Source organism: Mustela putorius, unplaced genomic scaffold (genome assembly GCF_011764305.1).
Source record: "Mustela putorius furo isolate JIRA1106 unplaced genomic scaffold, ASM1176430v1.1 tig00003987_pilon_pilon_pilon, whole genome shotgun sequence".
NCBI classification, from domain to species: domain Eukaryota; kingdom Metazoa; phylum Chordata; class Mammalia; order Carnivora; family Mustelidae; genus Mustela; species Mustela putorius.
The window spans coordinates 7,086,179-7,157,041 of NW_025422126.1; the positions used below are offsets into that span (position 1 = coordinate 7,086,179).

Consider the following 70,863-nt stretch of genomic DNA (forward strand, 5'->3'; position numbering starts at 1 on the left):
GCGTGTTTGACTCTTGGTTTTGGCTCAGGTTGTGGTCTCAGGGTTCTGATCTGGAGTGCTGAGTGGGGTTCTGAGCTCAGCCTAAAGGGTCTGCTTGTCTCCCTCCCTCCCCTTCTGCCCCTCCCCCCACACTCGCTCACTCACTCAGCATTATATGTGCATGTACTCGCTCAGATACACAGATGAATAAAATCTTTTTTAAAGAAAGAAAGAAGGGCACCTGGGTGGCTCAGTCTGTTAAGCGTTTGCCTTTGGCTCTGGTCATGATCCCAGGTTCCTCGAATTGAGCCGCACATTGGGCTTTCTGCTCAGCAGGGAGCCTGCTTCTTCCTCTCCCTCTGTCCCTCCTCTCCATGCCCCCCTCTCTCACATAAATAAATAAAATCTTTTAGAAAAGAAAGGAAGGAAGGAAGGAGTAAATTAAGGAAAGAGTAAAATAAATTTGGCAAAAAAAAGTATGACCGGGTTTGAGTGGATTACAATTTCAAATTTTACGTATATTGTAGATAATCCTCATAATAACCTTGTGAGACATTCATAAGTATATTGATTTCTCACAATGTCCAAAAAAGGGATTTAAAGTGGCTTATAAAAAAATCTTACAAAGATTTTGTAACAATACAGGATAGGTATATATAGGATTCTGTATCAATCAGTGGCGTGTTAAAGGTGGTTATGAAAATGATGATACAGAAGAATATTTAATGACATGGAAAGTTCTTTTAACATTTTGTTAAGTTAAGAAAAATAAGTCTACAGGAGAACAGAGGACCCCTGCCTGGGGGAGTATATACATGGGTGTATGGAATGGGTTCCAAATGCAGACCATTCAGATATACACAAAAAAGTGATAACTGCATTTTTTAATCTAAACTTGATTTGTATTACAAACCCCCACTCTGTGAGATGGAAACTTGACTTCAGTCATTTCTGGGTCCCCATGCACACAATCAACTCCACCTCCTTTTCCCTGTCCTCAAGTGCCATCTGCCCACAATGGTGGAATGTCCCCTCAGACAACATCCCATGAGCCTGGCCCAGCCCGGCTGTCTATTCTCACAGGCGGCGTTGTGGGGTCAGGCCTGTTCCTGTCCACCTGACCCTTCAGTCCAGGCAGCTTTCTTGGCCCCTGTGTTGGCAGAAAATGCACCCTCCCACCCACAAATTCACTTCCTAATCCCCAGAGCCTGTGGATATTACCTTATATGGCAAAAGAGGAATATTGCCATAAATGGAAAAATATGTGATTAAGATAAAGATCTTTTTTAAAAAAAATCCCATCCCATAATTTCAAGAAGGAAACTGAGGTCCAAAGAAATGTGTTCCCCTAAGGGCAGATCACCCCTAGAGGCTCCCAATTTTTCCCCTTCTTTTTTTCACATCAGAATAAAGCGTAATGTGGCATGCTCATGTAGACAAGTGCCATCAGTGGGCAAACTGAATTCACTGATGATTTCTGCATTGACTAAGAAACTATATACCACAAGTTCTGAAGCTGGGGTTCATGGAGGCCAGCCCTTACTGAGCTTAGGTCCTATGCAGAAAAGGAATCTTCCTCACCTTTGTCCGTTGGTCTCTTATCCAAAAACCCTACAGGTGCCCGTCTTACCCATCAGAGGCCAATAAAACGTTCTCTGTCTTTTATTCTGTGTGTATTTCAAGCATTCATTTGGGTGCCTTCACTGACGCAAAGACAAACCAAAAGAATAGCAACGGCTGGAGCCCCACCTCACTCACCTCTTCTTTGGTTCCTGTGCGAGAGACCCAAAAGGATGATGCACACGCATGCGCACGTGGATAGAGATGGAGAAGCGCGCGAGACCGATTTTTTTGTTTCATTCTCAACTAGGAAAGAAACTTAGTGGTGTATTTAAATTTTTACTTAGTCCCGACTTTTAATGATTTGCCTATTTTAAATTTATTATTACGTATTTGTTTACAATTCTGATTTTACTTATTTTGAAAATTGTGTTTAGTTATTTTTTTAGATTTTACTTACTAATTTGGGAAAGAGAGACCGAGAGAGGGTGGAGAGCAAGGAGGGAGGAGAGGCAAAAGGAGAGAGGGAGAGATAGGATCCCCAATGGGCAGAGCTCCCCCCCCAACCCCACCCCAACAAGGGGCTCAATCCCAAGACCCTGAGCAGAAGGCAGATGCTTAAGAGACTGAGCCATCCAGGCACCCCTTAAGGATTTTTATTTTATTATTTATAAGGTGAGTTTTTTTCTTGGGACATAGTTGACATATAACATTGTATTAGTTTTGGGTGTATATCATAAATGGTTTGGTATTTATATATACTGTGCAATGATCACCACAATAGGTCATTAGCATCCTTGTCTTATACGTGTTACAAAAATTCTTTCTTGTGATGAGAACTTCTAAGATCTATTCTCTTAGCAACTTTCAAATATACAATACAGTATTACTACCTGTAGTCACCATGCTGTACATTATTATCTCCAGGACTTTGTAAACGGAGTTTTGTATCTTTTGAGGACCTCCACCTATTCCACCCACCTTCTACCCCCACTGCTCGCAACCATGGATCTGTTCCCCAAATCTGTGAGTTCAGTTTAGGGGAAAGGGTTTTGATTTCACATATAAAAGAGATCATGCAGTATTTGTCTTTCTACGTCTGACTTACTTAGCATAATGCCCTCAAAGTCCCTCCATGTTGTCACAGATGGCAAGATTTCCTTCTTTTTTATGGCCAAAAAATATGCTAGTTTTTCTAGGTCCACCACATCTTTATCCATCCATCCATCCATCAGGGTGCTCATGTTGCTTCCATATTTTTGCTATTGTAAAATAAAGCTGCAATGAGCATGGGGATGTATATATCTTTCAAAGTTAGTGGTTTCCTTTTCATCTGTTAAATCTCCAGAAGTAGAATTGTTGGGTCATAGGATAGCTCTATTTTTAATTTTTTGAGGAGCCTCCATGCTATTTTCCAGAGTGGCTGTCCCAGTTTGCATTCCCACCACCAGGGCACAAGGAAACTCCTTTCTCCACATCCTTACAACACTTGTTATTTCTTGTCTTTTTGATGATAGTCAGTCTGACGGGTCTGAGGTGATATTTCATTAATCCTAGGCTTGGATTTTCATGTCCTTGATGGTGAGTGATATAGAACATCATCTCATGTGTCTGTTGGCCATCTGCAGGTCTTCTCTGGAAACTTTCTGTCCAGATCCTCCGCTCATTATTTAATCAGATTGTTTTTTGTTTTCTCTAGTTTTGCCACTGAGTTGTGGGAGTTACATATTTCGTTGTTGTAGGTGTAATGTATTTTGGATATTACCCCCTTCTCCTATATATGACTTTCAAATGTTTTCTCCCATTCAGTAGGTGTCCTCTTCACATTGTTGGTGGTTTCCGTCGCTGTGCAGAAGGCTTTTACTTTGATGTAGTCGCACTTGCTTATTTTTCCTTCTGTTTAGGATGAGACTCTTGAGGGAAGGAGCTTATCCTGGATTATCCAGATGGATTTTAACTACAGTCACAAGTAGCCTTGTAAGCGAGAGGCAGAGGGAGATTAGACAGTCATGAAAACAGGACAGAGGGGTAGCCACAAGCCAACGAATGCCAACAGCCACCAGGGGCTGGAGGGGGCAAGAAGATTCTCCCCTCAGAACCTCTAGAGGGAGTGTGGCCCTGCCAGCACTTTGGTTTCAGTCCAGTAAAATGACTTTGGGCCTCTGACTTCCAGAACTGTGACAGAATAAATGTCTGTTTTTCTAAGCCAGCAAGTGTGTGGTAATGTATGAGCCAAAGGGAACCCTGGGAGAGCTCCATCATGCCCCACAACATCCCAAGGCCCTGAGACTTCCCTCTCCCTCTCCTAGCCTCTCCTAGGCTGGGGAACATTCTGCAGAATTCTCGTGGCCCACCTGCTTGGACTTGCCAGTCACCTCTGTTCTGCTCTGCTGTCCAGCACCTCAGCAGGATGCAGGAACTCAGGGCAAGTGCCCTGGCCTCCTCAGGGTGTGCTGACGGGGAGAGCACAGGTCCTACCTGCTCATGGGGCCCTACAGCACCTTTCTGCCACGCTGGGGCAGGTCCCCACACCCCCACTTCCAGGGACAAAGCAGAGGTGGGAGACAGATGGGACAGACCAGGTCGGAAACAGACAGAGGCCCTTTCCAGCACCCATACTCCCTCACCTTCCCTCCAACGCTGTCCCCCAACTCTGCTAGAGTATTCCTGTCTGGTCTGGACTCTTCCTCAATTCTTCCAAATGTTTTGCTTATCCTCAAACCTCAAAAGCCAAATATTTCCTTCCTTTATTATTTGTTTTCCACTGTGGCATGAAGGTTCAGTCCCATGAGAGCCTGGGTGAGGGAAAGGGCAAGGGATTAAAGGAACTATGGGCGAAGGAAAATAAACGTTTAGTAGCTCAATGTTACACATATATTACATATATGCCACATATATGTAACATACATGGGTCTATATATACTTCGTCTATATATGTACATACATATCATCAAATGGAAATTCTACCAGAAACAAGACTAATAGTAGTTACCCTTGAGTCACATATGTTTTCCTTACCTGTCCATCTACGTGTCCATTTCTCCCAATCCATAGCATGAATATGTATTATTTTTGTAATCAAGGAAAAATTGTTACTGTAAAGAAATTATTGAAGTGGACTGACACTCGAAAACAGTTCTCAAGCAAGTAGGAAAGGAGGAAGCACAGAAACAAGGCTGCGATGATCTAAAAGTCCATGCGTTTGCTCTGGCTGGACACGTGCTTTGTGACCAGCTTCCCAGCAGGCATAGTTCATGGGAGTAAAACAGACCAACTGCTCAGAAGGGCTGCTATTCTTAGGCCAGAAAGCAGACAGGAATTTCTGCCAAGGCTGTTAGATGCGTATTCTTAATCTGTTTTTTTACAGAGAGCAGAAAAATGAAACTGGGTGGTAAAATGTCTTGCCCAGTGACAGAGCTAAGAGACAGAGCTGGGCCTTGAACCCACAGAACGGCCATGTGGAATGGGTCATGAGCAAAGGGGGTCAAAAGTCATGAACTTATTATAAGATAAACGAGTCCTGGGGATGTAGTGTACAGCATGGTGACTACAGCTGGTAATACTGTGTTGTATATTTGAAAGTCACTAAGGGGGTAGATCTCAAAAGTTCTTATCACAGAGTGAGTGCCTGGGTGGCTCAGGTGGTTAAGCATCTGCCTTTGGCTTAGGGTCCTGGGATCAAGTCTGGCATTGAACTCCCTACTCAGCAGGGAGCCTGCTCCTCCCTCTTTTCCCCACTCTGGCTCTCTCTCACTATCTCTCTCAAATAAATAAATATTTTTTTTTTAAAGCAGTTCTCATCATAAAAAAAACATTTTTGTAACTATGTGTGTAAATGGATGTTAATTAAATTTGTGATAATCATCTGGCATAATGTATCAAATGTATCAAATTATGAGATTATACACCTAAAACTACAATATCATATGCCAAGTATATCTCTACAAAAATAAGTATTAGAAAAATCAGATCAGATCAAACCATGTCATTTCTATATTCAAAACCTCCCATGACTCCGTAACTCATTCAAGGCAAAAATCAAAATCCTTCTGAGAGCCTGTAAGGACGGGCAAACCAGCCCAGTGACCACCCTGGCCTCTTGCTCTAATGTTCTCCCGTTCCTCTCTCCGCCCCAACAAACCAGGTCAGCTCCACCTTAAGGCCTTTGCCCTGGCTGTTCCTTTGGTCAAGCACCCCCCCCCCCACTGCCCCCACAGGTATGACTCTCCAAGTCCCTCACCTCCTTCAAGCTTTGGCTCCAAGTTCCTCTTCAAAGGAGTCATACACCAACCACCCTATTTAAGATTGTAACCCACTCCCTTCCCCCCACACTCCCCGGGCACTGCTCTATTTTTATTCACAGCATTTATCACCTTCTAACACTTATGTTTGCTCTTCGTTGTCTGCTCCCCTGCTAGAAGGCAAGTTCTCCCAGGATAGGATTTGTGCCCTTAGTTCACCAATATTACGTATGTGCTGCCAACAGACCTGACACAGAGTAGAAGCTCACCAGGTGTTTGTTAGGTGGTTGAATGATGCTCACAGAAGGCTCCCACCTAGCCTGGAGCATAGTAAGTGCTCGGAGAACATGGCTGTCGGGGGCCAGGGGCCTCTTCCCCTTCGCAAGCATTGTATTGGGTCGGGTCCTGTGTTAGGCACTGGGGATGGGAAAATCCTGTCCTCGAGGATTTCCCACTTTCTCGTGAGTTTTCTCACTAAGTGCTCATGATACCCACAGGTAGGTACGAACAGTCCCATCTTACAAGTGAGTAAACTAAACTGAGTCAGGTAAACTGCCCAAGGTCAAGTTAAAGAGTGACCCCTTCTGACTCGAGGAGATCTTGGGATGGTTGCAGTAGAGCTGGCTGCTGAAGGGTTAGTGGGAGAGTCACAAAAAGAGAAGGCTGGCTGGCACATCCCAGGTGTCAAGGACAGCAGGCCCCAAGGCACAGATACGATTGCATGTGGGATGTGTTCAAGGGCAGCCAGAATCAGGTAAGGGCAGGTCTATCTGGCTTGCCATGGTGGCCCCCACTCAGTGGGCAGGGGTCGGGGCCTAGCCTGGAGACAGGGTGTGCCCACCAGGCTCACTACCAAGACCAGATGAAGCTTGCAGTCACAGAAATAGCCTCACCCTGGCCTCTACCTTCACTGGCAGGAATGGTCCCTTGACCTTGGCCTACTTGGGTCTGCTCCAGCCTGTAGCTTCCTTGGGTTTAGAGCTCTGGGTCCTCACCAGCTGCCCCAGTCAACAGCCTACAGGAACAACTCCCAGGCCCCTTCACTCAGTCTGCCGTGAGCCAGAAGGACACTAAAAAGCAAACAGACCCCTCCCCGTACTCCTTAGCAGTGTGTTTCCAATGGGGGCAACTGGGCCCATGCATGAGGCTAAGGACTGACCCTTACATACGAGATCCTTTCTTGTAATCTTTGTGCCATGATTGTCATAATTTATAAGAATTGAGAGTTATTGAACACTGACTGTACTTTTGCATTCCCTACTTAATTGCATTCTCTTTTTTAAAGATTTTTATTTATTAGTTAGAGAGAGAGTGAGAGAGAATGCACAGGTTGGTTGAGGGGGGCAGGGAGAGGGAGAAGCAGACTCCCCACTGAACAGAACCAGCAAGACTCTGGGATCCTGACCTGAGCTGAAGGCAGACACTTAACCGACTAAGCCACCTAGGCGCCCCTAATTTCATCCTTATAACAACCTTGCAAAGTAAAGATGACCTCTCCATTTTACCGAGGACCTGCGGTTTACGGAAGGCCACCACGGGTCGGTGACTGAGATTCAGGCATTCATCCCCTCCCTCTCCCTTCTTTTACTTACACATGGAGGCTTTCTGAGCATACTCCCTTGCTCAACCCCGTGCGGGCCTGAGAGGGCACAGGCGAGATTGAACGCACATTCCGTCTCACATAACATTCACTGGGAGCCTGCAGGGTCGGGTGTTTGATCCATATCTTAACACTTAATTCTTGCAGCAGTGCACCAGGAGGGGATCTGCTCTCCCATTTTACAGGCAGGAAAACTGAGGCTCAGAAAGAAGTGGCTGACCTAAGACTACCCCATGTGTAGGGGGCAGAGCCCGGGACCCAACAGACCCCACGTGCTCAATGCCCACCTCAGGTTTCACATTCCAGTCTCACACTTGCTCTTGTGTTCCCTCGTGCCACTCCGGCTGGGTCAACACAAGCAGGCCTGATATCTAATGGCTCTGTGGGAGGAAGGCAGCAGAGGGAAGCAGCCTTCTTGGGGGGCCCATGAGTGCAGCCCTTATTTGGGGGACCTCTCTGTGTCCAGGGCACTGGAACAGTCAGGGACAGGGAGGGGGCCAGGCCTCTTCGCTCTGCGCAGGACAGGGGTGGGGTATCTGCAGGCCTGAAAAGGCCCAGTCAATCCAGACCAGAGGTCACAGCCACTCCCTCCTTCCCCCAGGATGTCATGGATCCAGCAGGCTCCCCCTGGCTGTGCTGGTACCCTTCATCATCCCGGAGCACCTGCCTGGCAGAGGGGTGGGGTGGGAATTCAAGCTTGGCAGGCCCAGGCTGGGTTGAGTCAGGAGCCAGGAAACGTTTTAGGGAGAAACTAAAACCACTCCTCCACTGGGCTGGGAAGATCAAGGGCGCCACTACGGTGGGAAGGAGGTCTGGAGAGGGGAACTCAGAAAAACCAAGACAAGGAGAGAGGGGCAGAGAAGGAAACCCAGATGCAGAGAATAAGTAGAGAGAAAAAAAGAGTACAGAGTCCAAAAGATAGACACACAGAGAGGAGAGGCAGAGTCTGAGAGAAGGGAAGAGGGACTTTCCCCACCTCCAGGACAGGGAGAGGCCTCGGGCAGCTCCTCAGCTGGGGTTCGGCCACAGCCTACTGGACTCCAGGAAAGAGGCAGGGACCACACCCATCTGGAAGCAGTCAGGGTCCCTCAAGGAGGAGGGCGTGGGGAGGATGCCAGACATGAGCCACGTCTGAAAACGGCAGGATTTTGCAAAGGCCTGAACTGGCTCTGGGCAGGGAGGTTAGGCAGACGACCTGGGTCCTCTGGTCTGATATTTTGCAGTGGGCAGAAGGGGCAGAGCCCCCGGGCAGTCCCAGACTTCACTGGAGAAGGACTCGTGGCGGGGGGGTGGGGGCAAAAGTTGTCTGAGAAGGAAGCCCGGCTCCCTCAACACCACTCCTTTGCAGATGGAAAACAGAGACCCAAGGAAGGAAATAGCCCAAGCTCACCCAGTTTCCAGGTTTTCTAGAACCGCGGCCCCTCTCAATCACTCATTCACTGATTAACTCAGTTATGCCACAAGCACTGGCTGAGCCACTGCCATGGGCTAAGTACTCTGCTAGGGACTAGGGGGACACTGATGAGTAGTAAACGGCTTCCCCTCCCCGGAGGGAGACAAGCATGACAACGCAGTGCGCTAAATGCTGTGAAGGGGAGCTCTGCGGTGGGGAACCAGTCTGGGGGTTCAAGGAGGGCTGCCCAAGGAGTAATAACAGGGGTAGATTGAGAGGTTGAGTGGGAGCCACATAGGAAGGTGGGGGGAGGTGGGGGGGCGTGCCCAGCAGAGGCAACAGAACGAACGACGTGCCTTGCATCGGGGTCACAAATTTGCCTCACTGTGTCTCCCCATGCACGGGGAAGCTCAGTTATTTTGTTTGTTACTAATCTGACTTTCCTCCCAAACCACACCCGCCTTGGTTAGCCGGAAAATATGACATAATGTCATCTAATGTGCTTTAAAGCTGGGTCTGATCAGCTGAAAATGATCTCTTTAGGTAATGTTCAGTCAGTCTTATAAGAAAATATTCCATCCTTCAGGTCGCTTCCATCTCCACCTGCCTCCCCACGGGTGTGTGTGTGTGTGGAGTGTGTGGAGGGGGCCCTAATGTGAGCAACTAGGCAGATGCCAGGTTGCCCTGAGAGCGGATGGGATCCCTACCGTCTCCCTCTCCAGGGTGATGAGGGGGTCCTCACAGCAGGTCTCCCTCCCAGGCCCACGGTGGCTCTATCTGGTCTAGCTGTACCTTGGCTGCCCGTGCTTACAAATCCAGAGTCTCTTGCTTGTTCTCCATCTGACCCCCTGCCCAGTGGTCTCCCCTCAGCCTCTGCTGCCCAGATCCTTTACCTTCACGGGCCTATTTGCTTACTTGTTCTCAATTCAGCCTCCAGGTTGCTTGGAATGCAGGACAGCCCAGGAAACCAAGCGCTCCGGGTTCCCTCCCTCCGACCACAGTTTCAGGCTGCATGCCCCCATTGCTGCATAATATGGCAGAGAATGAATGCAACATCCCCTATCAGGAATAATCCCGTTATACACGTCTTTGAATCTTTCTCTTTGTGCGCATATGCAAATGTTTCTTTGAGGTAAATACCAAGGGGAATCACTGGGTCAAATACACCAAGGTGTGAGTATTCTAAATTCTGAACTGAGTCTATGGATTGGCCTCCAAAAAGTCTACACCAACTTACATTGCCGCTCATCAACATTATCATCAATACTTAGCAAAATTTGTCAAATTTTTTAAACTTTTCAAAATTTCTTACTTGGCAAATGAATTTCCTAAGCTATATTCCCCTTTACCTTCCATTTCCATGAGGAGGAGCAAGGCAGGCATCTTTGCAGGCATAAATCCATTTTATTTCTCTTATGACTTTTCTGTTCCAGCACTTTGCCTATCTTTTCTTATCAGGTTGCCTATCTTTTCTTGCTGATTTTTAGAAGTTCTGTTTTCCAGACATTGATCTCTTTCTCTGTATGTGGCAAATATTTATTGATTTGGCATTCGAGTTCGACATCATGCTGTTTCCTTTTATAAAGAAATTCCTATCTGATAAGCGGTCAAATGTAGCAAACTTATCCTTCAGAGCTATTGTCTTTTATTTTATATTTTATGTTTTCTAAGTTAAAGTTAAAAGTTGCTCAGGTCTCCTGAATGGTCTCCCACACAGGGACTTTGTGACTGACCCACAAAAGATTTAGTCCAACTTTCTCCACCAGCGAGAGAACTCCCTGTGCCCAAGCAGCCAGTGCCACCATCCCTCCTGCCTGCCACCCGGCACTACCCGACCCCCCGCTGATCCAACAGCCAAAGCAGGGCCCTCTGCCAGGCCCCATGTTCCCCGGAGGGGCCATCCCACCGTCTCCACTCCAAGCTCAGATAAGGGTGCACAGCGCCCAGGTTCTTTGCCTGGCAGGTCTACCTGCTTGGCCCAAGGCCATGAGCAGTCCTTGTGGGGCAGGGTTTAACCTCCATCTTCTTGTGGCTAAGACTTTGGTCTCTTTTTCTCCTCTGGGATCTGGCAGCTTTTCCTTTTCAGCTCTCAAAACACTCTAATTACACTCTAGTTACACTCCCTGTCCCTTACCACACTGTCAGCCCCACCCAGGGGTTGCTGCGTTCCCCAGAGCCAGGCAGAAGATACATGATCTGGCAACTGCCTCCCTCTTCCCTCGTAGCCGCACACATCCTGACAGGCTGAGCCCATGCTGGACAGCTTTTCAGGGTCCCCTTTCCCCTTTTCAAAGTCCACTGCCCCCACCCCCCGAGGACTCCTCATTCTTATAGGACATCTGGGGGCCTCCCCTGCAGCAACATTCTAAAAAAGGCCACACTCGGGAATTCTAAGGTCATTTTCTGCCTAGAGCTTCTCTCATTAAAAGTAATATAACTTTGTTTCTTACAGGACAGTTCTCCTGAGCCCCCTGCCCATCTGAATTCTTGGGTGACCACTAAGGTACCTATAGACATTCAGAGTAGCTGTGTCTGAAATGTCACCATGTGTATGTCACAATGTCATTCCTTTGTGTAAAATGTCTTTTCGGGGAGCTTTCTTTAAATGCAAACATATTCCCCTCCTTATGCTTTAGGATGAATTAGATTACTATTGGGTCCCCATGTGACAAGAAAGACTATGACAACCAGACAGCCAGATTTTCCAGGGACATCCTAATCTAAATATTAAAATACCATATTAATTGATATTTGCATAACCAAAGTTTGTACTCCCTTTATGTCAGTCTATTTTTTTCAGTGAAATTATTAAGTGTGTGACTACCTACAGCTTGATTTTTGTCGGTTATTCACACTTAACCCTGTCCCAGGCCCCGAGCTACAGCTAGGGATACAAACACAGAGACAGTGTATTGATTCACGGAGATGAAGCTTATGGCCACAAGGGAGGGAGGTGGGCAACAGCTGTATCCTACAGAAAATAAATGCTGGAACAGAGGTTTGACCCAAGCCCTTGAGAGCCTGCAATGCAGGTAACTAACGGCCTAAGGCAGAGAGAAATGTCTCGAAGGACCTCCAGCTGTAGCCATATGGAATAGGTGGTCAAGGGCATTCACACAGACCAACAGCTGTGCAAAAGCCCTGAGGCCAGAGACAGCATCGTGCTTCTGGGGAACAGGAGCAAGACAGGAGCCAGGTCAGGAAGGGCCTGGCATTTACCAGGCGATAAAGGAGCTTGTGGGTTTTATCCTGATGGCAATCAAGAGCCCGCAGAGGATTTTCTTTCTTTCTTTAGAATTTTTATTGACACACAGAGAAATTCACATATCGTAAGTATACATGTCAATGAATTTTTACAGGAAGTACCCCCAGGTAACCGGCATCCCAAGCCAAATATAGAACATTTTTCACTACCCAGAGGTACTCCCCAAGCCCCTTCCAGTCACTATGTACAGCACCCCCTCCGCTCGTCTTGTCTTCCAGCACCGGTTTTGAACTTGAGGAAAGCAGAATTGCACAATATGAACTCTGTGGTGTCTGTGACAGTCGTTGAAACGCGCTGAGCAGTAGCATGAGCGAACGCTACCCTCTCTGCGCGCTCACCGCCCTGCCGATGGGCGCATGCGCAGTCTCGGGTCTGGGCGCTTCCGCGCAGTCTTGTGCTTATCTTTTAGAGCTTATATGTACACATCTGGGAGAATATTTCAAAGAGTGGAATTGCCGGCTCAGCTTTAATATGGGGTGCCAAATAGTTTTCTAAAGTATTTTTAGGTGAAAAGTTTTAAGCAAAGAGAAGACAGTGTGAGGCAGCAGGCCTCTGAAAAGGCAGAGTGTTTGGGGTGCAGGGACACGGCATGGGAGCTGCGTTGAGGCTGACGGATGGTGGGTGTGAAGCTGGGGGAGGTTGCCACCTTGGCCGGAGGCGGGGGTCAGGGAGTGGTCAGAGCAGGGAGGACAGAGAATGTGTGATGTCGAGAAGGACTGTGACATGAGGGAGCCATGGAGACAGAGTAGTCTACAGGCTGCTGAGAAGCCACAACCTAGGAAAGAGGGAAGAGCTAGCTAGGGTAGGGGGGACTAAGGGGAGTGTCTGAGGAAGGAGGGCAGGTCTAGAGCCCAGGAGACCCTAAGAAGGCCACCGCTTGTGACCAAACGAGAGGTGTCCACTGAATTTGACCAGAGTGTGTGGGAGACTGGTGGAGGGCACAGTCAGCGGGGCTGGTGTGCATGCCAGTCTGTGCACTAGGCGGCCACACAATAAAGCAGGAGAAATAGGCAACAGGCTTAAAGGGCTCAGCACTGCAGCTGAAAACTCGACATCTGTCCTACTGAAATCATCCTCCCTGGAGGCTGGGTGCCCCCTCCTGCAAGGAACAGGTGCAGTCTGCTCCTCCCTCTGTCTCCCCTCTCCCCAGCACCCTCCCGGGCTTCAGTAGGAGCTGTCCTCAGGGCCCACACTGAGGAGGAGAAGGTGGTGATGCCAAGGGGTTAAGCCTGAAGGCCCAGGTAAATCTCTCATCAGCTCCATTGTTTATCTGAAGCTTTAAGGTTACCAGAGACTGTAGAAATGGAAATTACTTCTTGAGATAAGAATGAGAACAAAGAATTCCCCATGCATTGTTCCTGACACAAAGCAACCTGGGTCCCTGTTCAGGTCCTCTCCTTCCTTCCCCAGGTGCAGCACTCATGCCAACCCCAAGGGACCTCCCTCCCAGCACTAATGATGACAGCCCCAAATGAGCCCTGAGCCAGACCGTGCTAAGTGCTTCCCTCACAGCCTCTCTTTCAATTTCAAAAGATCTACTGAAGAGAGTGGAGCATTTCATTACCCCCAGTTTACAGGCAAGAAAACTGAGACCCAGGGAAGTGAAATCACCTGCCCAAGAATACCGGCCAGGAGGCAGCAGACACTGACTCCAAAGCCTCTGGGTATCCTAACCCCCACCCAGTCGTTCTCTACCCAGGTTCTTTGAATTTCAGAGTCATGCCCCCATCTTCTCTGCGAAGGCCTAGACCTACCCCTTTCCTCTCCACTTCCTGAAGTAGGAGTTCTGTTCATGTTAGGCAACAAAAGGGCCACTCGCGATAGGGTAGAGTTTTTTTACTGGCTGCATGACCTTGGTTAAGTCATTTGGCCTCTTGGAAAATCTGTTTTCTCTTTAAAGTGGGAATAATAATCTAACCTGCCAGGGTGGTGGTGAGGAGAAACTTGAGTTGTACAAGGACCGAGTACAGACATCTAAGAGTCAACAGCCCATCTGGTTCTGGTCACTCTTTCCTCTGGTTTCCATGTCTGGACCTCCCTCCTCCCTTTCCCATCAGAGGCCTGATCCTTTGTATGGATGGCTCCAGGGATGTTCTTTGCTGTGAGATCTGAACAAGGGCTCATGTTTGCTTTGGATGACCCAGAATATCTCCATGGACCCTGATATTAACAACCTCCAAAACCTTTCCGCCTGAGGGGTCCCTTGCCCAAGACACTGACAGACCTTCCAAAAAAACAACAACAAAAAAAAAGTGGGCTGGAGTGTTGGCTCAGAGCCACTGGACCAGCCTACCCACCAGGCTAACTTCTGGGGTCCTCATTTGAAATGCACACCTTGACTCAAAGGCTGATGGGCCAGTAACATTTGATGAGTCTTCATTCAGTGTTCTCTGACTTCTTTAATTCAGTGAATCTGCCCATAGCGGGTTCTGTGTAAGCACCCCCACTCCAAAAAAGGAGTGATGCTTTCAGGTGAGAGGGGCTTTGATGCTCCTTACAATACAGTAACTGGGAGGCACTCACCTTGGAGAGCTGTGACACAAGGCTCAGATTGGAGAGAGGGACAGGCTGCCTCAGCCGTGCTCCTGGGTGCGGAGGTGTGACCTCCATGCTTCACTTCTCCTGCTGCTGGACTTGACTCTGGTCAGGTGAAGGGTGTCCCCGATGATTCAGGGCCCTGGCGTGCTAGAGTTCTGGAGGCGGGTAGGGTGCAGAGTGCTAGGGCAATGGCAAAGGCCACCCATCCTGGGTCCCCCACATTCCACGATGACGACACCTCTACTGTCCCCTCATACCCACTGGTGTCCCTGGTCACCAGCATCCATCTCCACTGGCATCTGCTGAAGGGCACACATTCCCATCTGCGCAAACCCATCTTATATCTGGGCAAAAGAGGCCCCTACCTGGGCCTACACTCTATCTAGAGTATCATGTGCAACACAAAGACTGAAAATGCAGGTCTAGAGATGCAGATATGTGGATTTAGTCTTGTGAGAAATTATTTTGGAAGCCCATTAACTGACTGAGCAAACAAGAAGACGGGAGATGGAAGTCGGAGACAGCTTGTCCCCATCGGTGCTGGGCTGAGAATCCATCCCTGTGTAACGCCAAGGGTCCCTGCGTCAGACACACTGAGGTGTTAGGAGGTTAGAGGGCATGGGAGAGGCGGACCCCTCACCCCTCACACCCAGGGGGGCTCTCGGCTGCCCCCAGCAGGCCTGGACAGCCTTGGATCCGCAGGGCTGGCACCATTAGCCTCACAGCGCGTCAGAGCACCCCTCCAACGGGTTTGGCACAGTAATTAAATCAGGGCCCGGAGGAGGGGTGGGAATTGAGTGCAGGGAAGTGAGGCAGCAACTGCAAGGTCCGGAAGGAAGACAGAAGCCCAGAGGTACTCATCTGGAATCTCCCCAGTCAGAGCTCTGGGGACAGCACAGGAAAGTCCACAGCTGGGGGCTTCTCCCAGACTCCCCACACCACAGCACTATGGATCCTGGCGACCTCTGGACAGCTGAGGGGGATGATGCAGGGTGGAGGCAGGATCCCTTCAAAGGCACAGAGTTAAGCTGGAGTAGAAGCCTCTCTACCCTGCAGGAGCCATGTAAGGTCCAGGCTTGTGACTTGCTACCACGTGGCTGGGGCTTTGTTTCTTCACCACAGTATAATGATGTTAATGAGACTAAGGCCCTGAGCCTTGTCCCTAGCCTGGGCTCTCCTCCCCTGACTATAGCTCCTATCCCCAAAAGACAGACACAGTCTTAACAATAATTGGTCAAATTCAGCAGATAGATTTTCTGATGGTTGGACAGCTTCCATCTCATCTGACTCCCCCACCACAACTCTTCAGACCCCCACAAGGAAGCAGCCAGCCCAGAGCATGTCTCAGTCTGATCTGTTAGTGGTTTGTGAGCAATTTGAGCTCAGGATTCAATCCCACCCCTCCCTGGGTCCGCAGCACCCAGAACAGAACTTCTCACAGAGGCCTCAAGGGTACCTGATGAATGAATGAATGAATGAATGAATGAACTAACAAACCATGTCTGTTTTGCCTGGAATAATATCTCATACCAATAGCAGGACACATGTGACATGGCATAGTGCCAAGAGAGTGTCTGGTGGGTGAACAGACGGTGTGCTGTGTGTCTTCCCTTTGTTCCACCAGCTCTGTTCACCACCTTTCCCCATCTACTCTGCCCCGGAGGCTGACCTGAAGGATTGCATCAACTGGCCACCATGCCCTTTGGTTTCTGGTTGGGTCAGCTGAAGGGAAGCCCAGCAGGAGACAGAAAGGAAGAGAGAAGTAGGGAAGAAGGTGAGGTACTTATTCCTCTGGCCCCCCTGTCTGTGTGGTGTCTCAGACTGACATATCTCTTGACAAAAGGAACTGCTCCTGTCAGGTCCTTTCTCCCCACGTTCCATTAATGTCTCCCTCTCCTCATTCCTTCAGGTTCTAGGTACTATCAACCTCGCTGTTCCTAACTTTAGGACACTGAAGAGTCCTGTGTGGCTTCCCATCACACCACACCTTCTCATCTTAATAAATAGTCCTTTTATTAAACCCACCTTGAACTTTCCTACTTTAAGTGTAAATATGTTTTCTCCTGGGACTCAGTCTGTTACAAATGGGTAATTGGATGGATGGATGGATGGATGGGCAGATGGAGGGATGGATAAGTGGATGGATGGAGGTAGGAAGGGGGGGATAGATGGGTGGATGGATAGATGAATGGGCAGATTAAGGGATGGATGGAGAAGTGGATGGATGGATGGATGGGTGGGTGGACAGAAGGATGGGTGGCTAGAAGCAGCATAATGCAGAAGTTAGAGCCCAAGTCTCACAGCCTGGATTTGTATACTAGCTCTACTACTTATTAGATGTGTGAACTTGAACAAGTTATATAATGTCACTAAGATTTTGTTTTCTCAGCTGTAATATGGGAATAAAAATAGTAACTTAGAGAGCTGTCGTGAGGATCAAATGTGATAATAAATGCAAGGAATTAAGCATCTTGCTTGGCACGCAGTAAGTGCTCAATAAATGATCACCCCTGTGACTATGGCTGGCCAAGCAGGTGGGAAGACGAAGGCCCACACTGCCTCCCCCAGCTTGAGCCACCTGAATGAGGTCAATCCAGGTTGTGTGTAAAACATCTGTGTGTTCTTTCCCAGGGGGGCTGCCAGACTTCCCTCCCTCCCCTGAAACTGGCTATGGAAAGCACTGGTGTTGTTCTCACTCTTCTCCCTGAGCAGGGTGGGCGGTTATCTGAGATGGGCACACAGACAGCTCTGTCTCCTACTAGGCATGCCCATGGTCTTGCACTGCTTTCTCTAGATTGGGAGTGGGGGGCATGGCTGAAAACTCGGGACATCTGTGACTGTAGCAATTCAGCTCTACTAGCAAGCTTCCTACCTTTTGCCTTCCAGGAGGCCCCATGAAGTTCAAGAGCCACAGGACTTTCTGGCTATGAGCCCCCCAGTGAAGCTGAGAGGAGTCTCCAGAATCTTCCTCTTTAGAGGCCTGGGCAGGGAGGAATGGCCCTGTCACCAGGGGGCCAGCCCTCCACCCCCCAGGCCCCTCCCGTGGGGAAGAAGGTAACCTGAGTTCAAGGCCTGGCCCCACGGCTGGCTCCCTGGGAGATGTTGGCAAGTCACCTGATCTCTCTTAACCTCAATTCCCTCAGGTTTGAAATCAGAAGAATAACCCCGCTCCTTGCGGAGAGTTGCCAATGCCAAGAAGAACATGAGTTAGGTTGAACGTAAGAGACCATCAGTTTTTCAAATGATGGTTTCACCTCACAATTACCATATTTATTAGTCTTAGCATAATTGTGCTGATGTGCAAAGCACACTGCAGAGGACCTGGCACATAGTAGGTGCTCCCTGGAGCTTGGTCTCCGCAGCACCTTCCCCTCCCAGGCAGTCACTTCCTCTGTGGGAGGTCACAGTGGGACCTCCTTTGCTTCCTTGCTGAGTACCACAGCCCCGTGAAGATGAGACTGTGACTAAAGAAGGGGAAAAAGGAAGGACTGGCTTCTAAAATTATTTTCTCAGGGAAATGTGAAAATTCAAAAGAAAAAAACTTACCAGGTCATGTTTTCAAAAACCTGACACGGCGCGACCCCATCAAGCCACGCCTGGGACTTCAGGTGTCAGAGCAGGAGACCAGAGCACTGAGCAGAGAAACTCCCACCTCCACTCCCGCCTCCTCCCTGAGCGGGATTTAGCAAGACAGTCAATGTGGTGTGTTCTGGATCATAGCTGAGCAAATCGCCAGAGTGTCCTTTGGGCCGCTGGCGGCCTCCTGGAGCCATAGCAGAATTGTAGATTCCAGATCTGGGAAGGCCCCTTGTCTCTGAGTCCAGCCTCCTGCCTTTAAATTGGGGGGGTGGGTACTGTAAGACCCCAGGGGCAGAGGCCGGCCCCCTTCAAGGATGGAGATGCCACCCAAACTTTCATCCCTGGAGGGCTTTCCCTCATGGCAGTCAGGAAGCCTCCCTTTGATCCAGCCTCAGCCCTTCCTCCCTTTATGCATCAATCAAAAGCCCCTGATCACATCTCCATGTGTTGGCCCAGGGGACACAGGGACCAATGGAACAGCCTCTGTCCACTCCCCAGTCTGTGTCACTGGTCAAGCACACAACTTCGCTACCAGCTGGACACAGGTCAAGGCTAGACCCTGGGGGGAGGCAGGACCCAGGTGACACAGAGCATAAGGCAAGCTCTCCCTAAACAGCTGAGGAGTATTACACGCATGGATGAACAAATAGTGAACAGCCAGGCTCTATAGGAACATTTTTGGGAATGAGGATCACTGCTTCCCAGGTAGCCCATTTCCCTGAAGGGAACAGGTTGAAAGGGCTGGCCCAGGCAGAAGCTGGCAGAGCTGGCCATGGAGGCTCCTTCCACCCCCGGGGAGGCGCTATCCACTGGAGAGACCACAAACCTTCCCACACATGCCTGGGCTTCCAACCAGGAGCTGGGGGATCCCCAGGTCTGGAAAATCCCTCATGTCTGGCTGGGAGGCTTTCCCATTCTACCCCGCCTCCCCCACAGGCCTGGACGTTCTCAGCACCATTTCTTGGAAGGAGATACTGGCTCAGGATCAGAAGTTCTGGAATTCACTACCGGAAGTGGCCCTCTGAACAATGGGAAAAGATCCCTGACTGAAGAGCCAAGACCTTCAGGCTCTGATGCCCACTCCAGCAACTACAGGCATAGGATTCAGGAGCGGATTGCTCCGGGTTCAACTCCGGCTCTGCTGCTTCAGCGCGCTCCAGATTTCTGGCAAGTCATTCCTCTCGCTGAGCCCCGGTTTCCTCTTTTTAAGAAGGGATTATAGTATCTGCCTCAGCAGATTCCTCTGAGGATTATATGAGGAACCAGATATCCAGCCGGTATGCAAAGATTCTAACTTACTGCTTTGTAAGTCTCTGGGTGCTTAGAGTCCCCTGAGTTTCCCTCCCACCCAAAACATGGCACCCCCACCACGATTCAGCAACGGAAGGGTTAACTTCCAGCTCCATAGAGGATCTCCAGGATCCTGGCAACACTTCTGATGGGTTGGTCCCCATATTAAACTAAGGGGTGTGAGAAAAACTTTATAAACTGCCAGGCGCTGGGTAACTCCGAGATCTACACCTTCATTTTAGATACGCTTCCTGATCATGCGTAGTCCTGCCTCCTGGACCCCCATCTGGATGCCCCGTGGGCGTGGCGTGCTCTCTACTCTCAGAATGAACCGCGTCCCACTAAACTCAGCACAGGAGTTGGCTTTACCTCAGCCCAGCTGCTCCGCATCTCTTCTGTACCCAGTCTGTGCCAGTCTGCGATTCTGTGTCCCCTCAGTCCCGAGCTCCATCCCTCCTTCCTGCCCCCACCCACCTCCCGCCGTCCTCCGTCCTCGGTCCTCGGCTCAATCAGAACAGCCTCCTCACTGGTCTCTGCCCTCGGACCTCTCCTGGCATTTCATTCTCACACAGTGACATCCCTTGGTGATGACTGTCACAGGTCAGGCTCCTGGGGCAGGAGATTCTGTGATGAAAATGGGCTGACAGGAGGCTTATTGGGGATCTATCTCAAGTTCAACATCTGTGGGGGAATAACTGAAGCAGGACTGGGCAGAGGAACAAGTTGGGCTGTGAGGCAGACCCCACCACAGGGGGGGGGGGGGTCTTCCCCTCTTGGGAAGCTGTGCAGTTGGAAAAATTTTTCACAGTGGGACCAAATTGAGGCATGGGGGCTGGGCAGTAAACCCCACTATGGACCAGACCCAGTAGAGGCGGGCCAGTCCCAGGAAGGGGAGTGACATTAGATGAGGGGGGTCTTTTCAGCCTAAGGCAGAGGCAGAGAGGAGAGTCTTGGGCTGTGAGCTGTCAGCCTCCAGAAGGGTGGGTGCTCCGGTCTGAGGAGGGAGACCCGGGCATCCCAGGAGCGCACACGGTGCCCACGAACAGCGCTCTGGGTGGAGTAGATGCTCAGGAACGTTTGTTGCGTCATGAAAAGAATAAACCTCCATTGCCTTCAAGATAAATTTTGAATGTCTTAATCAGCACACAAGGCTCCTCAAATCTGCCCCAGACATCCCCTCCATTGGGCTTTCAATTCCCCCCCAACCCCCCACCCCCCACTTGCTCTCCACTCCCTTCCCATATTGTGCTTCTCGCAGTTTCCCAAGCCCCACATGCCATTTCACACCTCTGCTTTCACACACGTTATTTCATCTGCCTGCAATGCCTTTAAATGGAAGAAGAAATCCTCCTCTCTCCTTCCAGCTCCTCCCCACTCCTCCAGCGAGACTCTGGCCAAGCTCTACCTCCTCCCGGGAAACCTTCTACTCCTTCCTCTACATGTACTGCTTCCACCACGTCCAAGGGCGCTGAGACCTTCAGCCAGGCTCAGATCCACAGGCCCTGGGGTCTTGAGGGCCCTCAGCAGCCCAAGACATACCACAGAGCCAGAGTAGGGGAGTCTCAGGAAGCGCAGGCAGAGAGAAGAAACAGAAAGTGAAGAGACCAGGGGCACGCAGAGGGGAGGGCTTCTCGGTACCTCATACTGTCCAGCATGACTGTCCTGGTCATCCTCCCCCAACCGCCATCATCACCATCAGCATGATGTCAGCAAGGCCACACTGTCGAGTGCTTACTACATACCAGGCTCTGGGCCAAGTATTTTGCAGGCACCCTCCCTTTAACCCGATTTTATCCTCGCTATTAATAACCCCCAACAGTAGGTACTATTATTAAGTTCAGGAAGGTTAAGAGCTCTGCGAGAGGTCAAACAGCTGGTTAATGGTCTGTCTGGCTCCAGGACTATTCACTTCACCAGCAGGCAGCTGGGCCACACTGATCTCATCCCTTCCTGCCCCTCCCATCCCCATCCCCGTCCCCATCTGCGGGAACTTCTTTCCTAAATGAGAAGACAGCCCGCTAAGGAGATGTAGGGTGGGCCCAGCTGCAGCCCCAAGAGACTGGGGTGGGATCTTGGGAGAGGGTGAGGGAGCACACTCAGAATCCCATCTGCCTTTCTCCATCAGACCAAGATGGTGTTTGCTTTCACTACGGCTGCCAGGGCTGCTTGGAGAGCTGGTCCCCTTCTCTTGTCTGCGAAAAGGGAATCTGAAGCTCTAAGGGAAAGAGCCCCATTGAGGGTCACACTGTTAGTCAGGAGCCAGCCAGGGTTACAGCCTAGACTCTGGGGTCCCAGACCAGGGCCCTGCCCCCTGCCAGGCTACAGCAACAAAGACCACCTTTAAGGGGGAACTTAAGAAGGGACTTCTGGGTGGCTCAGTGGGTTAAGCATCTGCCTTCAGCTCTGGTCATGATCCCTGGGTCCTGGGATCAAGTCCCACATCGGGCTCTCTGCTTGGCGGGGAGTCGGCTTCTCCCTCTCCCTCTGCCAGCAGGTCTATCTACTTGTGCTCTCTCTCTCTCTCTCTGTCAAATAAATAAATAAATAAAATCTTTAAAAAGGCGGGGTGGTGGGGGAGGAATTTGAGGGTATAGGGAAGAGCCCCTCCTTACTCACACAAAGGCCTACCTCCGCAGGCTTCTGAGATACCTGGAATCTGTCCAGGGTGATGACCCTCCTGACCCTTGACTCAGGCCCAAAGTCTCCACCCCAGCTGGAAGCCCTCTGCCAGGCTTCCTCAGCTCCAGAGATACACAAGAGCCCAGGGACTGACTCTGAGGAGGCTCTGGGGGTGAGGAAACCCCAGGCATGGTCGGGACAAAGACAGATGGACAAACAAAAGGCAAAACAACCTAGTGAGAGGTTTTAGCCAGACTGGCTTTAATCAGGCTCCAAGTGTACTGACCATGTGAACTCTGGGAGGATGCCTGATTGCTGTGGGCCTCAGTCTTCTCGTCTACAAAATGGGAATTCGAATTCCCATCAGCAAGGTTGTTGTGGGGATTCGATGAGACAGTTATTGAAGACATTTGATGAGGCAACAGTCCTGGTGCCCTGAAGGAGACGTAGGTGGCCATTGGATTATAACTGAATCTGGGGTCGGACAGAGCCAGTAGTTTGTCCACATTTCTCCAGTCCTGGCTAGACAACACAGACAACACAGAAACTTCTTGGCCTGGTGTCTAGAACACCTATCCTGCCTTTTCACCTCTCCTCACTCATGCTTTACTCCAGCAGCTCTGCATTTTCTGCGATATCATAAGCTTTTACTGAAAGTACGTATTTGCTTTCTGGTCTATCTCCCCAACTTGGCAATGATCCCCTAGAGGACCATGACCATTCTGGCTCTTCTGTGTCCTCGGAATCTAGCACAAGAGCTTACCATGATGCCAATGCCAAGGGTTGATTGAAGTGGAGTTTTGTAGCCTCCAAGGAGATACTGACAACAGTGATTGGGGGATGGAGGAAAGCAGATACAATGTGAAGATGGCCTTTCTGCTACAACTTTCCATATGCAGCAGGGGGTTGCAGATGTGGTGAGTTTCCTGGGAGCATTCAAGCAGAACCTGGGTGGGTATTGGGCAGTGGCATGATCACTAAGGACCAAGAAAACCTATAGAATCTATGAGCCTGGGGAGAATGTCTGAATTGGAAGGCCACTCAGAGGCCCTCGAGCCCAACCTCCTCAAAATACAGGTGGAGAAACTGAGGTCCTCAAGGGGAGCCAATGCTACATCCAGGCTGAGAAGCTGGTCTCCTGGGTCTTCATAGAGAGGGTGGGAATGGTTATATCTGCTTTACAAAAGAGGAGAGTAAGGCCCAGAAAGGGGCAAAAATTTGCTGAGGTTACCAGGAGAGAGTGTGGTAGACCGCATCCATTTCTCTGGCTTCAGGGCTCTGCCATGGCTGTCTGGGCTGAAAGGGTTTTGACTGGAGGAGAAGGAGCCAGAAGGCAGATCCCTACCCTTAGCAAGACTGGAATAAGAAATAGTTCCTGGGCCATGGGGCTGTGTCTTCTGGTTACAAAAGCCACCACATATTCTTAGCCTAGCTCCATTGGCCCAAATACCAAAACTCCAGGAGGGGAGGCCTGCAAGGCACTCATTACCCATCCACAGGGAGTCTGAGGAGGAAACGGGCTCAGAATGGAGACTGGCTGCTCCACCCACCACAGGAGTCTGGCCAGGTGGGCCTCAAGCCCAAGCCTGGTCTCTCTCAGAAGAGAAGCAGAGACAGAGGGGAGATTGTGCTGACCTGGGAAAGTCAGATAGGGGTGCGGGGGGCAGGCTTGCCTCTCAACAGGTGGGAGAGGAAACAGCTGAGATTTGCACGTCCCTCAGCTGACCCCTACTGTCCCCTCAGGGACCCACTCCCGACCCCAGCACCCATCTTCCCAGTTGCTGCACTCATTGGCCCTACCCTGTTTCTACAGCATCAAACAACCCTAACTTGACATGATCTCTCATGACTCTGTGCCTTCTGCATGCTGTTCCCTGCCTGGAAAGCTATTCCCTCCCTTGCCCCTCTAAGCCTCACTCATCTTTTACTCCTTCAGCTGAGGCTTCCCTGGCCCTTCCACCCAGCCCCTCCAGCTCTCTGAAGCAGATCAGATGCCCCCTGCTCTAGCTCCTCCCAGCCCCTGTGGCTTCTTCCCTCTGTCACAGTGCTGATCACACCATGGTCACTGCCTGTTTCTGCCACCCCCAACAGACTGTTCTGGAACAGAAGCCTCTAGAAAACAGGATTGGGCTCTGATTTAGGCAACATCTTTAGATCCAGCAAAGATCTGACCACGAAGGATCAACTCATTCATTCACTCATTCCACAAATAATGACTAAAGTCTGACCATGTGCCAGGAAGTTTCCATGTGCTGGGGACAGAACAGGAATGAAACAGACAAAATTCCTGCTGCAGGATCGTCATTCGGGGTGTGGGGGTGGGGGAGAGGTGATGGGAGGTAAAGAGCAGTGAAAATGTCATAGTCCAAATAAGTTTGGATGGTGACAGGCTCTATGAAGAAGGTGAAACAGTGCTTCTTGAACCAGGAGCTGCAGAAAGGATGGCAGGTTCCAGCACAGTGGGCTGGAGGGAGGTGAATTCCAGACCTGCTCACCTGCAGGTCCCTGGAGGCTACCTTCCCTCTCATAGGCTGCCAGGCGCTGCGGGAAGCAGGCATGTAGGAAGGAAGCCTTGGGGGCCCCCTGGAAATGCCAGACGTCTCTCCCACCCACAGACACACTTCCTGGCTCTCCAGGAATTCCATTCAGCAACAGTTACTGAGCAGTTAGTTATGAAACAGTCACAATAGCTGCCATTTATTGTGAGCCTGGAAACTTCCAGGGACAGAGATGGCCTCCCTTTCTCCTAGAGCCTCTCAACAGCCTGGTGAGGTGGGGGACCTGTCCAGGGTCACACCGCTAGTCCCTGACTCGGCTGGGATCTGGAACTTCGTCTGGTGACACCTGGGTCTTTGTACTTACCACCACACCCCATAGCCCCCCAAGCAAGTGGCCCCCCTGATGAAAAGTCTGGATTCCAAGGTCCTAGTCTCAGCCTGGGGTTGTTGAGTTAGGAGGAGCCTCTTTTTTTTTTTTTTTTTTTTTTTAAGATTTTATTTATTTATTTGACAGAGAGAGATCACAAGTAGGCAGAGAGGCAGGTAGAGAGAGAAAGAGGAGGAAGCAGGCTCCCTGCTGAGCAGAGAGCCTGATGCGGGACTCTATCCCAGGACCCTGAGATCATGACCTGAGCCGAAGGCAGCGGCTTAACCCACTGAGCTACCCAGGCGCCCTAGGAGGAACCTCTTAACTCTTTTGGGACTCAGTTTCTCTTCATATTCAAAGGAGCCCACTAGCCCAGCTCACCTGAAAGGGTTGCTGTGCACATCAGATGAGCTCCAGTATGCAAGCATTTAAGGAAATACCACTACAAGGCAGCAATCAAACCCTCCACCCCGAGGGCTCCCCCACCCCCGAACCACCCTCTCTAGCATTCCAACCCTACCATGGTGTTGGGACCTAAGCCAAGCTAGCCACTAACTCACAGCAGGTTTGCTGCCGAGCTTTGGCAAAGGTGAAAGCCTCTGTGAACCCTTATGACCTCACAGCCTGGCAGACAGAAAGCCTGTGTCAAAGCCAAGGGCGAGGCTGAAAGTAGGATTGTAGGTGTGGGGAGAGATGAGTACAGGGTCAAGGGTCAGAGGTCGTGCAGGTTCATGCTGAGGCATGATGACTCAGCAACATCCAATTCCCCTACCCCAAGGAGAGCCAGCTGCTGTTCCCAGGCTAAGAGGGGATGCAACACCAGCATTTGCTAAGGACCTACTGGGTGCTGCTGGGTCTTTTTTAGGCATGACCTCATTTAATCTACTATTGAAGCACAGAAAGGTTAAGGGGCTAGGCTCGATGATTCATATTGAGAATATTAGTTTGCTAAGGGCTGCCATAGCCAAGCCCATTGTAAGCTTCAGCTAAGTTGTTCACTTAAAGTTTTATTTACTGGAGCTCCCACGGGCCAGGAGCCCAAAAAATGAACTTTCAGTCCCACTGCTGCCTCTTTCTCATTGTGCAAACTTGGACAAACGGCTTCCCATCTCGGAGCCTCCGTTGGTGAAATGGGGGCACGAGCCCTGCCTCCCAGGGTCATGGGGCTGGGAGCATCCAGGTGGCCATAGCATGACCACTGAAAAATCCTCTACATGTGTTTAATTCCTATGACTGCCACCAGAAAATTAAAATGAAAGTACGTGGCCAGACAAGTGTCCTCTCTCTCTTTGTGGCATGGGGCCTGCCCTGCAGCTTGAAATGGTAGGACTTGGAGCTGGCTGGGGTGAGAGGGAGGCTACTGCCTCAGCCACGGCAGGTCACTGACACTTGACTCACAGAAGTCTCTGTGGACTGAAGCATCCCTCCTCTGTGTAATCATTTTCAGGTTATCTCTTCTGATGACACCAAGCTGGGAGCTGATGAACTTTCTTCACCTGACTGGCAGGGCACCTGAGTTCCATCCTACATTGGCCTTGGGCCCGCACACTTACAGAAACCCTTATGGAAATGCACCCTAGGTCCTGCCCTGCTCTTTCACTCTCTACTCCCTCTCTCCTTCCCCTCCGTCCTCTCCTTCAGCTCTTATTCTCTACTCTCTACCTCCCCAAACTCAGACTGTCCTATTTCCTCCCCTCAGGCCCTAGTTGTAAGGACAGACCTTGACCTCCCAGCTCCTAGACCTTTAATTAGAGACACTCTGGATTTCACTCTTTGGGGTTGGGATGGTTACGGTGAATCACAGAAACAGCCAGAGCGAAGGTTTAGAGGATGGAAAGCATCAAAGTGTCTAGGGGTCTGTGGCCCAGTACAGGGGTCATCAACTGTGTGTGGGACTGGCAGATGGGTGGCGGGATCTGAGCTGGATGGGCAGGGGGACCTCACCCCATGGTCCCTCCAGAACACTGAGAGGTTCAGAGTAGCAGAAGCAATGGGGCAAAGCCCTGATGGTCTTGTGCTCCCTGGGACAAGAGGCCCCTCTGCGGGTCTTGGGCGGTCAAGCCTGGAGCATGGCACAAGGCACCGCTCAGCAGGTGAGCAAAAACTGAAGCAGTTCTGAGAAGCTCTGGGTAGGTGTGAGCACAGAGGGGCGCTCCAGGGATCCTCAGCTCCTAAAAGCGCTCCAGGGATCCTCAGCTCCTAAAAGCTGAGACCTCTCTCTTTTGGTTGCTAGTCCCACCATAGTTTTTGGTCTGCCCGTTTTCCCAGCAGCCTCCCTGCTCTGTCCACTTCCCAGGGCATGAAGCAGTGAGTGCCTAATAATAGCTATATTGTGCGGCAGAAACGGAGTGGGCCTCAGAATCAGAGACCCAGGTTCGAGCCCAGGCTCTCCCACTTGTGAGCTGAGTGACTGGGGGCAAGTTGTTCTGCCTGTCTAAGCCTCAGTTTCTTCATCTAAGCAACAAAGATCATATGAAGTAACGGATGGGAGCACTCAGCCCAGACCCAGATCTGAATACCTCTTTCCTTCTCTTCATCTCACAGAGGGATATGAGAACAGCATTGCGCACCTGACCTTGCCATGGGCATGTTGGGAAGAATTACCTAGAACTTTCTTCTTGCCTGCTAGACCCAAAATATAATCTGGCACCATCTGAAGACCTTGACTATCACCGTCTTCAGAAACCCCAAGTATCATTCTTGTTGTTCTAGACCAAAAAAGACCTTCAAATAGATCTAGATCTAGATAGATGTAGACTATCTGAGGCTGGGGATTTAAGAAGCCTGAAGAATCAAAGCCCAAAGGTGTGGATGGATTTGAGCTGTGGCTCTGCCCTGACATGCTCTGTGACCCTGAACAAGCCCCTACCTTCTCTGAGCCTCAGTTTCCCCATCTGTAAAATCCAGGTTTCTGAGACAGTTCAGCCTATCTTAAAGGTAGGGAATTCTTCCTGAAGGGTGCTTGTCCTCTCTCCCAGGCCCTAATCCTGAGCACGGATGTATGCCAGGCCAGGGCGTGGGAGCTCTGTCCTCTGGGCCCTGAGGAAAATATAGGCCCCCACAGCATGGTCAGTTTAGGTAAAATAACCTGACCAAGGTCTCCCAGTCAGAACCCCAGGACAGCTGTCTAGTTACAAAAAGACACAGATCAGACAACACAACGTCAATCACCATCACCATCACCAACACCCCCATCGGAGGGAGCAAGTTGTATGCGTTCACGGTCAGACTCCATAGTCTCATTGCTCACACACTCAGACAGGGTGGGAAAGGCCTCTTATCAACACTTTATAAAAAAATCAAATGGAAAGTCAGAGAAAGGGCTTCGTCAGCTTGCTTGAGATTACAGCTGGCAAGCAGTGGGACTGAAATAGTCTTTGGTCCCATGCATCTACATTCTGTGAATCCATTCAGTATATTTCCATGATTCTGATGGCCTGTGACTCTGATTGTCACAGTCGATGTTCCAAACATCTGGTTACTGTCCCTTCTTACCACCGTGGTGGTTCTGTTTTGTTTCCAACATTAAGTCTAAAAGCCCATTCTTCTTCTTCTTCTTCTTTTTTTTTTTTTAAAGATTTTATTTATTTATTTATTTGACAGAGAGAGAGATCACAAGTAGACGGAGAGGCAGGCAGGGAGAGAGAGAGAGGGAAGCAGGCTCCCCGCTGAGCAGAGAGCCCGATGCGGGACTCGATCCCAGGACCTTGAGATCATGACCTGAGCCGAAGGCAGCGGCTTAACCCACTGAGCCACCCAGGCGCCCTCTTCTTTTTTTTTTTTAAAGATGTTAGTTATTTATTTGTCAGAGAGAGAGAGCACACACACAAGAAAGGGGAGCAGCACACAGAGGGAGAAGCAGGCTCCCCACTGAGCAAGGAGCCCAATGCAGGACTCAATCCCAGGACCCTAGGATCATGACCCCGCGCCAAAGGCAGACACCTAACTGACTATACAAGCGCCCCTGAAAGCCCACTTTTTTACTGATACTCACTGAGTGCCTACAATGTGCTAGGTCCTGAGCTCAGGGCTTGGGACACTGCAGCGAGAACAATGGCACAACGGCGTCCCCAGATTCTCAGAGCTTACAGTCGGGAGGCAGAGAGGACAAGTGTGAGTCAATGAGGACAAAATGTGGTAAAGACCACGACAGAAGAAGCAGAAGGCACTGCAGAAGCATGAGGCAGGACACAGGAAACACACGTGGTGGGCTAGAGGTGACATCCTGAACAGTGGTCCACTAAGCAGTGACTGGAGGAAGCAATGGGCTTCGGCGGACATTCCAGTTAGAGAGAACAGGAGAGACAGAGGCTGGGATCAGGGAGGGCACCTTGTCCAGGGAACTGAAGATAGCTGTGTATGTCCCAGAACTCAGAGATACAGGTGAAAGGTGAGGCAGAAGAGGTAGGCTGGGGTGAGATTACGCACTGTTTTTATGTCATGGTCAATAATTACAACTTCATCATAAAAGCACCAGTTGTGGGAAGATTTTAAAACCAAGTAGAGGCAAGGTCATTACTGCAATTTAAAGGAAAACCTCCTGTATTATGCTAAACGAAGTAAGTCAATCAGAGAAAGGCAATTATCATAGGACCTCACTTGTGTGAAATTTAAGGAACAAAACAGGATCATAGGGGAAGAGAGAAAAAATAAAGATGAAATTGGAGAGGAAGACAAACCATAAGAGACTCTTTTTTTTTTTAAAGATTTAAAGATTTTTTTTTTACGATTTTAAGATTTTATTTATTTATTTGACAGAGGGAGAGACAGTGGGAGCAGGAACACAAGCAGGAGGAGTGGGAAAGGGAGAAGCAGGCTCCCTGCTGAGCAGGGAGCCCAAGGTGGGGCTGCATCCCAGGACCCATGACCTGAGCCAAAGGCAGATGCTAACAACTAAGCCACCTAGACATCCCCATAAGAGACTCTTAACCAGAGGAAACAAACTGAGGGTTGCTGGAGGGGAGGGTAGCCGGGGGATTGTGAGGGACATTAAAGAGGGCATGTGACGTAATGAGCACTGGGTATTATATAACACTGGTGAACTACTGATCTCCACCTCTGAAACTAATAATCTACCGTATGTTAATTAATTGAATAAAAATTTTTTTTAAATTTAAAATATATAAATAAATGAAAGAAACCCTCTCACAGTTCCAAAGAACTTGGTCTGACAGAGATGACGTACCTGCAAGCAGAGGGCCTCAAGGAGGTGATTTCCACAATCTAGGCAAGAAATGTTGTCACCTGGCCTCGGCTCAGGTGAGAAGAACAGAGAGAAGGGGACAGATTTGAGAAGCTCAGGGATGCACCAACCATGGGGATGAGGAAGAGTGCGGAGTCTGGGATGGATCCCAAGATCCAGGTTTATACATCTGGGTCGGTGGTGACACCTTTTCCTAAGATGGGGACTTGGGAGGGGCAGGTTTGGGTGGGAGCCAAAGCTTTGACTCCAGGAAATGGAGTATAAAGCATTTAGGACTCCCTCATGGAGACGACGAGCAAGCAGGTGGCTGGGAGGCTGGCATGAGCGACGCCACCAGATGACACATTCTTCACCATCCGGCAACAACGGGAGGCACGGGGCAGGGCAGGGGTGAGCCACCCCCAGGAATCCTGCAGAGCGAGAGGCAGAGAAGATGCAGAACAGAGCCTGGGGAACCACAGGACTGGGGACCAAGGTGTGGGGGGGCGGAGCATGGTATGGGACAACATAGAGAGGAAAGCCAAAGAGAAAGACAGAGTCCACTATGACAAGATGTCACTCGGTGAGGGTTGATGAGACTGTTGGCAGCTTAGCAGCGGCAAAGGCTGGGTTATGGCTTTCTAGAGGGGATGAATAACGAGAATGTGGAAACAATGAATCTAAGACCATCATTCAAGAAATTTAATGGATGCAAGGCAGGATCATCGGTAAATGCTCAGCAAATATTCCCAAGTGAATGTATCAGTCGGGAAAAGAGGGCAAGAGTGCAGAGCAGTGAGGCTGGGGGGATGTTCTTTTGTTCTCTTGGCTTCTTTGGCTTAAACACCAGAGATACTAAAACAGAGGTTCTCAGACTTCCCATTTTAACTTGTTAGTGGGATGTGAAATCAATTTACAGGTTTGTAACCACCATTGTTACAGCTAATGGAATAGAACAAAACAAAAAAGAAAATATCAGAGTGCATTAAATGTGGTAAGGGTAAGTATTGTTCTGCCAAACCTTTGCTTCTGCTTTGCATATACATATAAGTACCCATGTCCCTGCTGGTGTGATAGTATGCATTTCTTATGATAGGCTTTCATTTAAAAAACAAAACAAAACAAAAACCCTTTGACAGAGAACTTGTTTGCTTATGGATAGGAAAGATTCTGATGTTGTCTGAGAGTCAACTTGTGGGGGTAGCATTCTGCAGTTCTGTTTGTCCTGGGACAGAAGGTAATAAGCTGTGCACACAACCCTTTGCACGCAATAATGTAATCATGTAACCCAAGCCTGATAACAAAGTTCTCCAGAGTTCACTGGCCCTCAGGGACAGGACCCAGTCCTGAATGAGACATCTTCCCTATAGAGGGCGCTGTAGCCAGGGGCCCAGGAGACACTGGTGGGACAGACTGTCAGCTGGTAATGGCCCTGCAAATATGTTGTTATTAAGAAGCTGCTCTAGCCGAGGATGGATGATGACAAAACCAAGGCTGGAATCCCATGTCCTGACCTCCAGGCAGGGGCCCTCTGCCTGCTCAGTGTGATGGTGGGATGCAACATGTTTCTTGTCAGGAAGACAGAGAGGAAAGGGGGGAGGGTCCGGGTCACTGATAAGGACTAATAAGCTAGAAGGAGAGAGAGAAGGACAGAGGAGGGTAGAAGAGGAGGCAGAAATGAGTGTGGGGGGCAGGGCAGGACAAGAGAGAATTGTCAGGTCTTAGGGAGGAGACGGATAGGCTAACGGGAAGGGGACAAAGTCCCCTGAGCCTTCCCTCCTCCCTTCATGGGGTCTCTCTCAGGTTAGCACCTGACAAAGGAGTAGAGCATCTGAGGTTCCCATGCATGAGGCACCAAGGGCTGACATCAGGGCCGGAACATAGGGTCCCATGTTCTGTGATTCGCTCGCTTTCTCCCAGACTTCGGACCAGACCTCTTCATGCTTGGTTCCCAGCCACACTGAAGCACTGTTGCTTCACACTCTCCCCTCTGGCCATGCTCTTCTGGAATGCCCTTAACGTCCTCCCTTACCCCATATTCCAAACCTTTTTTTGCCCAGCAGGGCTCTCTCAACCATCTCCTCCCTGATGACATCTTTCCTCATAGCTAGAGCTAGAATCTGGCCCCCTCTGCTGTAAATGTTCTGCACAGATTTCTATCAGACAATCCAAAACTCTTTGGGACCCACGATATGTCTATGTCTGTGTCAGTGTCCCCCACCCCAGCTGTGGATTCCCAGAGCCCAGTACCAGGCCTGACATGTCAGTTCGATAGGTTGAATGGATGGATGGATGGATGGATGGATGGATGGACAGACGGACAGTGGATGGACAGGTGGACAGAGAATAAAGACAGTAGGATAGAGCAATGGATAGATGGCAAGGGCAATGGAAAATTACGTAGTTATAGCGTCAATGTAAAGAAATTAAAAGAATTCTGACTGGGAGTCTAGAAGCTTTCCTGTTCATTCCCTCTGTGACCTTGGAGAAGTCATCCCCCTTCCTTGGACCTCAGTCTCCTACCAGTAAAATGAGGGAGGCAATAGGGTAGAATGCATGATATCTGATCACCAAGGGCCCTTCAGCTTCCATCCTGACTCAGTGGTGACAGGTGTATCACTTTCTGTCTGAACATACAGGTCAGCTTAGCTCCTGCAAGCAGGGACAGGAGTATAGGTTCTGGGGTCACAGGAAGCTTGGAAGCCATGGTAGGGAAAGGCAGCACTTGAGATGTGGGCTGGGCCTCCTGGCAGAAGAACAACTCTGACAGCTGCTCAGGAGACAATTTGTTCCTGACCCCCTACCACCAACAGCGGACTGGGACCCTAGAGGCTGAGGCCCTGGCAGATTGGATGAACAGTCTTGGGCTGCTGTGCAAACCAGGGTCTCCTGCTGAGACGGCCCACCGGAGGAAGGGAGACTCCATCTCTGCTGGGTCCATTCCCCACTCCTAAGGCCAAAGCCACCTTCCTTTTTTCTTTCTTTTCTCTGCAGGAGGAAAACAAATCTTTGTGCCTGCCAAACTTCCCACACTCCGCACTGTGTTCTCCCCGGCCATACAATCGAGTTCCTGCTTCAGTCTCCCTGTCTAGTTTTACAAATGTTTGCTATAGAATAAATGAATTAATCATAATAGTAGACACCAACATTCATCAGGGGCTTGCTATATTCCAGACACTGTTCTCCACAGTCTACATGGATTAATTCATTTAATTCTTACAATAACCTTTGAGGGAGAGACTATTTTCCTCACTTTACGGATAAGAAATGGAAGGCAGCGGGGCACCTGGGTGGCTCAGTGGGTTAAAGCCTTTGGCTCAAGTCATGATTCCAGGGTCTTGGGATCAAGCCCGCATCAGGCTCTCTGCTCAGTGGGGAGCCTGCTTCCTCCTCTCTCTCTGCCTGCCTCTCTGCCTACTTGTGATCTTTCTGTCAAATAAATAAGTAAAAATCTAAAAAAAAAAAAAAAAAGAAAGAAAGAAAGAAATGGAAGGCAGGGGCTCCCCGGTGACTCAGTCGATGAAGCCTTCAACTCTCCATCTCGGGCTTGTAGATCGGAGCCTCACATTGGGTGTAGAGATTACCTAAAAATAAAATCTTCTTTGAAGAAAAGAAGAAACGTAAGGCAGAGAGAGAAGTTTTAGAACTTCCCTACTCTGAAACTGGGGTTCGTACCTCCATGGTTCGCCCCCAAATTTTCCACCTTGCCATAATGAATGAACGAATGAATGAATGAACAGCCTTGTTCAAGACAGAGGTCTCCTCGCTATCCCACTGACGCACCGAGGAGGGCCTCCTCCAAGGGACAAGCCGAGGATTGGGAAAGTCAGGTGAGGCTTCCTGGAGAAGGTGAGACTCCGCTGGATTCTGAATCTGTGGGAGATAGGATGGAGTGAAGGGCACTTCTGTAGGGGGGCAGAGCAGGAACGGAGACAGGGAGGCAGTGAGGAATGGCTAGAACCTGCAGGGAACTCTGACACTAGGGATGCTGGGGCGTGCAGTGGCAGCAGGGGGCGGGGCTGGAGAGGGGGCAGCACCGAAGGCTGGACCAAGGGCTTCCAGGCTCAAAGGAAGAGAAACTGGGGGAAATGAAAATGTCTTTGTGGAGGAGGCAGCTCGGCTTGGAAGACACAAGGACTGCAGCTGGCAGACTGAACTGAGAAAGTCATTCCAGGCAGGGGAAAAAGCACGGAGGTGGGAGAGTGGGAGAGAAATATTTAGGGAAGCATTTGATTTGGCAGGAGAAGAGTGTTCATCCCACAGAGACGGCTGAGACACCGGCAAAGGCCAGGCACAGAATTCTGCCCCGCCGAGGACAGGCTGGAGCTCTGTAAGAGACGGTTGTAAGTCCTAGCTGTGTGCCGCTGGATGGGTCCCTTCTGAGGCTCAGTTTCCCCATCTGTAAAATGGAAATAAGAGATGACCTAAAAAGTGTGCTCAGAGGCCCAAAAAGAAACCACGTGTGGAAGGACTTCGCAAACCCTGAGGAGTTCGGCCGTGTCCCCTAGTCCCCGTACTGACATCAGAATCACCACGTGAGCTTTTATAAACACAGCAGAGCACAAGCCAGCTCAGCCCTGTGGACTCAGAAAGGGGCTTGGACAGGCAGTCTTTGCTTTCCAGCTCTTCTTTTCTATTACTGCCTCACGTGGTCCCAAGGCTCCGTTAACTTTAGATCTACCTGCTTCTGACAGCTGGAAAGAAGAAAATTCAGCAAGAAAAATAGTTAGAGATTCGGGAGGTTCATGGAAATACACTGGATTTGGCGATTTTCTGGTCAGGGCTTGAAAGCTGTGATAAGGGAGAGAAAAAGACCTTTTAGCTTTCCCAAAACATAGGAAATGAGCAGGCAACCAAGGAGACAACTGGTGCCTTTGACCTCCAGTCTGTGACCTCCAGTCTGGAGAGTCCTGAGAAAAAAGAACTCAGTTGTAGTAGGACTGGTCGAGGAAATCACCAGGTCGCCTGGGTGCCTCAGTTAAGCAACTGCCTTCGGCTGGGATCATGATCCTGGAGTCTCGGGATGGAGTACTGCATCAGGCTCCCAGCTCCATGGGGAGTCTGCTTCTCCCTCTGACCTTCTCCCCTCTCATGCTCTCTCTCACTGTCTCTCTCTCAAATAAAGAAATGAAATCTTAAAAAAAAAAAAAGGCACACAGCATCCTTCAGCATATGGTACATTTTTGCATCTCTGTTAATTCATTTGATCCTTGCTACATCTCTGTGAGGTAGGGCTTCTTATTTATTCCCATTTTACAAGTAAGGAAACTGAGCCTCAGGGGAAGGAAGGGACTAGCCCAAAGTCCATCAGCAGATGAGGATAGAGCAATGGTTTGCATCTGCAACACTTTGGTCCCGAGGTCTCTCTTATGATACCACATTTTGCTTTTGGGTGGATTGTACAGGAGCACTGGTGCCCTAACTATTGTTCTAGCTCTGCAGAAAACAGGTTGTGTGACATTGGACAGATCTCTTGCCTTCTCTGAGCCTCACCACTATCAATCAGGGATTCAATGATGTAATGACATTTGAAGTATCCAGCACAGTCCCTGGCATGTGATAATGGTCAAGATGACCACAGGAGGGTGAAGAGAATGGGAAAGTCATAGTGCCTATGTACAAAGAGAGTGGTAACGTAATAGAATGAAGGACCAACTTCGACAGGCGGACGGTTTCCTGCCAGAGGGGAATCTGGACAGAGACTTGAAGAATGTAGAGATGCTCCCCACCCATCTCCCTTCCCCAGTTCCAGGTGACTACAGGGTTATAGCTTTGAATGTGTAAAGAGGGGGTGGCCAGAAATGAGACTGAAGAGGTAGAGGTAAGGGGGGGGGTACGTATCCATGGGCCTTGAATGCCAAGCCAAGGAGTTTGGCTTTTGCCTCTGAAAAGCTTTAAGTAGACATGTGTCATGATCAGTTTTGCAGATTTGCAGTTTAGGAAGGTTATTCTTGCTGTAGTGTAGATAGCAGACAAGGGAGGTGAGTAGGGCTGAAGGACACTGGGCTATCCAAAGCCCAAGTTAGGGAAGATCAGAGAAATGATGTAGGCAGTAGGACTCGGGAACCGCAAATTGTGTGCAGCCCCCAACCAGGGTGTGAAGGGCTGGTCCTCATGTTTATGTTATATATGTGTTATGTTAGTTGAGAAGCCCTTTGGGGGAGCCTGGATCCTCCAGCCCAGCTGGCTAGACACCGCCCCCCCCATACAAAGGGCAGTGGAAGTTAGCACCCCCCCATTTCCCCCCCCCCCTGAGTTCCCTGGGAGTTGATTGAGTATTTATCTCCATTTCTCCACTGCCCAGCAGGAGCCTCACTCTGCAACTCCATCCACATCAAGGGAGGGGAGGATGAAAGTCTCCAGGCCAGGCCCCAGGGGGATTGCTCTGAAAGAAATCCCCCTCCCCCATAGGGAAGGGGGCCAGAGAGTCAGATGGCCATTCCCCTTCCCCGTAGTCCCCTCCCCTCCCAAGCCTGCTGGGCTTTCCAGCCTCTACATCATCCTTTCTGGGAGAGATCTAAGGATAATAATGGCAATGAACACTGCCGGGTAGCGCTTCTTGTGAGAAGTTTTATCTCTTTGCTAACTTACTGTGTTTACTTCTCATGACAGTCTCTTTGGAGGTGGCAGAACCTCAGAGAGGATAGGTGACTTGCCTAAGATTACCCAAAGCTGGGAAGTGGCAGGGCTGGAACCCAAACTCCAGCCAAGCTCAGGGCCCGCGCACCAAATGCTTTTTTTGGGGTCTCCTCCCCCAGGCAGGGTGAAAGGCCTGGGAAGGGCCGGACTTCCTCCTGAGGGCACCAGGCTGCACAGAGAATGTTTAGGGGGTGCAGAGTTGAAACTCAGCGGCTCATTTATTATGAACTCAGCTGTGAGTGGATGCAAGAAGTCTGTGGTACTCTTTCAAAGACTGATGAGAAGTCTGGCTGCTTGGCCCTCTGGCCTCCCAGTTCTGGCAGCTGGGTTTCTAATTGGGGGAGGACAATGGGCAGAGGCAGAGGAGAGAGGAGAGCTCTTCTGGTTCCCACACTGATAAGACCAGGCTTCTAGCTTTCTCCCCTCACCTCCCTAACCGTCAGGGTCTCAGCTCAGGTAAGCCCCATCCACAGGACCTACACAGTCACTGAGCCCAGGGGATGATTTACAAGAACACTTGTGCTCCTTGTAGCAGATCCAATTTTACTGAGGTAGTGGCTGAGGTAGTGGCCTCCACTCCTTCTCCCCATCTCTCCCCCCTTTCCCAGGCAGAGGGGCAGACATATACACTACAAGCCCAAGCAACTTTTGTCATTAAAAAAGAAGAAAAGTAAAACAGAAGTAAGAAGCAAAAAGACTGGGAGTGCAAGACTGGGCCACTGAAGGGGGAACATTGTCCAATCTCTGCCCCCAGGGGCCCTCTCCACAACAGGGGGGTTCCTGGGAGGTCCAGGGCTCAAGACCAAAGGCCTCCCTCCACCCCTGGGCCACCTCTGGGTGCCTGACAACTCTCCCCCCGCCCCCAACCCCTGTCCAGGTGTGTAGACTGGAAAATCCAAACTCACCCCTCTCCCCAGCCCCACACTGGGAATGCATCCACCAGGCAATTTCTCTCCCAATCCCCATTTTTAAAAGTTTTGATTTATTTATTAATTAATTAATTTATTTATTGGCTGTCTTCCTGACCTTATAAACAGAGAGAAGTGAAGAAAGGATGAGCTGCAGAGGGAGGAATAAATGGTGCCTAGTCACACAAGCAGTTTCCCTTCTTAGAAATCCAACCACAAGTCCACGGTGAGAAAATAAGTCTGCTGCTTTCCCTCTCCTCTCCTGCTAGTTTTTCTGCCTAAGCCTGTCTCTCTCTCCCCTCTTCGGGTTCGTCTTTCAGCCAGTCTTTCTCGGTTTCAGATTCCTTGTCTACTTCTCACTAATGTCTCTGGACCTCTTTCACTCATTTAAAGAAAACGAGGGTATGAGCTGGAGAAGAAGGAACCCTCACCCACCCAAATCTCTTTCTTACCAACGTCCCCCCACCCTCTCTCTTTCACTCGTGCGCGAGGACGCATGCACACACACACACACACACACACACACACACACACACACACACACACACTCCTGCGACCTCCAGATGTTCCCGACCGTGCGGCCATCTGCTGAGGTTGCTCCGGCGCTCCGGGGGAGGGGGCAGGGATCCCGTTTGCAGGAAGCTGGGAGCCAGGCCGACTGGAGTGGGCGGGAGCTGCGTGCGCACTTTTGAGACGCTCCCTAGGGTGGAACCCGGGCTCGGCTAGGGCTCCGCAGGCAGCCGGGGGGGGGCGGGGCGGGCGCGCGCCGGGAAAGCCGGCACTTTGGCGACACTCCCTAGGTCGTCGGGCGGCGGGCCCGAGCCGCCACTGGGCGCCGGGCGGGTGGGGGGACTCCCTTCGGCGGGCGGGGGCCGGGGGGCGGGCCGCGCTGAGCTGAGAAAAGCGCCGGCCGGAGGGCCCGCGTCTGGGCCGCCTGGGTGAGCGCGCCGAGGCGGCTGCGGTGCAGGCTTCCAGGTGGGTGTGGGTCCCGGCGGAGCGGGAGTGCGCGCTGCGGACAAAGGTCCGGAACCCCGACCCCAACCTCACCTCCCCATCCGGCGGGCAGGCGGCGCTGGACTCTGGGGGCGGGCCCCGGGCCCCTCAACTTTTCCTGGATCCAGGGCGTCGGCAGTGGCTGCGGGGCGCCCGGGGCTCGGCCGGGGTAGGGAACCCGTACCAAGGGGAGAGGGCTTTCAGGAGACAAAGGCTCGGCGCGGGCCGGGGGCCGGCGCCTCTGGGGTCTTTGTGCGGACACGTGCATCCCGCGTTTGCGGGTCTTTGTAGATTTGGGTCCGGGGATGTGCATCTGCGTGCGCCTTTGTGTGTCCGTGGCTTTGTGTGGCTGTTTAGTGCCTATGTCCACGTTTTGTGGGCCCGCGTTTGGTTGTGGGTGTGGGTGGGCTCATTGTCGTGTGTCCGCGTACGTGGTCTGTGCCTGTCGACGTGTCTGGGTTGGATGTCCGTGGAGTGTGTGCGCGCTGAGAGCCAGACACCACCCAACTCCTTGCTCCCCTGCTGTCCACCCGGGCCCCCGACTTGACTTCAAACTTTTCAACTGGTTCCTCCGGCAACAGCCCCCGCCCTCCTCCCGCGTCAGCCGGGGCCGGGGGGGTTGCAGCCATCCCCTCTTTCTCCTCCTGGGGTCCTTAGAGCGGCGAGGGGGTGGGATAAGATGGGGCGGGGGGTCAGCCGGGGCGGGGGGTCAGCCGCGCTAGGGGACTCGCCCTGGCCGGGGCTGGGCGGAGCGCGCTGGACACCCCAGCCGACCCAGCTGGGAGAAGAGAAGTAAGCGGTCAGTCCTAGGCTCCGGCGGCCGGCGGCGGCCGGGTGTGTGTGTGTGTGTGTGTGTGTGTGTGTGTGTGCTGGAAACGGAAGAGGAGATGGCAGCCGGTGTTGCCAGCCCCGCTCTTCTCGGAGAGAGTGTATGTGACCGAGAGAGACGTGTCTGTTTGGCGAGAGGCCGGCCCCAGCCCCCGGCTCCGCTTTGAGATCCGCTCTCCGTCAGCGTCCCGCCCCCGCCGGGTGGGGGGACCAGCCCTCGGATCTGGTAGGTGAGGAGGCGACGGCCTTTGGGATCCCGGCACCTACTGGTTCCCAGTGGGACAGCTATGAGCCCACAATACGGCTCTGGGCGAGTTGCTCAGACTCTCGGGGTCGCAGTCACCCTGCCGTCGGTGGGTGCGAGAGAACTCCCCTCTGGGCGCCGATCGTGCAGTCGGGATTACCCGCGCTGCGGAATTCGGACGGAGCCGTGCCGCCCACACTTGGCCGGGAGGAGGAGGTGACTCAGGAACTTCTCCGATCCTTCTGCCTGCTCTACCCTTAAGATTAGTCCAGACTTGTGGAGCCTAGGTCTGACCAAGAGGGAGTCCTCAGCGGTGGGAGCCTGCTGGGCCTTTGATGTGGAGTCGCAGAGATAGCTCTAACACTATCCCTCCCCGTCCTCTCATCCCCTACCCTCGTCTTTAACGCGGAGTTTTGGGGATGCTGCAGATGTGAAGGAGGGCCACAAGCCACTCACCTAGGAAGGAGGCAACTGCTGGCGCTTTTTTCCCCCTTTCCGTGTCTCAGTTTCCCTTCTGGAAAGGAAGGTGTTGACAACTCCCCTCCCTTTCTGTTGTGGCTGACTGGTTGAGACCCCAGAAACTGGAAACACTTTGATTTTTTTTTTAAGATTTTTTTTTAAATTTATTTGGCAGACAGATCACAAGTAGGCAGAGAGGCAGAGAGAGAGAGAGGACGCAGGTTCCCCGCTGAGCAGAGAGCCTGATGTCCAGCTGGATCCCTGGACCCTGAGATCATGATCTGAGCTGAAGGCAGAGGCTTAACCCACTGAGCCACCCAGGGGCCCCAGGTGCACACCTCCATTCTGTCTCCAGGCAGTAATTTGCTGTATTGAATGGGGGGGAAGGGAAGGTGGCTTTGAAGTTAGAGAGGGATGAAGTGAGGTGGGCCTGGAGCCCCTGCAGCCTGGGAAAGGGAAGGCTGGGATGCAGCAGCGGAGGGAGGCCAGGGGACTGTTCCTGGCAGGCAGGAAGTGTCTTCCACTGAGGGAACAGCACTTTGTGGCTGTGTATTCTGAAAACAGCAGAGAGGTGGTCAGCATTGCAGACTATCAGATTGGAGGTATGTGTTGGTGTGGGCTGGGGACCAGAATTCTGCTGGGAGGGAAGGGAGGGACCCCATATGAGGGCCTTGCATGCTGGGCCTAGGAGCTGGGATTTGTACCTGCAGGTGGTGGAGAGCTGCTGGAGAGTTTAAGCAGGCATAATAGGATGGGCTTGGTAATTCCAAGAAAAATTCCTCTGGCTCGAGGGCAATGCTGGAGACTGGCAGGCCAGTCTGCAGGCAGAGTTAGAGTCAAGAACTTAGATTTTACTCCCACTTTGTTTCTTCCTGGCTCTGTGACCTTGGGCAAGTAACTTTACCTCTGATTCTCAGTCTCCTCATCCTTAAGATGTGAGTAGTAGTAATTCCTGTCTAACTGATCTGTTGTGAATGCCAGATAGGATGAGGAATGACATGTGCTAACAAAATGAGAAGAGGTTTGTGGTATGCCTTCCCCTGGGGCATTGCACTGACAACGGAAGGCAGAGACAGCTTCAGCTGTGGTCCTAAACCTGATTTCACCACCTGGCAAAGCCTGATGTTTCCTGCAAGCTTGGGCCAGATTTGTCCTCACTAGCAGCGGGAAGCTTTTCGTCCAGGACATTTCATTCATCTGGTTTATCCCCTTTCACGTGGCCAGGCCCCACATAGGAGATGGGCAGGACACAGATCCGAAGACAGTCAAGACCACAAAGTGTATCATACTTTGCTATAAGCAAGCAGCCCAGAGGCCACAGGAGCCTAGGGGGACAGTGCATGGTAGACAAAGAAAAGGAGGGCATCTCTGTCATCTCATCATCTTCATCAGAGGAAACAACCTGTGCAAAGGTGTGGGGCCCTAGAGGCAAAATAGGCTTCTGGGCTGGCAAGCCATCTTTGTGTGTTGCCACACAAAGTGGGAGCAATGGTGAGGTCCTAGTCTTCTGTTGGGATTGTACTCCGGTGACCAGTAAGGCTGACAATTGGAGGCAGGAGGCCAGGAACAAGGCCATTGTAGCAGTCCAGGCCAGGAGGCTTCCTGAGCTGAACCTGGGCAGGGCAAGATCTCTGCCTGGCTTGGGGGTGAGAGAGGGGAAGATGGGGACCTACCTACCCAGGGATAGCCGCCAATTCTCGTTCTGTCCTCCTGTCACAGGTGACACACCTGTTTCAGCCTGCTTCGGCTTCTGCAACCTTTCCAAACCCACTTCCCAAGTCCCTGACAGGTCTGGTCAGCATTTGTAGCCCAGGCTGGGCCCTGGATGGGATTCTTTAAACTCTGCCCCTGCTTCACCTTCAGATCTGCTGGTGTCGCAGCTCCTTTTTCTTTCCTGGTCCCTGAAAGCAGGAACATTAGGGGGCAAAAACCCACCTGCTGTGAGCACCAGTGCGTGCCTGGCCTGGGACTGAGTCTTCTTCATTTTACTTTGTGTAATCCTCCCAGTGACCTGCTGGGAGCAATATGAGAATTCTCACCTTGTTTTGTTACAGAGGAAGCCTCTGACTCAGGGGTGAGGGCACATGCGAGCCCCCTCGCAGGAGTTGCACTGTGGGGTTGGAGCACAGTCTGCCAGGCTGGAAAACCCATTCCTCTGCCCCATACTGCCTCCCTGTGAGTCTACACGTGCTGCCTCTCACCAAAGGGGACTTGGCAAGCTTCAGAAAGAAGAAAGAAGACACGCTGGACAGAAAAAAGTCTTGGGAGCCTTGCCCATTCCCCTGTAGATCATCCTCCTCCAGCAAGGTTGCTGGGCCCAGCTATACCAGGGATAATGTCATAGAGGAGCCTGGGCACAGAGTATTTGGATCCTGAGTCCAGCCCTTATCCTCACTGGCTGTGTGACTCCAGACAGATCACTGAACCTCTCTGGGTCTCTTCATGTGACTGTAAGAGAGACACGTGCCATCTAACTTGCCGAGCTTGCAAGGTGACCAAACAGATCATAGTTGAGAAATCCGAAAGGTCGAGAGGTGTCCTCTCATGCAGTGGTAGTATTCTGAATGCCTAGTACAGTGTCCAGTGCTCTGTGCCAGCCCCAGTGCTCTGCCAGGACATAAAAATCCATCTGACTCCATCCCTGCTCACAGGACAGACAGATAAATGTAATTACAGTCCAGCATGACCAGCTCTAGCCATTGCCTTCACGGGCCCTTTTGTAAGTTGAGTCTCAGCGGCATAAGGAGGGATTTCAAGCTCAGACATCTGGGTGAGAGACCTGGTTCCTCTACTACCCAGCTGAAGCAGGAGAGCCTCGTCTGCAAAATAGGGACAGTGACCTTCATGGTCAAGGACTGTGGTCCTTGGTCCATGGTCAAGACAGTGACGTAGAAGTTGCAGAGTAAACTGATGTGTTTGTACAGATGTGTGGCATTAGCGATTCTGTTGGGAGAGTCAGCCCTCAAGGACCTAAAATTCTTTCGGCCTTGCGTTTCCAGAGCTGACTAAGTGGGGGTAGGCGGACAGGATGTCCATGGAATTTCCACCTGGGGATTTCACTGACATTAGCTCAAGAGAGCTCCTGGCAGAGAGCAGCCTGTCTCAGGTGGGTGCTGGGACCCTTGTCCAGGTCTAGGCTAGCCTTCTGCCCACCCCATTCCTGTGCCAGGGGCTCCCTCTTGGAGTTGTGGTGAGGAGCTGGCAAATCTTTGGCCCGGAGATGCTGCAGTGTGGCTCCAGAGGCAGGCACCTGGAGCCAGGAAGGCCTAAGCCGGAACCCTAAGCTCTGGATCAGTTTCAGAGAAGGAGGAAGGAGTTTGGAGCCTGGCCAGCCGGGGCCAGCACACTGTCCAGAGAATGTTAGTACAAGCAGTCACAGACCTGCTGGGTGCCTGGCGCTGCACTGGGTCCTTGGATGGAGTAACATGGTCATTGCCTTTTGGAAGCTTCATAAATTATCGCCATCATCGACTACCAAGCATGGAGCTCTTAGGATGTGACAGATGTGTTTCCCACACTCTCCCATAATGCTTTGACTAACTGTCTTCTGTCTTCATTCCTATTGAAGACACTGAGACCCAACAAGGTTGATACTTGCCCAAGGCACACAGGCACAGGGCTGGCCTTACACCTGGGTCTGACTCCAGCCGTTGAGCCTGAATTGCTGGCCTGTTCCTCCCCCCCAACAGTGTCTGCCGTGGCCTCCAGGCCTCGCTCCAACCCCAGGAGGGGGAAGGGACGAACAGGTGAAGAAGGCGAGTTGCTGCCCCAAGCCACCCATGCTTGAAGTCAGGAGCCAGGCAGATAATCACAGGAGAGAATGTAGTGTGCACCCTAGGGAGGCACACGGATGGCGGGAGAGGCCCTGGCTGGGGGATGCGACTCTGGGGCCCGAGTGGACAGAACAGGCTTTGTTCCGCAGGCAGGGCCACAACAGGCCAGGTGGATGCGGGGGCCGCTGGCCACAGTCAGGTACCGGGTCCTGGGCCCTGCTTTGCCATTTCCTTGTCATCATTACCAGTTACCCAGGATCTCTGGGGGACTTTCCACTTTCCCACCCTGAAGTATCCAAGTTTGAGGAAGAGCTGTGCAAGGGCCAAGAGTGGTTCAGAGCTCCTCACTGTAGGTTCAGATCAAGATGGGGACTCAGCTGGGGGAGGGGAGACTGTGGGGACAGCGTGCCTCCGTGCCAGGGTGAACTTGATATCTGTAGGCAAAAGGAGAGGTGGGAGGGTTTGGGGAATGGGAGTGATGTGGCCACACCTGTCCTGGGGGCTGTCTGAGCAGGCCCTCGCTGTCACAGTAGAGAGAGCTGCCTGGTGTCTGTTAGTAAATAGTCACACAGCTTTGTCGTCTGACCTCACAGGGCCATGGGCCAACTTTCCTTAGAGGCACAGTGGCCTTGCCCAGAGGACATTATGCTGTGTACCCCCAGCCCAAGGTGGGTAGTTTCTAAGCCCTTGTGTTCTGTAGGCTGGCTGACCAGTGTCTTTTATCTGCAGGTCAGGGTTTGGAAAAGAAGTGAAGCATCTTGGGCCAAAGATCCTTTCCCTCCATTGCTTTCAATGGGGTCCACCTGTCTGCCTTTCCCTTTCTTCCCAGGGTCGGTCACAGGTCCCAGAGGGAGGCAGAGTCTGTACTGTTTTACACAGATGGGAAAACTGAGGCTCAAAGAAAGAAAGAAAAAACCATGAAGGTCACACAGCTAGCAGCACACTGGGCACGAGAATCCTGTTTTCCTGGGTGCAGGACAGATGGTAGCAATCTTGTTCCGACTTGTTCTCCTGTCTCCGCTTCTGGTCTGTAAGCCTTGTGAGGACAGGGACCTGGTTCCCCCCACTTCCACCCAGCATGCACCTCTCATGGTCTTGCTCAGTGTCCTGCACTTCGTAGAGATTTAGTAAATGCCTCTGGTACATGATGACCTCCCGAGATGCTGGGGCTGCTGGGCTGTACCTCTCACTGTGAAGCCACAGGAACTGAGGCTCAAGGAGGAGAGGGGACTCCTCCACAAGAGTGAGCAGACCAGGCCGGGGCTCCTGGCTGTCCTCCAGGGTCTGTATTGTCACCATGCACGGTCATCCTGTTGCCTCCCCTTCAGCCCCCAAAGAGAGGTGAAGAGGATGGGGGAGGGCCCTCGGAGGGAGGAAGCACAAGCACTCATCATCTGCCCATCAGTCATGTCCTGGCACTGTGGTCTCTGGTAGTCACAGTGACCCCTTGAGGGAGGGGTTGTTGTCTCCATTTTAGTGAGAAGATGGGCTAAGAGTGGAAGTCACTTCCACAGGTCGCCCAGGTTAGCACATCAACAGCTCCCAGACTTGTAGCTCCTTCAGAGCCAGGAATGGATCCCAGAATGACAGTTCTCATCTGGAGGGCCAATGCTCACCAGTAGGTAGAGGCCTCCCAGAGCACCATGTCAGGAAAAGCTCTGGGGCCCTGTGCAGGTACCCCCAGGCTGCAGTGCCGGGATTGAGCGGTGACCTCCATAGTGGATATGGCTGTAGGTCGGCTGGAAAGGTACCATCTTTCCATCATGTGGCCTCCACCCCCTGGGCCCTCATTTCTCTATGGGAATATTCTGCTTCCCAGTCTCATCTTCACTGAACCTGTCCCCTCTGAGGTCCATGGGACCATCATTACCATCCCAGATTCATAGTCTAAGGAACCAGTCTGAAGAGGTAAAGTGACTTGCCCGGTTCACACTGCAAGTCAGTGTCCAAGGTTTCTGGCTCTCTGTGAAGGCCTTTCCTCTCCACAAAGTGGAGGCTGGTGGTTTCTGTCAAGGAAACTCAATGAACTCAACATTATTCATCCCTTCTTCCATCCAGCAGCCCTGTGGAGAAACAGCATGCCTCCCAGAAAAGAACTGCTCTTCCAGAGGGTGCTGATAAGAGCTTGGACATGTTTCATGCATGTGCTGAAGGAAGGAGGAAGAGAGATGGGTCAGGCCCGCCTGCTGGCCCCCACCCACCTGCTCCCTGTCTTGTGGGGAAAGACAGGGTAGCCCACACTGCAGTCTTCCAATGTGCTAGGAAGCCTGCCAGGGGCCTCACTGACACCATTCTAGTTCATGTCTTCCACAGTCCTGTGAGCTGGCTATTCACATGTCCATTTTACAGATGGGGAGAGTAAGGCTCAGAGATTGTGGCAAGCCAAGATCAGAGAATGCAGAGGTGGCCATGGTCTTTTAGGAGGCTCTGTTAGTGTGTTTATCAGTGTGTTTCATGTATATTTCTCCTGTAAGAGAGGAAATAGGGGGAGAAAAGGAGACTAAAACGTGTTGAAATTGCTTTAAGTTCTACCACCTAATGAAAAACTACTGTGGCATGGATATATTTTCTTCTGGACTTCCAAAATTAGGATTTGGGTTGGTTGTGTTTGTTTTTGTTTTTGTTTTTAGTGCATAGTTAAGATTTTCCTAGACATGCAGTCTATCCTTATGATACCTAGCATTATGGCATCGGCCCCCTCTGTGAAGCCACAGACTTTTTTGAGCATGATTTCTGTGGCCTCTGTAAGGTCCCTAGGAGACTTCACCAGCCATCCTGAGTGGGCTGGGAAGCCCTAGCCTGGAATCAGAAGACAGGAGGCTGAATATGGGCCACCATCACCTCACGGGGGTGCTGTGGACAAGTCACTGCACGATGGGTCACAGGCTCCTTATCACTCCAGGGTAGGGTGGCACACCCCATTCTGCGGCCCTCGCAGCATCTAAAGAGCAAAAAGGCCTTTTGTAAACTATAAACAGCCCACGCCCCTGGCCAGAATATTCCTTATTTTCCCTCAGTCTCCCCTCTGAGAAAGTTCTGCCTTCCCCTTGGCTCCTGAGGCTTTTGCTAAGGGCTTGGAGCCACAGTGCCGGGCCCTAGCATCTGTGAGACACTCGTGTGCAAAGTCACCCCTCCTTACGTTACCCCAGAGGGGATCTCCTCTGAGCAGGACAGGGTCATGGACTCTTAGACACCAGCCCACACCTCCAAAGTCTTAAGGCAAAGGCATCTCGGGGGCTTCTCCTTTCTCTCCACTGCCTGGGACACCCCAGAGAGGCCTCTGGGCTCTGCTGTGAGCTCATGAAAGCCCAGGGCCACTGAGTATTAAAGACCGTGGAGCCTGGCCTGAGCACTCTGGCCGCTGCCCTCCTCCTTTCCCAGCGAAGTACAGAAGTGCGTGTTCCACTTAAACCGAACCAGTTTGGAGATTACCAAGGCCAGAGTTCAGTTCTCATCCTCCATGTCCTCTAAAATGGAGGACTTGCCACTGGGAATGTCCAGGCCTAGCACAGAACTGGGCCCCCGGCAGAGGCGGCCGCTGCACAGGGCTGGGGAGGACCTTGTCTGGGGTGCTGAGGGAGCACCCACAAGTGCAGTTACACAGGTAGGTCTTGGTCTGTGCTCTTGCTCCCTTTACGTCAGCTGTCCTGCCTCCAGCAGCTGGTAATGACCACCTTGCCTTTGTGCCCAGCCCTTCCCAGTTTGCATTGCACTTCGGTGGGAGTTGAGTTGAATCACCTCCTGTGAAGAGGGCAGGGCGGGGATGACTGCCTTGCGGTGAGGAGGAGAGGCGGAGGCCTGGGGAGCGCCGTGAGAGGCCCCTGCTCTGGGGAGAGGGTTTGGGCTGTGTTCAGGCTGCGGGTTACATAAGCAGGAGCTCATGAGGGGCCATCTGGCATTTAATAGGCACATTGTATAATCACCTTTGGGAACCAGAGGGTAACCGCAGGGGCCTGTGGTGGGGGGTGGGGGGGCTTGTTTAAACCCCAGGAAGGGTGCGTATGGGCAGATCAGCTTGGCAGGGAAGGTGGGGCTCTGAGTGGTAATGAACCCCTGGGGTGAGAAGCTAACCCAGCAGAACAAAGGGGGCCTAGAGCAACTCAATATTTTCCTTTTGGTCCCAGACATTGGAACACTCTGTCCCGCCTCAGTTGGGACCAAGCCCAGGATGCACCTGGGCCGTGTTTAATCCTCAAATTGGACTCTACAAAAGAAAGGGGTGGGGAGAGAGGAGGCCCACATAGGGGGAGACAGAAGAGCCCCACTTCTCAACGTCTCTGCCCGAGCCAGAGTGCGGATCGGATGGCTGCCCCCTTCAGTTTCATGTGTGGCTGGTAATGCTATCCCGCAGCTCCTCCCCACCCACCCCACCTTGAGGGCCAGTAGGAGGGTTTGTGGGGGAGACTGGGCAATGGGGCAGGGCAGGGCCACCCCAGGAGAAGAGACCTGCTGGGGTGACCCTGGGTGCCTTCTGTCCCCCCAGGCAGAGTGGCCGCTATGTGGCAAGAGGGGGTAACACCAGACTGGGCAGTGAGAGGCCTTCCCTACTCAACCCTCTCTCAGCCCCCTGCAAGCCCCTCCCTTGGCACCTCTGTCCACAGAGCTGCAGTAGGTGTGAACTCCGACTCGGGTCACACAGGTGTGTGTGGGTGTGAGGAATGAGTGTGACAGCCTACGTGGAGTGCCTGGCATGGCTGACAGCTACTGTTATGATTGTACAGGGAGGGAAACTGAGGCACGGCATGTGTCAGGGGAAAAAAACCCCTCTTGGGCATGTCTCTGCTGTCCACCTCACCAGCCCTGCTGGGGGAAGCAGATGAAAAGAGGGAACTAGAACTGGGAAGGCCTGGGTTCTAATCTTGCCCTGCTTTCACTAGTTTGGGAAAAAACCCGGGTCCTCTCTGAGCCTCTAGTTCTTCATCTGGATAATGAAGGAACCAGCCTAGCTGCCCTCCCTGGGTTAAAGGAAGGGCAAGCTGTATTAGATGTGGGGAGGGATAGGGCAAGGGGGAAGGGGCTTGGGATGGGTGTCCCCAGAGCCCATCTGAAGTTGAGACACAGGGTCCCAAGTGGGAATAAGGATTCTGCCTCTGGAGGACAGGCCAAGGAGGGGACTCGGGACTAGGAACTCGGCTATTGTACCCACAGAAGGGGTAGGGTGGGGATGGATATTGCAGGTCCCCTTGCAGGGAAAGACTTCAGTCTCGGGGGATGGAGTGTGGGTCTCAGACATGGCCAAACCACGACAGTGAGTCATGCTTCCTCTGAACTCCATCCAGGTCCTTCCCCACCCTCACCCCCACCCCCGCCCCATACATGTGGCCGAGCATGATTTTCCAAACCTTCTACATCTTAGTTGGTGTCACTGTGAGGGTTAAGGGGGACCGTGTCAGGGGAGCAGATAGCATGGCCCCCAGCACTGGCTCAGCAGAGGTGGATGGAGCACCCTAGCCCATCAGAGCTGGAGAGGCCAGCCAAAGACCCATCCAGTTCAGGAGGTTTCCAGCAGGGTGGTAAGCAGGCCTGGAAGGTTCCAAGGCCCCACCCTCACATCAGCCAGAGCTTGGCTGCTTTTACCTGCCAATCTTTTTTAAAGAAAGTGTTCCACTGCTCCAGCGATCTGGCCTAACCCCTTCTCTGTACAGATGGAGAGACCGAGGCCAAAGAGGAGTGGGGACCAGGAACTGTATGAGGAAGAGCGTTTGGGGGAAGCATTCTGGGAGGACAGAACTGGTGGTGGCAGTGGTCAGCCATGCCTAGATACACTGGCTTATGGCTTCCGTGGTTGGGCGAGAACCGTCTGGTATGGGAAGCCTGCTGCCATCCCTCACCTGTGGCTCTCTTTCCAGCCCCCACCATGCCGTGGCCCCTGCTGCTGTTGCTAGCTGTGAGCGGGGCCCAAACAACCCGGCCGTGCTTCCCTGGATGCCAATGCGACGTGGAGACCTTTGGCCTCTTCGACAGCTTCAGCCTGACCCGCGTGGATTGCAGTGGCCTGGGCCCCCACATCATGCCCGTGCCCATCCCCCTGGACACAGCCCACCTGGACCTGTCCTCCAACCGACTGGAAACTGTGAATGAGTCGGTGCTGGCCGGGCCAGGCTACACCACTCTGGCAGGTCTGGACCTCAGCCACAACCTGCTCACCAGCATCTCGCCCACTGCCTTCTCCCGCCTTCGCTACCTGGAATCGCTTGACATCAGCCACAATGGCTTGGCAGCCCTGCCAACAGAGAGCTTCACCAGCTCACCCCTGAGCGACGTGAATCTCAGCCACAACCGGCTCCGGGAGGTCTCAGTGTCCGCCTTCACGACCCACAGTCAGGGCCGGGCGCTGCATGTGGACCTCTCGCACAACCTCCTCCACCGCCTGACACCCCACTCTGCAGGGGCCGGCCCTCCCGCGCCCACCATCCAGAGCCTGAACCTGGCCTGGAACCGGCTCCGCACCGTTCCAGACCTCCGGGACCTGCCCCTCCGCTACCTGAGCCTGGATGGGAACCCACTGGCTGTTGTTGGCCCAGGCGCCTTCCGGGGGCTGGCAGGCCTGACACACCTGTCACTGGGCAGCCTACAGGGTCTCCCGCAGCTGGCACCCTATGGCTTCCAGGAGCTGCAGAGTTTGCAGGTCTTGGACCTGTCGGGCAACCCGAAGCTCACATGGGCGGGAGCTGAGGTCTTCTCGGGCCTGGGCTCCCTGCAGGAGCTGGACCTGTCGGGCACGGGCTTGGTGCCTCTGCCGGAGCCGCTGCTACTCCACCTGCCCGCCCTGCAGAGCATCAGCGTGGGCCAGGCCATGCGATGCCGGCGGCTGGTGCGCGAGGGCGCCTACCCCCGGCAGCCAGGCTCCAGCCCCAAGGTGGCCCTGCACTGCATAGACACCCAGGAACCGGCTGCTAAGGGCCCCGACGCTTTGTGACAAATGGCGTTGCCTGGGGACACATAACAGACTGCCGCTCTGGGCTCCCTAGGGTCCTGGGTAACTTATAATTTTGTGTGCCAATGCCAGGGAGTGGGGGGACCCTGCCGGCCTCTGGGGCAGCAGCATCGGAAGAGAGCTGTGGGCCGAGGGAGAGGCTTTGGAGTTGGGCCCAGCACCCAGAAGCAAAGTCTGGTCCCTCTTTCCATGTTGTCCTCCAAACCATAACTAGAAGGTCTTCGATGCCAAACCAGACAGCCGTCCCTTGCTGTCCTTCCCCACTTGTCACCAAAGTGCCTTCCCTCAGGCCTGGGCCAACCTGATCCGTGACAGGAGGAGGGTGGAAGGGAGCTACTTCTGCAGGGTGGAGGTCAGGCCCATGGCTGAGCATCCCCTGGGGCCCCCGGTTCAGTCACTCAGGGGCATGGGCTGCTTTTACGAGATAGCCCCCCTCTTTGCTCTGGGCACATGAGGCCCATCTGATCCTTTTCTTTTCCTCTAGGACCCTGGGTAGAACCTTAGTCATGGAAGGGACTAGAGAAAAAATCAAGTGCACCTCCTCAGGTGACAGATGAGGTCTGGAGAAGGAACATGGCTAATCAGAGGTACTGCGACAGAGGCTTGGCTGGCCCCAGAGCCCTGCCTCCCAGCGAGGCCCTTTGCACTTTTCTGTCTTCTCTAAATCATGCCCTCTGTCCCCTTCCTGGGCTCCCCCATCCAGCCATGTGTGCCCTTTCCCTGTCATTCCCAGGACAGGCAAGGGCCTCAGAAGTGGGCCTCTGGGCCCTGTAACCAGCCATGTGGCACAGGTTCAGTCAGCTCTCTGTGGAGCCTCTGGAAACATGAGACATGCCAGTCCCAACCCTACCAGTGTCCCACTCTGGCATGGGGTCCCGCAGCAACTGGAAATTCATCCATTAAGCCCTGACGCATACCACCTCTAACGGACTCAGCAAGGAGTCCATGCATTCCCGGAAACCCCCAGGAGCCTCCCAGATTCAGCCCCCCACTGACCCTGAGCCCCATGGCCTGTTTCCCCCATCCATCAGGAGGCAGGTACCCCCATCAGAGTTCATGCTGTCCACCCCAGGTGGTGTCTGAGCTCCCTAGCCCTGGGCTCTGTCCTTAGTCTTTATTTTATAAAAGTTGTTGTCTTTTTAATGGTCTGTCACTTCAACCCTCCAACCTCCCCACCCCTGCCGGCAGGGGATGGAAATGTGTCATTTGTAAAAAGAAGAAAAGCATTGCATTTATTCACTTTTGTAATACTGTGTCCTGGGGATGCTTTGAGGGAGGAGGTGTTGGGTGGTAGCCAAGAGTATGTGGCCCATTGGGCCTCAGGGGGCTGGTCCCACAGAGATGCCCACAGAACAATGAGAGCTCTGTCCTCCCCCACCAGCCCCACCCTGCACCTAACTGGTCCTTGATTGAATAAACACTATAAAGTGTCCCTCTTTCCATCCTTCAACCTGCATCCACGGCCAGGTCTTGGGCAGCCTGTTCTCCCAGAAAAGCCCAGGAGCTTCGCAGGATTGGGACAGTGAGCTGACATGAGGGAGCCAGTCAGGAATGGGCTGTTCCTTTCACTGTGGCTGCTACCCTGTCTAGCCATCTCCCCTCTCCCCACTGCCCCAGCTCCGTGATGTGTCAGGCCCTGGCACGCCTCTTGCCTTTGCTCAGGCTGTTCCTCTGGGGCCTTGTCCTTCCGTCATCCCCGCCGCTCAACTCCTTCCCACTCTAATAAACTTGGTTCCTCCCTCACCTCCTCAGCCTTTCCCTGTGGTCCCCCTTCCCCCCTCCTGAGCTCCAGCAGTACTTGGTTTCTGCTTGGCATTTTGACTGCTGCAGGACCCTGACTCCCGTTTGCCTACTTCCAGTCCCCAGAGCTTGCTTCCAGCTTATTGGAATGCCTCTGCTGTCTCTAAGTTGTTCCTTCTAACTGGCCAAGGTCTGTGGGAACATCCATCACCATCATCAATAACAATGACAAGCTTTTTTCTGCTACCTACTCTGTGCCCGGGGAATCATGTTCTTCGGGTGTGAGTGGGAAGGACACACAAAAGATACCTGACCATAAGAGCTGCACAGGTAGCTGTAAGAGCCCTGTGGTAGGGCTAGGAAGTCTTTCTGGAGGAGGCAGGTCCACAGAGCTGAGGACAAGTGAGCCTGGACTGAGGGGGATGACACAAGGAGGGGGTCATGGGTGAACAATGGCACAGGACCCAGAATATTCAGGCTACAAGTATGGCTGGGATGCTTGCCCATCATGTCCCTTAACCCCTCCTCCCCCACCCCCAGGTGGGAGGCTAGCACCCATCAGTCAATATGGGAGTAGGTATCTGTGTGAGACCTCAACACTCATGGTCCTCAGATTGGTTCTCTATCCCTCCCTCCTCCCCTGGGACAAGAGAGCCTTCAAATGCAGGGGCAGGGGGAGGGATCCTAGGGACTTTAACCCAGTGAGGCTTGGCCCTCCCTAAGTCCTTGAAGGGTTGGGGGAGGGGGAACATGGAATGTAGGTATCTTTCAAATGGGGACAAAAAGTACTAAATTACAAAAATAAAAAGGGTGCAAAGCGGTGCTGAAGGCACTTTAGGGAGGCCAAGCCTCCTGCAGAAGATACCTGAGTTCTGGGGCAGGTCACCTCTGCCCTGGGCTGCAGCGTCGCATCTGCAAAAGCGGGGGGACTGAAGCTCCACGAGTGAGGGTGGGACCGTCATACTGTGCCTCCTGTAGGGCATTACCCCTCACATTCCACGGCGCTGGTCTCCTGCAAACCCTGGGGAGAGGAGAAGCCTCTCTGGTCAGCTGCCCTTACCGAACCCAGCATCCACGCGCCCCTCCAGAGGCTCCCAGCCCGCAGCGCCACCATGTGGCCGCATATGGCCAGACACACCCTGTCCGAAGTTCCGGGTTCCGGGGGCCGCACCCGGAGGCCAACGCAGACCTGCGCAGTTCGCAGGGCCAGCAGCTCATCCCACTAGGCACGCTGCCTTCGTGCTGTTACAGGCTGCCCTTCTGGGGTCCTGGGGCCGAGAATGAGGACATTAAAACCTTACAGAATTATAGAGATGAGTGCAAAGATCGCGTTTTAGAGTTCACAGGAAAGCATTCATTAAAATCTTGGGTCCATAAAGAACCGGCTGTGAGACTTTGGCCACATCACTTGACCTCTCTGAACCTGGAGAAGGGGGATGGAAATATCTCCCTCCACAGGATTGTATGAGTAAATGAAGCAACGTCTGTAAAGAATCAAGCACAGTGCCCGGCACAAGTAAATGCTTGTTCCCGGCTTCACTGAAAACAGAACTAGGAAATAGACCACAGAAGCAGGTAGTCTTTGACTCCTATTTTGAAAAATGACTCGGGACTGAAGAACATCACAAAGGTTTTGGACCGTAGAGTTGCAGGACAATACTCTAACACAAAAGATCTTCGCTCTGGGTACCGAACATAGGCCTTCAGCACACGTCAGCTGAGTTTCGGGGACAGGCAGACAGCTGAGGCACAGTTTGTCACCATGGCACAGGCAGGCTCCCACGCATCTCCTTGCATTCTGCTAACAATACAGCTGCCCCTTACTGGACACAGGTTCCTTGGACTTGGTAGGCAAATACCATTTTCCTCCTCACCACACAGCCCCAGGTAATATTGTCACCATACAGATGAGACCTGGCTTCAGCTGACCAATGGTGAGTCATTCTTGTGTGTCCTATTTCAGTGGCTGGACAGCTGTGCAGATCCCATACATCAGAGAGGGCAGGGGTGCTCTGAGAAACTGAAAAAACACTGGGATTCCATCTATTTTTCTGTTGAAAAGAAATCAGGGAAGTTATGCAATTCTAAAGACCTCCAATCAGACTGTTGGTTCTACATCATAGAGCATGAAAAAGCAAAGATCAAAGTCAAAGTCCTCCCTCCTCTCCCCACCCATGATCCTGTTTCACAAATGTAGAGACTAAGGCCCAGAGAAGAGCAGCCCAAGGTCACACGGCAGGGGACCAGGATTCTGGGCTTCAGAACTGGTGACATAATTTGTGGGACCCAGTGTAAAATAGCAATACGGAAACTCATTCAAAATTATTGAGAATGGCAAGATGGCAAGAATAGAGCATGAAATCAAGTCCAAGGCCCTTCTAAGGTCACACTGCCCATGAAGCCAGGCCCGCTGTGCTTTACTCATACTATTTTACAGAGAAGGAAGGAACAGACAGCCTGTGTTGGTCAGGATGGCAGAGAGTCATCCCTCTGGAAGCCAATTATTCTTTCAAATCTGGAAATTTCCCTCCATGGGTGTTATCATACCACCCCTTGATGTCCCCAAATTGTCATGGCCAAAGGGCTTTCAGAGAGGGCAGAGAAAGACATAGATACTAGCGCCCACCAGCTGCATCCAGACCAGCTCGCAGGATGTTTCTATGCACAAGACGCAAGCATGCCTGGGACAGAGGCCTACCCTCTGCTCCTACCTCAAGTACACTAAGATGGTAGAAGTCATCATAGGCTAATAGGGTCTTGCACATTAATGCTCAGTGTTCTGTGTTGGCTAATGCTCAGGTGGGAGCAAATGTTCATCAATACCTAATATTTACTAATACCTAATGTCCATCAATCACAGTTCCTGCCAACGGCTGATAGCTACAAAGGGAAAATGTCCAGTGGCAGTAATGTCCGCTATTGCTCAACAAATACCGACAGCCACTGTTTGCGGGGAGCTAATTGCGATGATAACTGCTTTATGCATCAACACCTAATGTCAGTCCATAGCTCAGCATCTGGCAACAGCATCTGGCCATCCAGCGAAATCATGTGTCCTGTGTTTATTCTTCTATTTATTAAAATGCCAGCGGTTATGTTTATGGATGGGATTGTGTTTGTTGAGCCAAGCAGGAAATTCTTCCTGTGTTTACTGTTTAATTCCAAAAGCCATTTCTGCTTTTATTTTGCATCCCTGTTAGTCAAAATATTCTGATTTAAGAATACACTTTTGTGTTTCTTTTTCTTTCTTTCTTTCTTTCTTTTTTAAATTTTATTTATTTGTGAGAGAGAGCAAGAGAGCGAAAGAGTGAGCACAGGCAGGTGGAATGGCAGGCAGAGGCAGAGGGAGAAGCAGGCTTCCCCGCCAAGCAAGGAGCCCGATGTGGGACTCGATCCCAAGATGCTGGAATCACGACCTGAGCTGAAGGCAGCCGCTTAACCAAGTGAGCCACCCAGGCGTCCCCACTTTTGTGTTTCTTGATACCTACATGTAGATATGTGTAACATATCTATGTCATTATTATACACACGATACGAGAAGAAGACAGAGAAAAAGAGGACATGATTTTAGAACAGAAGTGTCAAGGCAGGAAAAATGTTCTAACTAGTTGCTTCTTAGAAGCAGCAACGTTTTCCCAAGATGAGTGATAATTCAAGCATCAGCCCTCCTGCTCAGGTGAAGGACGAAAAGCCAGGTTCCCTAATAAGGTCAAGGACCTGACACAGGGCCCCTTACAGCCTCGTAGTCAGCAATGAAGGCACAGGCTCAAAGCCCGGCTTTGCTGCTTACAGCTAAGTGGCCTGGGGCAAGCCCTTCAACCTCTTGATGAGCCTCAGTTTCCACATCTGTGAAATGGAGTTGGTAACTCTCTCACAGGCTTGTGGTGGGGAATAAGTAAGTCAATGTCATAAAACACTTAGACTAGGGCCTGGCATAGAATAAGTGATAAAAATAATATAAAATACTATTTTCTTGAAAATTCCTTCTTTGTCAAATTTAGAAGCATGCTGTGACTCCAAATTTTCTCGGGCCGAGTTTCTTCAATGACCGTCGGCTCTCAGCAGGTGACCTCATAGGTGTTATGCTCAGGAACTTGGATGAAAATAAGTTCTACCCTCTGCACCAGTACATTTCAAAATTGCCCTCGCCATACAATTTCCTTCTGACCCAAAACTTGTAAGGGAATAGTACTTGGGAAATATTCCCTTAACCATTCTCTTCAGGCCTGGTGGTCACAGATGAAACAGCCAGCCTGCTGTGATTTGAAACACAGGGAAAACATTCCACTCTCGTGTCACTGTCCCTGACAGCCTCACTGTGCCTGAAATATCGCCTATTATTCTTTGGCTTAAGCTATGGACATGAACAAATGTCTATGTGGGATGGAGACATTTGCTAACTACTGGGGAGCAAGGGGTACCTAACCACTGTCTCCAAATGTGATGTGCCCTAAAAATGACTTTAAGGCCTACGTTATAATGGTTGCTGAGACAACGGTGCTAGAGGTCAGATCATGAGATCCAGAAAGAAGGTAGTTGAAGGAGAAGGTCTCTTGCTCATGTAACCTTCTCCACCAACCATTGTGATATCCTGTCCTATTGATGACCCCCATGACCCGCCTCCTAGTATTACCACCCTTCTTTTCAAATCTGGATTGGAGCCAGATTTGCTTTAATCAACAGGAGACAATAGAAGTGGCTCAGGGTCATTTCCAGACCTACATTTTAAGAAGGCCTGGTAAGTTTCACTTTTTGCAACTTTGGGAGCCTAGAGCTACCACATATGGAGTCTGGTGAGATAATGTAGAGAAGCCATAAGGCCATATGGAGAGAGAAAATCTCAATCATCCTGTAGCCCAGGAAATCTCAGACTACAGCTGAACAAGGGAGTGACCCCAAGCAAACCAGCAGGAGAACTGGCCAGGCAATCTCAGCCCTGACTGTAGAATCCCGAGCAAATAGAATGATTGTTGTGCTAAGCCATTATTCTTCAGAGTGGATTCTTTCACAGTGCTCTTCCATGGGGCAATAAATAACCAAAACAATCAAGTCTAGGCTCCAGGATGGTTAGTTTGGAGTGGGGGTGGGTTGGGGAGTGGAGACCAGGCAGAGAAGCACTGTTGAGAGGAAACGCACCTACAAAGCGTTCTTGAGTTTCTGAGATGCTGCCCTGCAGATGAGCTCATCTCTTGTTCTGTGTGTCTTGCAGCCTCCCAGGGCCCTGGCCAGGCTCCCCTCAGCCTCACGCTCTCTTCCCAGCCCCCTACCCCAGCCCAGACCGAGGACGTGCAGGTCCCCAGACAGACACATGTCTCAAGCAGGGCTCTCCCCTTGTCTCACCTCAAGTCCTAGCTCAGACCTGGAAGAATAAAGACCCCCAATATCCCCCGTCCCTGCCCTGTCCAGCTAATAGGGCTTCTCAGTCCCCCAGCAGCTTTCCTCCAGGAGGCCAGCAGGACTTTTATGAGGGCCCTGGGGCTGGGGTGAGGCCAGTCACCAGTGGCATGGGAGACACCGGGGCCAAGAGAGGGATGCAGGTCTGGAATGCAGCAGCCACCCCCTCCCTGAGCGGGCCCTGAGAAAGGCGGAGCTTTTTGTTCCTTCCTGCAGACTGTGGGCAAAGTCATACTTAGCACAAGCTTTAAAAATACTCTCCCCACAGGCAGACCTCAACACTGTAATTCCCTTGACAGCCCCCACCCACCCGTTAAATCCAATGTCCTGTGCGGACCCGTGAGAAGTGGGTAGTCTCTCAGGTCCGAGCAGACCTCTAGGGAGTGGCGACACAGAACTTCCTATGTTTCTCCACAGGTCTAACCCAGTACCTCGCCGGCCCTCTGGAGAGACACTGATCACCTTTATTTCTCCAGCTTACACTTTACACTGAGGGCAAGAACGGCATCTACCTTGTCTCTCAAAGGGCCGCTGGCACCCAGGCTGGTACCCTGGCACGTAGTTGCTTGTCAATACATTCCTGAAAATAAATAAATGTGTTTGTTTCCTCTATTTTACTGACAGTGAAATGAAGGCCCAGCGAGGCTAAGTGACTTTCCCAAGGCTGCACAGCAAGCTCATGGCAGAAACCTGCTCTTGAGATTTCCAGTTCCTCTGCAGTAGGAATCTCCCTTCCCTTTCCTCTCCTCTCTCCCTCAGGCGGCAGCTGTGTCCTTCATCTGTCTGAGCTGGGATGGGGAAGGAGTCCCCTGTGAGGCTCCTTCTCCTCCTTTCCAGCTTCTTGACAGGGAACCACCTCTGCTCTGACTCTCCCCCAGGTGACGAGGTCTGTGCCCCGCTTCACCCATCCCTACAGCAGCCCTACTGGCAATGGAAGGGTGAGTTCCCCCCTCCACCGCCCCGGCCTGCTTCCCCAGCTGTAGCATAGTCAGCTTCCATTATCAAGGGCTCCTTCTGAAAAGAAGGTCTGGGAACCCCTATGAGACAAAGACTGAAGCCCCAGCCCCCTCATGCTCGCACCATGGTACACAGCACAAACACTCACCAGAAATGCCCAGAAATCTCATTTTTTCCAAATGTACCTAAATTTTACCTCAATGTTACGTAAGTTTCTAACTTTTGTGTGCGCGTGCACATGTGCACATGAATGGTGGTTGTGGTAGCTTTCAGGTTTTGTTTTTTTTTTGTAAGATCTTATTTTCATTTATTTGAGAGAGAGAGACAGAGCACAAGTAGGAGAGAGGGAGAAGCAGACTCCCTGCTGAGCTGGGAGCCTGATACGGGTCTGGATCCCACGACCTGGAGATCTTGACTGGAGCCAAAGGCAGACGCTTAATCATCTGAGCCACCCAGGAGTTCCTGGCTTTCAGGTTTTAAAACCAAACAAATCCAGATGATTCTCCCGCAGAATCAGGTTCAAAGTTTACACAGAGCTCACCTTCCACACCCATACCTCCTTTGCTCTTCACAACCTTCTTGTGGGGAAAGGAGGGCAGGGCTTACCACCAACCCGATTCACAGATGGGGAGAGTGAAGCCCTGAGCGTAGGTGGCAGAACCTGGGGCTTGTACTCAGAAGCCCTATTCAGAGTGATTCCATTTCAAAAACAAAAGGAAAAGAAAAAAGGCCCAAGGTAATTACTGCACAGAGAGACCTGCCCAAAGAGCTTGCTTTGTCCTGGCAGGGAGCTTAATCAGCTGGTGGGAAGCCCATTTTCTAGGAAATGGGGGTGAGAGAGGAAAAGAATAATAAAACCCTGGGACAAAGGCAACAGGATGCTGAAAAAGTGACTCAAAGGATTAGGGCAGCCCAGGGTGTGAGCCTGCAGGCCTCTGTGCTCAGGATCCACCCCCACACACTTGGAAGCCCTGAAATTGTCAAAAACACCGCGGTCCTGGCCGCAGCGCACCCAGAGGTGTTCTGACCCCAGCCCTGTCATGGCGGTTCCCATGGACTGCAGTAGGAAGTGGCAAATGGCTACCTAAGCAGGGAGCTTGCACTCCCATCTGACAGGAGGGACTCCAGGGATCCTTGCAAGCACTGAGGTGCTGGCGGAACCAGGAGCAGAGGCCAGTCTCTGACCTGTCAGTGTCGTCCCCATGAGAGGACTGGGCCAACGCATGCCTCTTGCCTTTCCCCACCCACTGGCCCCTTTGCTTACACCCCTGTTCCTGGAGCTAATGCTCTAGTCCCAGGCTTGGGGCACAGAGGGTGAGGCAGCCCCTCGAGGAGAGAACAGAGGGGAAGCTTGGAGAAGTAGAAGTCTGAGTGAGTAGTGGCTGTCGGCAGTACCCAAGGACTGGATTGCCTTCACATCTTCCCCTCTGGAAAAACAACTTCCAATCTTTAAAAACTAACCTTTATTCAGGTGATTTTTAAAAAATTTCCCCAGTAGCCATTGCTTATATATTGACTTACTTCATTCTCCTGTGCAGAAAGATGTTTGACAGATGAGAAATCTGAGGCTCAGAGAGGTTACCTGATTTGCCTACGTCACACAGCAGGTAAGTGACAGATCTCTCTCGCTCTCTCTCTCTCTCTCTTTTTTTTTTTTAAGGAAACTCTGTGCCTGATGTGGGGCTTGAACTCATGACCCTGAGATCAAGAGTGGCATGCTCCACCAACTGAGCCAGCCAGTTGCCCCCAGATTTCAGATTTTAAAATCAAGTCTGTCTGACTCTGGAGCCCATAAATAAACTAGGTGTATAGAAAACACATCCTAACCACCCAGAATGAGAAACAGAGACTCCTAGAGTGTTAGTCTCCTCGGTTCTTGCTCACCGCACCCGAGACTGGCGTTTGGCAGGGACCTTGGAAGGAATTTGAGGTCCTGCAGCTGGTGATCCAAGTGCTCTGATCTGGGCTCCAGCCCAATCCACCGACCTGTGAGTGGGGCCAGTAGGGAGAAACTTCTAGTCACCTCTGCTTGATTGTTCTACTGGCCAAGGGCAGTTGCTCTGGGGTTGGGAAGCCCCTCAGAAAAGGGCCCTATTGGCCCAAGTCTTCATTATTCCCCTTTTTTGGGTAATCTGCTCAAAGCCAACCAGTCGAGTGGGCCTGGATTTGAACCCAGGTCCTCTGACCTTCCTGTCCAGGCCTCCTCTCTGCCCATCCCAGGGCCTTGTTCAGTGTCAGATGTACTGAGGACATCTCATGGGTCATGGCTGTTGTGGATGAGGCTATGGCATAGTCCCATATCCTATGCCCAGGCCCATGGCACTTTAACAAGGACCTCAGGGATTTCACTAAAAATGTCTGGCCATGTGGGGATAACCAGGCACGAAGGCAGGTCAGCAGGGAAAATATTTAGCCTCTGGAATCAGGGTGGCAGGAGAAGTGGGCGCACGTTGCCCTCCAGCTGTCCCTGCTGCTTTGTAGCTACATCACCCCAGCCAAGATGCTGGAGCTCTGGGTCCCTCACCAGAGAGTGGGGATACCAACCCTGTTTGCAGCCCATTCGCACCACCCTCAGAGCTCCCGTCACATGGCCTGGCACACTTTGGGGGTTCCTAAAAGGGGCCGACAACTTCCTCCACTTCCTGAGGTTGAGATTCAGGGTGCATCCCGGGACCAGGCCTGTGTTGGGTTTGACTGGGCAGTACTGGTGCCATGCTGGTGTGTGAGTCCTGTGACTCTCTGTGCTATTAGGCATAATGGGGACCCCAGGGAGGCTTGGGTCATTATGTCATTGACACCCAGCCAGGGGCGCGCTGATAAGACAAATTAATGTGTCATGGAGCCAGAAATCACGGAGAAAAAGGAACCAAAAGAAACAATGCAATCAGTAATGCCTGTCTACCACCTGAACAGCGTGTAAGTTTTCAGAGCAATTGCATGTCCGTGCAGTTTTCATCTTAACAAAAGCCTTGTGAGGAGCTAGGAAGGCACTGTTAGCTCCTTTTACAGAAGAGAAAACTGAGGGTCAAAGAGGAGTTTTGTGGTTTATCCAGGGTCATACATGCGGTGGCAGAGAGGAGGGTAAACTCTGGGTCTGGGCCCCTTCCCCAGACAGGGAAGGAGGGAAGGGCATGGGAACCCAGAATCCTCCTGTCTGCCCCCACAAAATTGCCCTTAGTAGTAAAAAAAAAAAAAAAAAAAAAATCAAACGACACTGTGGGATACCATTTGCACTGTTATTGTCTCCTTTCTAGGAGGTAGTATCTCCTTGGAGGACAGGGTGGGAACATAGGCTGTCTCACACCTGGCACAAGAGACAGAACTTTGGCACAACTTTGCTGAAGAGCAGTTTGGCAATATGTACCCAATGTCCTATAATGATTTCAAAATAAAAACTTTGAATGGAGCTACAACCCCAGCCAGGAGGTGGGTACTGGCAGGGAGGGCAGCCTGAGGGCACCCTCTGGGTGTGGACAGACAGTAATACCCTATCCTATTGATCAGGGTGCTGAGTACACAGCAGAGTTGTGACATCCAATGAGCTGTGCCCTTTGATACGTATGCTTCTCTTTCTCTTTATTAAACTTCAGTAATAGGGGTTATTTAAGACTAAACCTACAGAAGAACATTTAAAGATGGGAGGAAATGTATATATATATATATATATATCTTAAGTAGAAAAAAAGTAGGGCACAAAATAGTATATATTATTTGACACAATATTTAGTTTAAAATTATATAAATCCAGGGGCTCCTAGGTGGCTCAATTGATTAACCCTTGTCATGATCTCTTGGTTGTGGGATTGAGCCCCACGTGGGGCTCTGTGCTCAATGCGAGTCTGCTTCAGATTTTCTCTCCCTCTCCCTTCTGCTTACTCTGTCTCTCTTTAGTAAATACATAAAATTAAAAAAAAATAAAATCATAAAAATTAAGGGCACCTGATGGGCTCAGGTCGTGGAACATGTGACTCTTGATCTCAAGGTCATGAGTTCAAGTCCCATGTTGGACATGGAGCCTACATAAAGAGATAGATAATAGATAGATAGATAGATAGATAGATAGATAGATAAAACCATAAAAATGTATATATATGTAGAGAAATGCCTAAGAAGATACACCAGGTTGCTAACAAGGCTGCCTCTGTCTGGTGGAATGGTGCTTCATCTAAACTCACTTCTTGGCTCTGTATTTTCCATATTCACTATGATAAAGATGTATCACTTTTGAAAAAAACACGCACAGAGTGGTTTTAAATGCTAGCCTTCAATATTTGTATGGAATTCCCTAACTTACATGTATTTTTTAATAACCATGTTCTTAGAAAAATCCACAGGACAGAGATGATTATTCCCCTTTCAAAGATCAGGGAATGTAGGCCAGGGAGGGAGCCACTTATCCAAGGCCTCACCACAGCTGCGCATGGAGTGAAGGCTGACCTCAGCTCTCCCAGCTCCCTTGCCGAGCTGTCCCCAGGGCAAAAGACCATGTTGGGCACAAAGAGGCTTCAAAGGTAATGAAAATCACAGCTCTCTGAGTTGGACTTCACATCACATTCAGTCCAGTCCCACCATCTCTACATCATGCCGCAGAATGGCCACGTGCTCTCTCCTTGCCTCCAGTGCAGCCCCTTCCATTCTGCTCTATGCTTAGTGAATTGCCTAGCATTTTCACTGACCCCCAAGTCCATATCCTCTCCTCCACCTTCCTTCATCCATCTTCATCATACTTGTTGGGCCACACGAATACATATGATCCCTCTTTCTTGTGGAATTGGGGAGACAACAATCTGTCCCTGTCCCTCACTCCTAAGGATAGGACTTTGAGGTTCATATTTTCTAGACCCAAACCCCAAGGCCCCAAGAAATTGAATGACTCACCTGAGGTCACACAGTGATTTTAGTAGATGCTTACCGAGTGTCTGCTGTGGTACAGGACACTTTCTTGGCTCTGTTCTTATGACTGGAGCTACCTGGACACTGGGGGACCACCTGGGATCCCCCTTTTAGGAGTAAGGAGTAGAAAGGAGACATATCTCAATGCCAAACCTGCTTCCGGGTCCTCTGGAAGCCATAATCCGCCCCCCCGCGTCCCCCCACACACCAGAGTCTGCACACACGCTCCAACCACACACTTCCCTGCCCAGAACTACTCCCAGGCCACCCAAATCCCTCAGATCCCACCGGAAGTCCCAGCTCTCTTGCTCTTGCGATCCTGAGGAAATGAGTCAGGTGGGAGGGGTGAGGAAGGGAATGCGAGGAAGGAAGGAAACAGTTCTTGGTCTCTCATAGGGGGCTCTGAGGTGACCTTGAGAAAGTCACTTCTTCCCTTGGGACTTCAGCTTCCCCATGTGCCCACCAAGGTGTGGGTCCCCATCCCAAACCAAATCCCCACAGGTGCTGTTGTGAGGAGCCCGTGGGATCCAGGCTGGGGAAGGTCTTAGACAGATCAGGGGTTTGGGATGACTGAATGGTGCAGGAGCTATGGCTGTTTAAAGTCTCCTTTCTTCCCTGCTCATTCATCCAAGCCTCCTCTCTTGGGCGAGCCTCGGGCGAGCACTACTGGGAGGGAGAATCTTTGGCCAGGGTACCACCCCCAGTCTTTGGGGTCTGGGGGGAGGTGGGCAGCAGGGGGAGGCTAGTGAAGAAGGGGGTCAGAATGCAGGCAAGTAAACCAACAACTGCAAATGACAACAAGAAGCTCGGGGCATTGGGAGAGAATCCCAAGAAACAAAATCCGCTCCGTCTGTAAGATACAAGGAGGAAGAGTTGGCCCCTGGAGGGACTTTGAAGGAGGAGGAATAAGAGCTTTGCACTGGTGGACAAGATGGAAAAGGGCATGGAGCAGAGGCATGGATGTGAGAAAGGCCTCCCCTCCTGGCCCAAGAAGATCTTTCTAAAGATCCCTACAAAGACTCCCCGGGAGGCGCTGCCTCTGTTTGCAGGGCTCCAGAGAGACAGCCTGAAGCAGGGAACAGAGAGGCTGGAATAAAAGGCCTTTCAGGTCTTTCTAAGGTCGGGGATTCTGAACTGACCCCAATTAGAAGGAAAGCATGAGGTCATTTTCCACTCTGTGCCCAAGAAGCAGTGACACATTAAAGGACAAAAGAAAGATCTCGAACTGAAGTTCACGATTACAAAGCCCTCCATGGAATCCGCATGCCTTTGCCTAGGCCTTTACCTCGGCCTTTCCTGGCCTGAGGGCCCTCATCTTCCTAGAATTCAGCTCTCAAGATCCTGTTCTGAGGTTCCCCAGTGAGGGCCTGGGCCCCGCGCCTCCTGCCAGAGGGAAGACCCTGGAGAGAGTTATGGGTGGGGAAGGACCGGGCATGGCTGCAGGCGGGTGACCAGCGCCCTGATCCTCAGGTCTCCCAGCTGGCCCCCAAGAGGTAGAGAGGTCCTTTTCTCACATGGATGCCCAGTTACCCCTGTCCCCTTAAAACACAGGTATAGCAAACCCCTTAACCACTGTTGTCCTCCTCTGCCAAGACTAGGAGCTTTGGCTTCTCTCTCTGCCCTCAGGGATGGTAGGTGGGTAAACTTAACATCATCCTGGTTCCGAGATGAGTCAGAATGGAGACTAGAAGGAATGGGGGGGTGGGTGCAGCTCCAGGAGGCCAGGTTCCCAGAGAATGTCTGAGTTAGGACTGAGGGCCCATAGAGGAAGCCATTACAAGACTTGATAACCAGCAGTGAGGGGTCAAGGCAGACTCCAGATGCTGGCTTGGCTGATGTGTTGGTGGTGGAAGGGCAGAAGAGAAAGCCAGGGGAGAGGACTACATAATGAGCTAGCAGGAAATGCCCATCGCCTCTTTTAGAATTTCACCTTTGGCATAATAGGAAAAAAATTGTAGATGACTGGGGTTCATGGGTGGCTCAGTGGGTTAAAGCCTCTTCCTTTGGCTTGGCTCAGGTCATGATCCCAGGGTTCTGGGATCAAGCCCCGCATCGGGCTCTCTGCTCTTCAGGGAGCCTGCTTCCTCCTCTTTCTCTGCCTGCCTCTCTGCCTACTTGTGATCTCTGTGTGTCAAATAAATAAAATCTTAAAAAAAAAAATTGTAGATGACTGACTTAGTCAGTAGAGAGGTAAGTTAAATAATCTGTTATATCTGTACTAGGCAATATTATAAAGTAGGAGATGTGGGGAAAGAGTCACAATCAATTATGTTTTGAAACTGGGTCATAAGAGTGTTGCATAATAATCCTAGTTTTGTAAAAATAGATGTAAGCATCTGTAGATGAATTTTTTTTATTTTTTAATTTTTTTAAAGATTTTATTTATTTATTTGTCAGAGAAAGAGAGAGATCACAAGTTGGCAGAGAAGCAGGCAGAGAAAGCAGGGGAAGCAGGCTCCCTGCTGAGCAGAGAGCCCCACTTGGGGCTCGATCCCAGGACCCTGAGATCATGAGCTGAGCCAAAGGCAGAGGCTTAACCCATTGAGCCACATAGGCACCCCGATGATTTTTTAAAAAACTGAAATAGTAAACACCAAAATTAAAAGTGTTTATTTCTTTTTTTCTTCTTTTTAAAATTTATTTGGAAGAGGGTGGGCAGAGGGAAATGGAGAGAACCCCAAGCAGACTCTGTGCTGAGCACGTAGCACAACGAAGGCCTCAATCCCACAACTCAGATATCATGACCTGAGCCGAAATCAAGAGTTAAATGCTTAGCCGACTGAGCCACACAGGTGCCCAGCAGTTCTCTCTTGATGATAACTCATTGGGGATCTTTGCTATCTTCTTTGTGTATTTTTTGAGTTCTTTCATAAGGAACAACAGTGTTACTTATTTATGTGCTCTGTTCTGAGGAAGATATGGAATCTGGACTAACAGTTTATTAAAGCAATATAAAGGGTCTGAAGATACTTCTGTGTGTGTGTGTGTGTGTGTGTGTGTCCTGTCATGTGGGGAAGCAACCCCTTGGCCCCAGGCAGCAGCTGGGTATTTTCTTGTCTGAGTTCCAAGCAGCACAGTCCCTTCTGAATCTTGGGTCCCAGTCCATGGAGGACAGAGGCCACCAACAAATTGCATCAGGATCTCTAGCCTAGAACAGCTCTGGGAGCTTACTCCAAGTGGGGTGAGGCCGACCTCCCAAGGCCAAGAGCCCGGAAGAGGGATGGGACAAAGGTATGGTGCTGTTGAGCTGGTCCAGGTGCACGTGATAATTAAAATCAATAAAATATTCAATTAAAATGTACTGAATGAATTGAAGAAGGGGCAAGATAAACTTTGTGAATCTTCTGGATACATTGGGAATTATTTTTTCAAATGAAAAGTGAATTAAACAGAATCATAGAGAAATTATTTCGAGACCAAGTACTAGTCTGTATATCAGCTGCCCCAGATGAGTAGTGCTCAGTCCCGGTAAGATCCCAGTAAGTCCTAGTGAGACACACCACTGGCTGCTTGAGATCCAACTGAATTCTGTTCTTCCTTCCTAGCTGAGTCTAGTCTATGGCAGCAGCTAGGCTACATTCTGCTAAGTAAAGAGAAAGGGATGGAACCAGGGGCCTCTCTAGCTGTACTGTTACCCCCCTGAGCTTATTAGTTCCTCACACTTCCCTCCAGAAGTTCTGCACACATGGGATGTCCTTGGACACTTGCCTGAAATTGGCAGAAAGCCCCTGACCTTTTCCTAATGAGAGCATTATTAATGTTCTCTGACTCCAGAATGACAGCTCACTGCCTTTTTTTTTTTCAGTCCTTCCCTGAAATTCTATTAATGTAGGAGCATCTGGGGGATTTCAAAGTTGGCAATGACCTTGAAAGTTTCTGCAGCCGCTCTGCCTGCGGTGCCCTCGGGCATTCAGTGGTATTTCATAGGTTCACATAAGCCTTCCAAGGAGCTCCACAAATTCTAGACCAATTCCCATCCAATCACTCTGACATCTTCTGAGCAGACGAGGTGACCATTTCCTGGCAATTATTCTTCATCTTGCCTCCCTCTGTTCTGCACCACTGTGGTTTCTGCCTCCTAACATTGCCAGAGGTTTAGAATCAACTCTGAGTTATGGACTCATGAAGGTCAGAGCCTGAAGGGTCCCAGTCTGGGGGGCGAGGGGAGCAGTGGGTCCAATCGTTTTGTGCGAATTCATTTCCATTCTTTTCATCCATCATTTCTGAGCTGTTCTTCTGTGCTGGGCCCAGTGCCAGGTTCTCGGGGCACAGAGCTGGTGTTCCGTAATCTCCCCAATAGCCTTTGAAGAATTTGCTCACACTCACAGGGTAGAGAGACCCTGTAGACATATCCAATTCATTCATATCTCTTGAGGGCCACACAAAGTCTAGGAGAGGGAAGCGCAGGCTCCATACCTGGCATGGAGTCCTACATGGGGCTTGAACGCCCGAACCTGAGATTAAGAACTGAGCAGAGATCAAGAGTCGGCAGCTTAAACGATGGAGCCACCCAGGCGCCCCCAGAGCAGCTTCAATCTTCTTGGGTCTCTTGGGTCATCCAGATAGAAGTACCCCCAGCTGTTTGGGGCAGCTGCTCACTGGCCATACTCTTCTCCACAGAATCCGTGGAGAGACAACAAGTCTCCTTTCCCCTACTGCTCTATCTCCTCAGTCCCCCAAGATTCACCCCTACCTGGGCATAAACCTTTCCTCTCAGATGGCTGGGACCATCCTAAAAGGTGACACCAAGAAGAGAGAGCTTTATTTAAGCAACAAGACCAGAGACCCCAAGTCCCCAAGCCCAGCCCCTGTTCTGCAAACAGGGGTGAGTTTATTTGCTGCTCTATCTGGGGGTCTTCAGAAGAACCAAAACGTGCCCCGGGTGGTTTAATAGTAAGGTTTCCCAAGGCCTCTGTCAGCATCACCTGAGGGCTTACTAACCTGTCTCAGCCTTACCCCAAACCTGCACCTCTGTTGAGTCAGAGTCCTTGTGGGGGGGGGGGGCGGTGAAGCCAGAAATCTGTGCTGCTAATAGAGCCCCCAGGTGATTTTTAGGCTTGTCAAGTTTCAGAAGATTTCATCCCCTGGTTTCTCTTTCGAATAAAAGAAAGCTTATTGACCATTCTGGCCAAAGGATTTTACAAAATTCTTTAGTTCTCTTCATGATGTAGGTGTGTGTATGTATGCTTATAAGGGGCATCTATATGGTGCATATATGCATATGTGGTGTGTGTGCATGTGTGATGTGTGTGCATGTGTGTATTGTATATATGATGTGTGTGTGTGTTTGTGTGTGTGTGTGTGTGTTGGGAGGGCAGCAGGCAAGCAGGGGGAAGGTGGATTGGTTTTTCACACTACACGTGGAAAGACAGAAGTCCTGGGCGGGGGGATGCCTGGGTGGCGCAGTCAGCTTAGTGTCCGACTCTTGATTTTGGCTCAGGTCATGATCTCACGGTCATGAGATCAAACCCCGTGTTGGTCTCCATGCTCAGTGGGGTGACTCTGCCCCCTCTCCCAGCTCGCTTGTGCTTGGTCTCTTTCTCTCTAAAATAGATAAATAAATCTTAAAAAAATAAAATAAAATAAAATAAAAGTACTGAGGTTCCTGGCTGGCTGATTTGATAGAGCATGTGACTCTTGATCTCAAGGTCATGAGTTCAAGCCCCGTGTTGGGCATAGAACTTACTTAAAATAGATTGATAGGTAGATAGATAAATAGATAAAAGTACCTATCTTTGGGGAGTGAAGTTAATAGTTATTTTTCCTTGACCTTCTGCTCATTTTTCAACTTTTCAACAAGGGGCATATTTGACTTATGCAACAAAAAGAAAAAAATTAAAAGGAATTCACTGTGTTTCATTGTCACCCACGTTGAATCCCTTAGTCCCAGCAAATCCTATGAGTGTGCTGCTATCCTTGTCTGATGTATCAGTGGAAGAATGCTCACTGACTGTTTTTAGTCTGGCTACAGGAGCCATCTGGAAACAGGGATCCACCCTGTTCTGACATCCAGGGCTGGCCCAGATGGCCTGGTAGGGCCTTGGCTCGGTCCTGAGCGTTTAATTCCCAGAGTTCCAGGCAGCCTTGGAGCTGAACCCTTGCCAAGGGTGGGGTGGGGGGGACCAGGTGCAGAGCATAAGCCAGGATGGCGCCAGAACCTTCCATCCAGGAGAGCTGCCATAGGTCCTCACCTCCAAGACATGCATTGCCATCCGTGTATTGATTTTTGAAATAGAGTTCGACATCTAGAAATTGACATGTACATTTAATGAGGTGATAACTTCTTGTTTCCCCAAAGGATCTTATTAAATCTGCAAGTTATACTCAGAATGGAGCAGAGTGCCAGGGTCACAGTGGATGCCAAGAAATATCTCTTAATAGATGAATACATATATTAAAAGAAAAAAATCTGTCTTTTTATAATAGAACCATGCCTTCCACTGATCCCAAAGTAAGTGACACTTGCCTGGGGGCTCCCCTGGCTTGCTTGGCTTGGCATAGTCCCTTGGGGGACACTGAAGAAACACAGTGACCCTGTGAGCCATGACTCTTGAGTAGAACACTCAACCGACTGAGACATCCAGGCGTCCCAGGAATGAGAACATGTAAAGGGATATTAAGCTGAACCCTAGTGATACCAAAAAATGTGTGATTCATTCCAAATGGGGAGTAGTTCATCATTATAAGAAAATTAACTATTTTGAATAGTTGTCTGCTTGGCCTGAGAAGGGAGTGACTGACTGAGTCCAGAGTTTAAAGGGATTTATTTGGCATGGAGCCTGGGTGGCTCAGTCAGGTAAGCATCTGCCTTTGGCTCAGGTCATGATCTTGGGGTTCTGGGATTGAGCCCCGCATCAGGCACCCTGCTCAGTCAGTGGGGGGTCTGCTTCTCTTTCTCTCTCTCAAGTAAATAAAGGTCTTTTAAAAATAAAATAAAATAAAACAAAATAAAATAAAGGGATGTGACATCTAGCTAGTGGTCTCTAA

General features: G+C 51.1%; 1 protein-coding gene across 2 annotated transcripts; it reads left to right on the forward strand.

The window, feature by feature from the left end:
- Window positions 1–38,495: 38,495 nt before the first annotated feature.
- On the forward strand, window positions 38,496–52,324 carry TSKU (tsukushi, small leucine rich proteoglycan). Of its 2 annotated transcripts, none has more exons than XM_004767989.3 (2): window positions 38,496–38,633; window positions 49,805–52,324. In XM_004767989.3, the coding sequence occupies exon 2, from the start codon at window positions 49,813–49,815 to the stop codon at window positions 50,872–50,874; it is 1,062 nt and encodes a 353-aa protein (XP_004768046.1). In that variant the 5' UTR covers window positions 38,496–38,633; window positions 49,805–49,812; the 3' UTR covers window positions 50,875–52,324. The 2 variants fall into 2 exon arrangements, with proteins under 2 accessions (XP_004768046.1, XP_044927359.1); XM_045071424.1 differs by lacking the exon at window positions 38,496–38,633 and adding an exon at window positions 38,699–38,820.
- Window positions 52,325–70,863: the final 18,539 nt, after the last annotated feature.

Coding starts and splice junctions, on each gene's coding strand:
- TSKU (XM_004767989.3), top strand. CDS start 49,813: ATGCCGTGGCCCCTGCTGCTGTTGCTAGCTGTGAGCGGGGCCCAAACA.